The sequence below is a fragment of the Lytechinus pictus genome, chromosome 3 (assembly GCF_037042905.1).
Source record: "Lytechinus pictus isolate F3 Inbred chromosome 3, Lp3.0, whole genome shotgun sequence".
Lineage (NCBI taxonomy): Eukaryota > Metazoa > Echinodermata > Echinoidea > Temnopleuroida > Toxopneustidae > Lytechinus > Lytechinus pictus.
This window is the reverse complement of record NC_087247.1, coordinates 814,007-886,095: the sequence shown is the minus strand read 5'-3', so window position 1 is coordinate 886,095 and position 72,089 is coordinate 814,007. Positions and strand designations below refer to the sequence as shown.

The window sequence follows — 72,089 nt, the reverse complement described above, 5'->3', positions numbered from 1 at the left end:
CTCAACAACCCCTCCCATATTCGAAATTGATAATTATACATTTAACCATATAGATCGTAAACAAGGTAAGGGAGGTGGGGTCGCTTTTTATATTCACAATGATATGCATTATAAAATAAGGGACGATATTCAACTTGACGGGTTAGAAACTTTATTCATAGAAATTATCGATGATAAACATAAAAATAAAATAGTCGGTGTAATATATAGGCCACCAAACAGCGTTGTTGATATATTCCTAGATAGATTAGAATTATGTCTCGAAACTGTATCTCGTGAAAATAAGGACATCTACATCATGGGCGATTTTAATATAGATCTCTCAATACCTTATACTGCCCTCGGCCAACACATGATCACTTTGATGTCATCATTTTCTTTTAAACCTCTCATTGATAAACCTACGAGGATAACAAATGCGACACATACAATTATTGACAATATTTTTACAAATGTATTTAATACCAATAATAATGGAATAATATATTATGATATCTCTGATCATTTACCTATTTTCACGATATGTTCAAGCACCTATCGCTTACATAAACAATGCAACACAGAACACACTACTCGACGAAAAGAGACCAAGCGCAACATAGATTCCCTAAAAACAGATCTGTTTACAGAAACATGGCAAGATGTTTTTCAAGAGCAGGATGTTAACAATTCATATGAAATATTCATAAACAAACTTCTTCATTATTACAACAAAAACGTACCTTTGACAAAAATAACTTCAAACAAAAAGAAGAATAAACAACCATGGATCACTCAAGGAATAATTAAATCTATATTTACTCGCAATAGATTGTATAAGATATCACTTAAATCACCTACAATAGAACATCAAAATAAATACAAAAAATATCGTAATAAATTAACATCTGTAATCCGTTTAGCACGAAAATCTTACTTCTCAGACAAAATTGAAAACAATAAAGACAATAACAAAACTTTATGGCATACAATAAATGACATTCTAGGTAAGAAAAAAGATGATCGAGACAATGATGAATTTTTAGAAAATGGTGACCACATCAGAGACCCCAGTGTTATTGCAAACGCATTCAATTCATTTTTTACTAATGTTGGTCCAAACCTAGCTTCAAAAATTGTTACCAATGACCATGATTTTTCACAATATTTAGATAACCATAACGAACACTCCTTATTTTTCAACCCTACAAATATTCAGGAAATGTTAGAAATTGTTCGATCCTTAAAACCCAGCAAATCCAGTGGCCATGATGGGATAAGTGTATATCTACTTAAACAAATAATTTTTTTCCTGGCTTCTCCACTTGTACATATTTTCAATCTGTCTCTCTCTCAAGGTGTTTTTCCTGAATCGCTAAAACTTGCCAAAATTATTCCAATATATAAAAAAGATGACCCATGTCGGATTGTAAACTACCGCCCTATTTCACTGTTACCAAGCATTTCCAAAATACTTGAAAAAATTGTTTACAATCGTTTATACTCATTTTTGGACACTAACAAATTCTTAATCCCCAATCAATATGGTTTCAGAAAAAACCATTCAACCGATTATGCAATTTTACAATTATATGATAAAATAACTGATTCACTTTCAAAAAAGGAGCACACTATTGGGGTTTTTATGGATTTATCGAAGGCGTTCGATACAATGGACCATCGCATATTACTGAGTAAACTAAAGACATATGGAATCAGAGGGATCGTACTATCTTGGTTTAAAGATTATTTAGCTAATAGACGCCAATATGTTAATTTTAAATCCAAATCATCTAATATATGCCCCGTAATATGTGGAGTTCCACAGGGTTCAATCCTGGGACCTTTATTATTTTTAATATATATGAACGACATTGTGAAGACATCACCCTTACTTACATATGTTTTATTCGCAGATGACACCAACATATTTTATTCACACCACAACTTAAACATACTTGTTGCAACTCTCAATCAAGAATTAAAGAAATTATCAATATGGTTTAAATCAAACAAACTTTCACTTAACATAGATAAAACAAATTTCATGTACTTCAAACACATTAATTCTAAACATATATTTCGCGATAATATTTATATCAATGATATACCCATTAATGAAAAACAAGAAACTAAATTTTTAGGTGTAGTGATCGATTCTAACATAACTTGGAGTAGTCACATTCGTAATATAAGCATGATGGCAGGAAGAGGCATAGGCATTTTGTATAAATTAAAATATTATATCTCTCAAAGATCGTTACTTATGCTCTATAACTCATTTATCTTATCGTATATATCTTATTGTAATATTGTATGGGGAAATAGTAACAAAATCAAAATCGATTCAATATTGCGCCTTCAAAAGAAAGCACTTCGTATTTGTCATCACTCCCATTATCTCGCTCATACTGATCCTATATTTCATGATTTTAAAACATTGAAGATCTACGATATTCACACTTATCAAACTGCTATTTTTATGTACAAATTTTCCACCAACACTATACCAACACCCTTTCGAAATATTTTTGTCTATAATAGAGACATTCATTCATACCCTACTCGACATTCATCTGACTTTCATTTAACAAACCCAAAACTAATAATTGCTCACAAAACAATACGGCATCACGGCCCGGATGTTTGGAACAACCTTCCGAATGATATCAAACAAGCTGCATCTCTCATATCATTTAAAGCTTCACTAAAGAGATACCTTTTATCTAAATACTTATAAATTCTCACCTGCACTCGCACTCACTTGCACACACTTCATCTTGCCCCTTCCCCCCTTTCCTTTTATTATATTTTAAGCAATATAAGTGACATCACTTTTAAATAATAAAGACCCGGTATTTTTATTATGGTTTCCATGTAGCCTCTTTTCCCCTGGCTGCTATTATTTCAAGCTTTCAGCTTACGATAGCTGGCCTCTGCATTTAAATTAATTTGTTATTGTTTACACGAATATTATGTCTATATATCTACTTAACTACTATACAATTGTCACCTTTGTAACTTGATCAGTATATATGTTTGATTTTATATCATTGTTATAAATTTGTAATTTTGATTTATTAATAAATGCAGAAATACTGCTTTAAAAAAATCATTATTTATATACAAATAACCATTATTTATTAAATAATGCCATTATTTATTAAATAATGGAAAACTCGCTATAACATGCAAATGTGGGACCGCCCATGATATGAATATTCATGATGCGATTTCCTTTTTCGTGATTTTTCTTCACAAATTTTTGTCCATTTCCTCTTTATAATGACATTTCTTGAAGCAATTTTCTAGGGATATGGTCTGATTGTAATATTCTTCATTTTCTATATAACTTCGTCTTTGTAGAAATATCAAAAAGTGTAATTTTATACGATTTTTCCTACAGTTCACAATCCCCATAGGAGCGCGTGTACGGTAGGGACAACCGGTGAATCGACGGAGTGCTCTTCATCGAAATACTACGTTGGTTGGTCCCCGAAAGTGGCGGGCGGAATTTAGCCCGAATCCTCGATGGGAGTCGATCAAGTGCATATGAGCTGAGAGAGTGAAATATCAGTGTACTTGTACAGGCCCTTCTACTTTATTTCTTGTTGCTTTTTTTGTTAAGTAAATTTTTCCTGGTGTAGAGATAAGTTTCAGTTCTAATAATGCACTTCAAATACATTTTGGAGTGTCTGTTTGAGGCGTTTGGGGCGATTTCACCCTGGCCCCAAAATGCTCGCAACGACAATACGGGGGCATGATGACCCCTAAATTTTTAAAAACTTATTTTTCTATTGAAAATTATCACAAAATTCACCAAAAGTGTGCACGAAAGCCTTCGTATTTCACTTTTAAAACTCCAAAAAGTGCCCAAATGACAGGCTTGGTCGCTTCGCTGTGTCGCTTTCAACTTGAGAACGTTTACGCGTCTGCTCCCCCCCCCCCCCTCCTCCGAAAGAAATTCTGTATACGGCCATGCTGTAAAGAGCCTGGCACATTGATTTATGTATACTTCATTTTCATTATTTTTATCTCATTATCATCATGGCCTTACGCAGAATTTTTTCCGGGGGGGTGGGGGGAGCAGGACGCGCGTAAACTTTCTCATAAAAATCTTGAAAAAGCGAAGTGACCAAGCTTGTCATTTGAGCTTTGTCGCGTCGCTGTCTCGCTTTCAAGATTTTTTTGAGAAACTTTACGTGCGTCCTAGCTGCTCCCCCCCCCCGGTAAAAATTCTGTGTAAGGCCATGATGATAATGTGATAAAAATAATGAAAATGAAAAGTACATATTTTAAATCAATGTGCCATATGCTCTTTTGAGCATGGCCGTTCACAGAATTTCTTTCGGGGGGTGGGGGCAGACGCGCGTAAACGTTCTCAAGTTGAAAGCGAGACAGCGAAGCGACCAAGCTTGTCATTTGGGCTTGGTCACGTGGCTGTCTCGCTTTCAATATTTTTTTGAGAAAGTTTACGCGCGTCATGCTCCGGCCCCGGCCCCCCTGGAAAAAAATTCTGCGTAAGGCCATGTTGATAATGAGATAAAAATAATGAAAATGAAAAGTACATATTTTAAATCAATGTGCCATATGCTCTTTTGAGCATGGCCGTTCACAGAATTTCTTTCGGGGGGTGGGGGCAGACGCGCGTAAACGTTCTCAAGTTGAAAGCGAGACAGCGAAGCGACCAAGCTTGTCATTTGGGCTTGGTCCCGTGGCTGTCTCGCTTTCAAGATTTTTTTGAGAAAGTTTACGCGCGTCATGCTCCGGCCCCGGCCCCCCTGGAAAAAAATTCTGCGTAAGGCCATGTTGATAATGAGATAAAAATAATGAAAATGAAAGTATACATAAATCAATGTGCCAGGCTCTTTAGAGCATGGCCGTATACAGAATTTCTTTCGGAGGAGGGGGGGGGGGGAAGCAGACGCGTAAACGTTCTCAAGTTGAATGCGACACAGCGAAGCGACCAAGCTTGTCATTTGGGCACTTTTTGGAGTTTTAAAAGTGAAATACGAAGGCTTTCATGCACACTTTTGGTGAATTTTGTGATAATTTTCAATAGAAAAATAAGTTTTTAAAAATTTAGGGGTCATCATGCCCCCGTATTGTCGTTGCGAGCATTTTGGGGCCAGGGTGAAATCGCCCCAAACGCCTCAAACAGACACTCCAAAATGTATTTGAAGTGCATTATTAGAACTGAAACTTATCTCTACACCAGGAAAAATTAACTTAACAAAAAAAGCAACAAGAAATAAAGTAGAAGGGCCTGTACAAGTACACTGATATTTCACTCTCTCAGCTCATATGCACTTGATCGACTTCCATCGAGGATTCGGGCTAAATTCCGCCCGCCACTTCCGGGGACCAACCAACGTAGTATTTCGATGAAGAGCACTCCGTCGATTCACCGGTTGTCCCTACCGTACACGCGCGCCTATGGGGATTGTGAACTGTAGGAAAAATCGTATAAAATTACACTTTTTGATATTTCTACGAAGACGAAGTTATATAGAAAATGAAGAATATTACAATCAGACCATATCCCTAGAAAATTGCTTCAAGAACTGTCATTATGAAGAGGAAATGGACAAAGATTTGTGAAGAAAAATCACGAAAAAGGAAATCGCATCATAAATATTCATATCATGGGCGGTCCCACATTTGCATGTTATAGCGAGTTTTCCATTATTTAATAAATAATGGCATTATTTAATAAATAATGGTTATTTGTATATAAATAATGATTATTTGTATATAATGGCAAACTGTAAAAATTGTTTATAAATAATGATTATTTATAAATAATGGGATATTGAAACAAAATTATTATTTATAAATAATGAAGTAGATATTTCATTATTTAACAAATAATCTTTATTTATAAATAATGGAAAACTCGAACATTAAATAATGATTATTTATAAATAATGAGAATAAAGGTGCACTCGAAAAAATTATTTATAAATAATGAAGTAGACGTTTTCATTATTTAACAAATAATCATTATTTATAAATAATGGAAAACTCAACAAATTATATATAAATAATGAAAAACAAATAATCATTATTTATAAATAATGAAAAACAAATAATCATTATTTATAAATAATGAAAAACAAATAATCATTATTTGTAAATAATGAAAAACAAATAATCATTATTTATAAATAATGAAAAACAAATAATCATTATTTATAAATAATGAAAAACAAATAATCATTATTTATAAATAATGAAAAACAAATAATCATTATTTGTAAATAATGAAAAACAAATAATCATTATTTATAAATAATGAAAAACAAATAATCATTATTTGTAAATAATGAAAAACAAATAATCATTATTTATAAATAATGAAAAACAAATAATCATTATTTATAAATAATGAAAAACAAATAATCATTATTTATAAATAATGGAATGTCGAACTATTATTATTTACAAATAATGAAGTATTACTTGGAATTATATATAAATAATTAGAAATGATATTTTATATAATAGTAGTTATTTACAAATAAAATGTAAATTATATATAAATAATAGTTATTATTTAATAAATAATGATTATATAACAAATAATTGTTCTATATAATATTGGTACATTCGGCGCCTCATATGTTTGGGGGTATTGGGCTCCATTTTAGAAAATACTTATTTTGGCCAATTTGGCCAGTTTGCGGGTTGGGCGAAAGAGCCTAAAATCCGCTGGGAATAGATTTCCTTTATTTTGCGTATATAGACCTATTTGGATGCTAGGACACCCTCGGAACGAAAACGGCTGGTTAGAGGGAGTTTGGGGCACAATTTCGTAAAATACTTATTTTGCTCAATTTTGCCAGGGCGCGAAAAACCCTAAAATCCACTCACAATGGAATTACTTTATTTTCCGTATATTAACCCGTTTGGATGCTAGAAGACCCCTCAGAACATGGCTCGTTTGGAGTGGGTTAGGGTTAGGGTTAGCAAATTATTTCAGTGACAGATGAAACGAGGTATCTGATTGGCTAAGAGCAAATTATTACAAATGAAACATGCTTTCTGATTGGCTAATAGCAATATTTCTCACTGACAAATGAAACGAGCTATCTGATTGGCTAAGAGCAAATTATTTCAGTGAAAAATGATACGAGCTATCTGATTGGCTAGAACCAAATTTTTTCACTAACAAATGATACAAGCTATCTGATTGGCTAAGATCAAATTGTTTCACTGACAAATGATACGAGCTATCTGATTGGCTAAGAGCAAATTATTACAAATGAAACGAGGTATCTGATTGGCTAAGAGCAAATTATTTCAGTGACAAATGATACGAGCTATCTGATTGGCTAAGAGCAAATTATTACAAATTACCCTAACCCGAGTGGGGAAAAATTCGATGGCTGCTACTTCTAGCATCCATTGAACACGAACACGGCTGGTTTGGGGGGTATTGTGCTGCATTTCGGAAAAAAACTTATTTTGCTCAATTTAGGGCAATTTGGCAAGATCGTGATTAGGGCGAGAGAGCCTAAAATTTCGCTCGGACTAGATCTCCTTTATTTTCCGTATATTAACCCGTTTGGATGCAATAACACCCTTCAGAACGAACACGGCTGGTTTAAGGGGGTTTCGGGCTCAATTTGGGAAAATACTTATTTTGCTCAATTTTGGCAAATTTGGCCAGGTTGCGAAAGAGCCTAAAATCCGCTCAGAATGGATCTTCTTTATTTACTGTATATTTACCCGTTTGGATGCTAGAACACCCCTCGGAACGAACATGGCTGGTTTGAGGGAGTTTCGGGCTCAATTTTGGAAAATACTTATTTTGCTCAATTTTGGCCAATTATGCCAGGTCGCGAAAAAGCCTAAAATCTGCTCGCAATGGATCTACTTTATTTTCCGTATATTAAGCCGTTTGGATGCTAGAAGACCCCTCGGAACGAACATGGCTCGTTTGGAGTGGGTTAGGGTAAGGGTGAGCAAATTATTTCACTGACAAATGAAACGAGGTATCTGATTGGCTAAGAGCAAATTATTACAAATGAAACGTGCTTTCTGATTGGCTAAATAGCAATATTTTTCACTGACAAATGATACAAGCTATCTGATTGGCTAAGATCAAATTGTTTCACTGACAAATGATACGAGCTATCTGATTGGCTAAGAGCAAATTATTACAAATGAAACGTGCTTTCTGATTGGCTAAATAGCAATATTTTTCACTGACAAATGATACAAGCTATCTGATTGGCTAAGATCAAATTGTTTCACTGACAAATGATACGAGCTATCTGATTGGCTAGGAGCAAATTATTTCAGTGACAAATGATACGAGCTATCTGATTGGCTATGAGCAAATTATTACAAACTACCCTAACCCGGGTGGGGAAAAAAAATCGATGGATGCTAAAAGACCCTATGGAACGAACACGGCTTGTTTGGGGGTATTGGGCTCCATTTTAGAAAATACTTATTTTGGCCAATTTGGCCAGTTTGCGGGTTGGGCGAAAGAGCCTAAATCCGCTGGGAATAGATTTCCTTTATTTTGCGTATATTGACCTATTTGGATGCTAGGACACCCTCGAAACGAAAACGGCTGGTTTGAGGGAGTTTGGGGCACAATTTCGTAAAATACTTATTTTGCTCAATTTTGCCAGGGCGCGAAAAACCCTACAATCCACTCGCAATGGAATTACTTTATTTTCCGTATATTAACCCATTTGGATGCTAGAAGACCCCTCAGAACATGGCTCGTTTGGAGTGGGTTAAGGTTAGGTTAGCAAATTATTTCAGTGACAAATGAAACGAGGTATCTGATTAGCTAAGAGCAAATTATTACAAATTAAACGTGCTTTCTGATTGGCTAATAGCAATATTTCTCACTGACAAATGATACAAGCTATCTGATTGGCTAAGAGCAAACTGTTTCACTGACAAATGATACGAATTATCTGATTGGCTAAGAGCAAATTATTACAAATAAAACGAGCTATCTGATTGGCTGAAAGCAAATTATTTCACTGACAAATGAAACTAGCTATCTGATTGGCTAAGAGCAAATTATTTCAGTGACAAATGATACGAGCTATCTGATTGGCTAAGAGCAAATTATTACAAATTACCCTAACCCAAGTGGGGAAAAATTCGATGGCTGCTACTTCTAGCATCCATTGAACACGAACACGGCTGGTTAAGGGGGTATTGGGCTGCATTTCGGAAAAAAACTTATTTTGCTCAATTTAGGGCAATTTGGCAAGATCGTGATTAGGGCGAGAGAGCCTAAAATTTCGCTCGGACTAGATCTTCTTTATTTTCCGTATATTAACCCGTTTGGATGCAATAACACCCTTCAGAACGAACACGGCTGGTTTAAGGGGGTTTCGGGCTCAATTTGGGAAAATACTTATTTTGCTCAATTTTGGCAAATTTGGCCTGGTTGCGAAAGAGCCTAAAATCCGCTCAGAATGGATCTTCTTTATTTACTGTATATTTACCCGTTTGGATGCTAGAACACCCCTCGGAACGAACATGGCTGGTTTGAGGGAGTTTCGGGCTCAATTTTGGAAAATACTTATTTTGCTCAATTTTGGCCAATTATGCCAGGTCGCGAAAAAGCCTAAAATCTGCTCGCAATGGATCTACTTTATTTTCCGTATATTAAGCCGTTTGGATGCTAGAAGACCCCTCGGAACGAACATGGCCCGTTTGGAGTGGGTTAGGGTAAGGGTGAGCAAATTATTTCACTGACAAATGAAACGAGGTATCTGATTGGCTAAGAGCAAATTATTACAAATGAAACGTGCTTTCTGATTGGCTAAATAGCAATATTTTTCACTGACAAATGATACAAGCTATCTGATTGGCTAAGATCAAATTGTTTCACTGACAAATGATACGAGCTATCTGATTGGCTAAGATCAAATTGTTTCACTGACAAATGATACGAGCTATCTGATTGGCTAAGAGCAAATTATTACAAATGAAACGTGCTTTCTGATTGGCTAAATAGCAATATTTTTCACTGACAAATGATACAAGCTATCTGATTGGCTAAGATCAAATTGTTTCACTGACAAATGATACGAGCTATCTGATTGGCTAGGAGCAAATTATTTCAGTGACAAATGATACAAGCTATCTGATTGGCTATGAGCAAATTATTACAAACTACCCTAACCCGGGTGGGGAAAAAAATCGATGGATGCTAAAAGACCCTATGGAACGAACACGGCTTGTTTGGGGGTATTGGGCTCCATTTTAGAAAATACTTATTTTGGCCAATTTGGCCAGTTTGCGGGTTGGGCAAAGAGCCTAAATCCGCTGGGAATAGATTTCCTTTATTTTGCGTATATTGACCTATTTGGATGCTAGGACACCCTCGAAACGAAAACGGCTGGTTTGAGGGAGTTTGGGGCACAATTTCGTAAAATACTTATTTTGCTCAATTTTGGTCAATTTTGCCAGGGCGCGAAAAACCCTACAATCCACTCGCAATGGAATTACTTTATTTTCCGTATATTAACCCATTTGGATGCAATAACACCCTTCAGAACGAACACGGCTGGTTTAAGGGGGTTTCGGGCTCAATTTTGGAAAATACTTATTTTGCTCAATTTTGGCAAATTTGGCCAGGTTGCGAAAGAGCCTAAAATCCGCTCAGAATGGATCTTCTTTATTTACTGTATATTTACCCGTTTGGATGCTAGAACACCCCTCGGAACGAACATGGCTGGTTTGAGGGAGTTTCGGGCTCAATTTTGGAAAATACTTATTTTGCTCAATTTTGGCCAATTGTGCCAGATCGTGAAAAAGTCTAAAATCTGCTCGCAATGGATCTACTTTATTTTCCGTATATTAAGCCGTTTGGATGCTAGAAGACCCCTCGGAACGAACATGGCTCGTTTCGAGTGGGTTAGGGTAAGGGTGAGTAAATTATTTCACTGACAAATGAAACGAGGTATCTGATTGGCTAAGAGCAAATTATTACAAATGAAACGTGCTTTCTGATTGGCTAATAGCAATATTTTTCACTGACAAATGATACAAGCTATCTGATTGGCTAAGATCAAATTGTTTCACTGACAAATGATACGAGCTATCTGATTGGCTAAGAGCAAATTATTACAAATGAAACGAGCTATCTGATTGGCTAGGAGCAAATTATTTCAGTGACAAATGATACGAGCTATCTGATTGGCTATGAGCAAATTATTACAAACTACCCTAACCCGGGTGGGGAAAAAAATTGATGGATGCTAAAAGACCCTATGGAACGAACACGGCTTGTTTGGGGGTATTGGGCTCCATTTTAGAAAATACTTATTTTGGCCAATTTGGCCAGTTTGCGGGTTGGGCGAAAGAGCCTAAATCCGCTGGGAATAGATTTCCTTTATTTTGCGTATATTGACCTATTTGGATGCTAGGACACCCTCGAAACGAAAACGGCTGGTTTGAGGGAGTTTGGGGCACAATTTCGTAAAATACTTATTTTGCTCAATTTTGGTCAATTTTGCCAGGGCGCGAAAAACCCTACAATCCACTCGCAATGGAATTACTTTATTTTCCGTATATTAACCCATTTGGATGCAATAACACCCTTCAGAACGAACACGGCTGGTTTAAGGGGGTTTCGGGCTCAATTTGGGAAAATACTTATTTTGCTCAATTTTGGCAAATTTGGCCAGGTTGCGAAAGAGCCTAAAATCCGCTCAGAATGGATCTTCTTTATTTACTGTATATTTACCCGTTTGGATGCTAGAACACCCCTCGGAACGAACATGGCTGGTTTGAGGGAGTTTCGGGCTCAATTTTGGAAAATACTTATTTTGCTCAATTTTGGCCAATTATGCCAGATCGTGAAAAAGTCTAAAATCTGCTCGCAATGGATCTACTTTATTTTCCGTATATTAAGCCGTTTGGATGCTAGAAGACCCCTCGGAACGAACATGGCTCGTTTGGAGTGGGTTAGGGTAAGGGTGAGCAAATTATTTCACTGACAAATGAAACGAGGTATCTGATTGGCTAAGAGCAAATTATTACAAATGAAACGTGCTTTCTGATTGGCTAATAGCAATATTTTTCACTGACAAATGATACAAGCTATCTGATTGGCTAAGATCAAATTGTTTCACTGACAAATGATACGAGCTATCTGATTGGCTAAGAGCAAATTATTACAAATGAAACGAGCTATCTGATTGGCTAGGAGCAAATTATTTCAGTGACAAATGATACGAGCTATCTGATTGGCTATGAGCAAATTATTACAAACTACCCTAACCCGGGTGGGGAAAAAAATTGATGGATGCTAAAAGACCCTATGGAACGAACACGGCTTGTTTGGGGGTATTGGGCTCCATTTTAGAAAATACTTATTTTGGCCAATTTGGCCAGTTTGCGGGTTGGGCGAAAGAGCCTAAATCCGCTGGGAATAGATTTCCTTTATTTTGCGTATATTGACCTATTTGGATGCTAGGACACCCTCGAAACGAAAACGGCTGGTTTGAGGGAGTTTGGGGCACAATTTCGTAAAATACTTATTTTGCTCAATTTTGGTCAATTTTGCCAGGGCGCGAAAAACCCTACAATCCACTCGCAATGGAATTACTTTATTTTCCGTATATTAACCCATTTGGATGCAATAACACCCTTCAGAACGAACACGGCTGGTTTAAGGGGGTTTCGGGCTCAATTTGGGAAAATACTTATTTTGCTCAATTTTGGCAAATTTGGCCAGGTTGCGAAAGAGCCTAAAATCCGCTCAGAATGGATCTTCTTTATTTACTGTATATTTACCCGTTTGGATGCTAGAACACCCCTCGGAACGAACATGGCTGGTTTGAGGGAGTTTCGGGCTCAATTTTGGAAAATACTTATTTTGCTCAATTTTGGCCAATTATGCCAGATCGTGAAAAAGTCTAAAATCTGCTCGCAATGGATCTACTTTATTTTCCGTATATTAAGCCGTTTGGATGCTAGAAGACCCCTCGGAACGAACATGGCTCGTTTGGAGTGGGTTAGGGTAAGGGTGAGCAAATTATTTCACTGACAAATGAAACGAGGTATCTGATTGGCTAAGAGCAAATTATTACAAATGAAACGTGCTTTCTGATTGGCTAATAGCAATATTTTTCACTGACAAATGATACAAGCTATCTGATTGGCTAAGATCAAATTGTTTCACTGACAAATGATACGAGCTATCTGATTGGCTAAGAGCAAATTATTACAAATGAAACGAGCTATCTGATTGGCTAGGAGCAAATTATTTCAGTGACAAATGATACGAGCTATCTGATTGGCTATGAGCAAATTATTACAAACTACCCTAACCCGGGTGGGGAAAAAAATCGATGGATGCTAAAAGACCCTATGGAACGAACACGGCTTGTTTGGGGGTATTGGGCTCCATTTTAGAAAATACTTATTTTGGCCAATTTGGCCAGTTTGCGGGTTGGGCGAAAGAGCCTAAATCCGCTGGGAATAGATTTCCTTTATTTTGCGTATATTGACCTATTTGGATGCTAGGACACCCTCGAAACGAAAACGGCTGGTTTGAGGGAGTTTGGGGCACAATTTCGTAAAATACTTATTTTGCTCAATTTTGGTCAATTTTGCCAGGGCGCGAAAAACCCTACAATCCACTCGCAATGGAATTACTTTATTTTCCGTATATTAACCCATTTGGATGCAATAACACCCTTCAGAACGAACACGGCTGGTTTAAGGGGGTTTCGGGCTCAATTTGGGAAAATACTTATTTTGCTCAATTTTGGCAAATTTGGCCAGGTTGCGAAAGAGCCTAAAATCCGCTCAGAATGGATCTTCTTTATTTACTGTATATTTACCCGTTTGGATGCTAGAACACCCCTCGGAACGAACATGGCTGGTTTGAGGGAGTTTCGGGCTCAATTTTGGAAAATACTTATTTTGCTCAATTTTGGCCAATTATGCCAGATCGTGAAAAAGTCTAAAATCTGCTCGCAATGGATCTACTTTATTTTCCGTATATTAAGCCGTTTGGATGCTAGAAGACCCCTCGGAACGAACATGGCTCGTTTGGAGTGGGTTAGGGTAAGGGTGAGCAAATTATTTCACTGACAAATGAAACGAGGTATCTGATTGGCTAAGAGCAAATTATTACAAATGAAACGTGCTTTCTGATTGGCTAATAGCAATATTTTTCACTGACAAATGATACAAGCTATCTGATTGGCTAAGATCAAATTGTTTCACTGACAAATGATACGAGCTATCTGATTGGCTAAGAGCAAATTATTACAAATGAAACGAGCTATCTGATTGGCTAGGAGCAAATTATTTCAGTGACAAATGATACGAGCTATCTGATTGGCTATGAGCAAATTATTACAAACTACCCTAACCCTGGTGGGGAAAAAAATCGATGGATGCTAAAAGACCCTATGGAACGAACACGGCTTGTTTGGGGGTATTGGGCTCCATTTTAGAAAATACTTATTTTGGCCAATTTGGCCAGTTTGCGGGTTGGGCGAAAGAGCCTAAATCCGCTGGGAATAGATTTCCTTTATTTTGCGTATATTGACCTATTTGGATGCTAGGACACCCTCGAAACGAAAACGGCTGGTTTGAGGGAGTTTGGGGCACAATTTCGTAAAATACTTATTTTGCTCAATTTTGGTCAATTTTGCCAGGGCGCGAAAAACCCTACAATCCACTCGCAATGGAATTACTTTATTTTCCGTATATTAACCCATTTGGATGCTAGAAGACCCCTCAGAACATGGCTCGTTTGGAGTGGGTTAAGGTTAAGGTTAGCAAATTATTTCAGTGACAAATGAAACGAGGTATCTGATTAGCTAAGAGCAAATTATTACAAATTAAACGTGCTTTCTGATTGACTAATAGCAATATTTCTCACTGACAAATGATACAAGCTATCTGATTGGCTAAGAGCAAACTGTTTCACTGACAAATGATACGAATTATCTGATTGGCTAAGAGCAAATTATTACAAATAAAACGAGCTATCTGATTGGCTGAAAGCAAATTATTTCACTGACAAATGAAACTAGCTATCTGATTGGCTAAGAGCAAATTATTTCAGTGACAAATGATACGAGCTATCTGATTGGCTAAGAGCAAATTATTACAAATTACCCTAACCCAAGTGGGGAAAAATTCGATGGCTGCTACTTCTAGCATCCATTGAACACGAACACGGCTGGTTTAGGGGGTATTGGGCTGCATTTCGGAAAAAAACTTATTTTGCTCAATTTAGGGCAATTTGGCAAGATCGTGATTAGGGCGAGAGAGCCTAAAATTTCGCTCGGACTAGATCTTCTTTATTTTCCGTATATTAACCCGTTTGGATGCAATAACACCCTTCAGAACGAACACGGCTGGTTTAAGGGGGTTTCGGGCTCAATTTGGGAAAATACTTATTTTGCTCAATTTTGGCAAATTTGGCCAGGTTGCGAAAGAGCCTAAAATCCGCTCAGAATGGATCTTCTTTATTTACTGTATATTTACCCGTTTGGATGCTAGAACACCCCTCGGAACGAACATGGCTGGTTTGAGGGAGTTTCGGGCTCAATTTTGGAAAATACTTATTTTGCTCAATTTTGGCCAATTATGCCAGGTCGCGAAAAAGCCTAAAATCTGCTCGCAATGGATCTACTTTATTTTCCGTATATTAAGCCGTTTGGATGCTAGAAGACCCCTCGGAACGAACATGGCTCGTTTGGAGTGGGTTAGGGTAAGGGTGAGCAAATTATTTCACTGACAAATGAAACGAGGTATCTGATTGGCTAAGAGCAAATTATTACAAATGAAACGTGCTTTCTGATTGGCTAAATAGCAATATTTTTCACTGACAAATGATACAAGCTATCTGATTGGCTAAGATCAAATTGTTTCACTGACAAATGATACGAGCTATCTGATTGGCTAAGAGCAAATTATTACAAATGAAACGTGCTTTCTGATTGGCTAAATAGCAATATTTTTCACTGACAAATGATACGAGCTATCTGATTGGCTAGGAGCAAATTATTTCAGTGACAAATGATACGAGCTATCTGATTGGCTATGAGCAAATTATTACAAACTACCCTAACCCGGGTGGGGAAAAAAATCGATGGATGCTAAAAGACCCTATGGAACGAACACGGCTTGTTTGGGGGTATTGGGCTCCATTTTAGAAAATACTTATTTTGGCCAATTTGGCCAGTTTGCGGGTTGGGCGAAAGAGCCTAAATCCGCTGGGAATAGATTTCCTTTATTTTGCGTATATTGACCTATTTGGATGCTAGGACACCCTCGAAACGAAAACGGCTGGTTTGAGGGAGTTTGGGGCACAATTTCGTAAAATACTTATTTTGCTCAATTTTGGTCAATTTTGCCAGGGCGCGAAAAACCCTACAATCCACTCGCAATGGAATTACTTTATTTTCCGTATATTAACCCATTTGGATGCTAGAAGACCCCTCAGAACATGGCTCGTTTGGAGTGGGTTAAGGTTAAGGTTAGCAAATTATTTCAGTGACAAATGAAACGAGGTATCTGATTAGCTAAGAGCAAATTATTACAAATTAAACGTGCTTTCTGATTGGCTAATAGCAATATTTCTCACTGACAAATGATACAAGCTATCTGATTGGCTAAGAGCAAACTGTTTCACTGACAAATGATACGAATTATCTGATTGGCTAAGAGCAAATTATTACAAATAAAACGAGCTATCTGATTGGCTGAAAGCAAATTATTTCACTGACAAATGAAACTAGCTATCTGATTGGCTAAGAGCAAATTATTTCAGTGACAAATGATACGAGCTATCTGATTGGCTAAGAGCAAATTATTACAAATTACCCTAACCCAAGTGGGGAAAAATTCGATGGCTGCTACTTCTAGCATCCATTGAACACGAACACGGCTGGTTTAGGGGGTATTGGGCTGCATTTCGGAAAAAAACTTATTTTGCTCAATTTAGGGCAATTTGGCAATATCGTGATTAGGGCGAGAGAGCCTAAAATTTCGCTCGGACTAGATCTTCTTTATTTTCCGTATATTAACCCGTTTGGATGCAATAACACCCTTCAGAACGAACACGGCTGGTTTAAGGGGGTTTCGGGCTCAATTTGGGAAAATACTTATTTTGCTCAATTTTGGCAAATTTGGCCAGGTTGCGAAAGAGCCTAAAATCCGCTCAGAATGGATCTTCTTTATTTACTGTATATTTACCCGTTTGGATGCTAGAACACCCCTCGGAACGAACATGGCTGGTTTGAGGGAGTTTCGGGCTCAATTTTGGAAAATACTTATTTTGCTCAATTTTGGCCAATTATGCCAGGTCGCGAAAAAGCCTAAAATCTGCTCGCAATGGATCTACTTTATTTTCCGTATATTAAGCCGTTTGGATGCTAGAAGACCCCTCGGAACGAACATGGCTCGTTTGGAGTGGGTTAGGGTAAGGGTGAGCAAATTATTTCACTGACAAATGAAACGAGGTATCTGATTGGCTAAGAGCAAATTATTACAAATGAAACGTGCTTTCTGATTGGCTAAATAGCAATATTTTTCACTGACAAATGATACAAGCTATCTGATTGGCTAAGATCAAATTGTTTCACTGACAAATGATACGAGCTATCTGATTGGCTAAGAGCAAATTATTACAAATGAAACGTGCTTTCTGATTGGCTAAATAGCAATATTTTTCACTGACAAATGATACGAGCTATCTGATTGGCTAGGAGCAAATTATTTCAGTGACAAATGATACGAGCTATCTGATTGGCTATGAGCAAATTATTACAAACTACCCTAACCCGGGTGGGGAAAAAAATCGATGGATGCTAAAAGACCCTATGGAACGAACACGGCTTGTTTGGGGGTATTGGGCTCCATTTTAGAAAATACTTATTTTGGCCAATTTGGCCAGTTTGCGGGTTGGGCGAAAGAGCCTAAATCCGCTGGGAATAGATTTCATTTATTTTGCGTATATTGACCTATTTGGATGCTAGGACACCCTCGAAACGAAAACGGCTGGTTTGAGGGAGTTTGGGGCACAATTTCGTAAAATACTTATTTTGCTCAATTTTGGTCAATTTTGCCAGGGCGCGAAAAACCCTACAATCCACTCGCAATGGAATTACTTTAATTTCCGTATATTAACCCATTTGGATGCTAGAAGACCCCTCAGAACATGGCTCGTTTTGGAGTGGGTTAGGGTAAGGGTGAGCAAATTATTTCACTGACAAATGAAACGAGGTATCTGATTGGCTAAGAGCAAATTATTACAAATGAAACGTGCTTTCTGATTGGCTAAATAGCAATATTTTTCACTGACAAATGATACAAGCTATCTGATTGGCTAAGATCAAATTGTTTCACTGACAAATGATACGAGCTATCTGATTGGCTAAGAGCAAATTATTACAAATGAAACGTGCTTTCTGATTGGCTAAATAGCAATATTTTTCACTGACAAATGATACGAGCTATCTGATTGGCTAGGAGCAAATTATTTCAGTGACAAATGATACGAGCTATCTGATTGGCTATGAGCAAATTATTACAAACTACCCTAACCCGGGTGGGGAAAAAAATCGATGGATGCTAAAAGACCCTATGGAACGAACACGGCTTGTTTGGGGGTATTGGGCTCCATTTTAGAAAATACTTATTTTGGCCAATTTGGCCAGTTTGCGGGTTGGGCGAAAGAGCCTAAATCCGCTGGGAATAGATTTCCTTTATTTTGCGTATATTGACCTATTTGGATGCTAGGACACCCTCGAAACGAAAACGGCTGGTTTGAGGGAGTTTGGGGCACAATTTCGTAAAATACTTATTTTGCTCAATTTTGGTCAATTTTGCCAGGGCGCGAAAAACCCTACAATCCACTCGCAATGGAATTACTTTATTTTCCGTATATTAACCCATTTGGATGCTAGAAGACCCCTCAGAACATGGCTCGTTTGGAGTGGGTTAAGGTTAAGGTTAGCAAATTATTTCAGTGACAAATGAAACGAGGTATCTGATTAGCTAAGAGCAAATTATTACAAATTAAACGTGCTTTCTGATTGGCTAATAGCAATATTTCTCACTGACAAATGATACAAGCTATCTGATTGGCTGAAAGCAAATTATTTCACTGACAAATGAAACTAGCTATCTGATTGGCTAAGAGCAAATTATTTCAGTGACAAATGATACGAGCTATCTGATTGGCTAAGAGCAAATTATTACAAATTACCCTAACCCAAGTGGGGAAAAATTCGATGGCTGCTACTTCTAGCATCCATTGAACACGAACACGGCTGGTTTAGGGGGTATTGGGCTGCATTTCGGAAAAAAACTTATTTTGCTCAATTTAGGGCAATTTGGCAAGATCGTGATTAGGGCGAGAGAGCCTAAAATTTCGCTCGGACTAGATCTTCTTTATTTTCCGTATATTAACCCGTTTGGATGCAATAACACCCTTCAGAACGAACACGGCTGGTTTAAGGGGGTTTCGGGCTCAATTTGGGAAAATACTTATTTTGCTCAATTTTGGCAAATTTGGCCAGGTTGCGAAAGAGCCTAAAATCCGCTCAGAATGGATCTTCTTTATTTACTGTATATTTACCCGTTTGGATGCTAGAACACCCCTCGGAACGAACATGGCTGGTTTGAGGGAGTTTCGGGCTCAATTTTGGAAAATACTTATTTTGCTCAATTTTGGCCAATTATGCCAGATCGTGAAAAAGTCTAAAATCTGCTCGCAATGGATCTACTTTATTTTCCGTATATTAAGCCGTTTGGATGCTAGAAGACCCCTCGGAACGAACATGGCTCGTTTGGAGTGGGTTAGGGTAAGGGTGAGGAAATTATTTCACTGACAAATGAAACGAGGTATCTGATTGGCTAAGAGCAAATTATTACAAATGAAACGTGCTTTCTGATTGGCTAATAGCAATATTTTTCACTGACAAATGATACAAGCTATCTGATTGGCTAAGATCAAATTGTTTCACTGACAAATGATACGAGCTATCTGATTGGCTAAAAGCAAATTATTACAAATGAAACGAGCTATCTGATTGGCTAGGAGCAAATTATTTCAGTGACAAATGATACGAGCTATCTGATTGGCTATGAGCAAATTATTACAAACTACCCTAACCCGGGTGGGGAAAAAAAATCGATGGATGCTAAAAGACCCTATGGAACGAACACGGCTTGTTTGGGGGTATTGGGCTCCATTTTAGAAAATACTTATTTTGGCCAATTTGGCCAGTTTGCGGGTTGGGCGAAAGAGCCTAAATCCGCTGGGAATAGATTTCCTTTATTTTGCGTATATTGACCTATTTGGATGCTAGGACACCCTCGAAACGAAAACGGCTGGTTTGAGGGAGTTTGGGGCACAATTTCGTAAAATACTTATTTTGCTCAATTTTGCCAGGGCGCGAAAAACCCTACAATCCACTCGCAATGGAATTACTTTATTTTCCGTATATTAACCCATTTGGATGCTAGAAGACCCCTCAGAACATGGCTCGTTTGGAGTGGGTTAAGGTTAGGGTTAGCAAATTATTTCAGTGACAAATGAAACGAGGTATCTGATTAGCTAAGAGCAAATTATTACAAATTAAACGTGCTTTCTGATTGGCTAATAGCAATATTTCTCACTGACAAATGATACAAGCTATCTGATTGGCTAAGAGCAAACTGTTTCACTGACAAATGATACGAATTATCTGATTGGCTAAGAGCAAATTATTACAAATAAAACGAGCTATCTGATTGGCTGAAAGCAAATTATTTCACTGACAAATGAAACTAGCTATCTGATTGGCTAAGAGCAAATTATTTCAGTGACAAATGATACGAGCTATCTGATTGGCTAAGAGCAAATTATTACAAATTACCCTAACCCGAGTGGGGAAAAATTCGATGGCTGCTACTTCTAGCATCCATTGAACACGAACACGGCTGGTTTGGGGGGTATTGGGCTGCATTTCGGAAAAAAACTTATTTTGCTCAATTTAGGGCAATTTGGCAAGATCGTGATTAGGGCGAGAGAGCCTAACATTTCGCTCGGACTAGATCTTCTTTATTTTCCGTATATTAACCCGTTTGGATGCAATAACACCCTTCAGAACGAACACGGCTGGTTTAAGGGGGTTTCGGGCTCAATTTGGGAAAATACTTATTTTGCTCAATTTTGGCAAATTTGGCCAGGTTGCGAAAGAGCCTAAAATCCGCTCAGAATGGATCTTCTTTATTTACTGTATATTTACCCGTTTGGATGCTAGAACACCCCTCGGAACGAACATGGCTGGTTTGAGGGAGTTTCGGGCTCAATTTTGGAAAATACTTATTTTGCTCAATTTTGGCCAATTATGCCAGGTCGCGAAAAAGCCTAAAATCTGCTCGCAATGGATCTACTTTATTTTCCGTATATTAAGCCGTTTGGATGCTAGAAGACCCCTCGGAACGAACATGGCTCGTTTGGAGTGGGTTAGGGTAAGGGTGAGCAAATTATTTCACTGACAAATGAAACGAGGTATCTGATTGGCTAAGAGCAAATTATTACAAATGAAACGTGCTTTCTGATTGGCTAAATAGCAATATTTTTTCACTGACAAATGATACAAGCTATCTGATTGGCTAAGATCAAATTGTTTCACTGACAAATGATACGAGCTATCTGATTGGCTAAGAGCAAATTATTACAAATGAAACGAGGTATCTGATTGGCTAAGAGCAAATTATTTCAGTGACAAATGATACGAGCTATCTGATTGGCTAAGAGCAAATTATTACAAATTACCCTAACCCGAGTGGGGAAAAATTCGATGGCTGCTACTTCTAGCATCCATTGAACACGAACACGGCTGGTTTGGGGGGTATTGTGCTGCATTTCGGAAAAAAACTTATTTTGCTCAATTTAGGGCAATTTGGCAAGATCGTGATTAGGGCGAGAGAGCCTAAAATTTCGCTCGGACTAGATCTCCTTTATTTTCCGTATATTAACCCGTTTGGATGCAATAACACCTTTCAGAACGAACACGGCTGGTTTAAGGGGGTTTCGGGCTCAATTTGGGAAAATACTTATTTTGCTCAATTTTGGCAAATTTGGCCAGGTTGCGAAAGAGCCTAAAATCCGCTCAGAATGGATCTTCTTTATTTACTGTATATTTACCCGTTTGGATGCTAGAACACCCCTCGGAACGAACATGGCTGGTTTGAGGGAGTTTCGGGCTCAATTTTGGAAAATACTTATTTTGCTCAATTTTGGCCAATTATGCCAGGTCGCGAAAAAGCCTAAAATCTGCTCGCAATGGATCTACTTTATTTTCCGTATATTAAGCCGTTTGGATGCTAGAAGACCCCTCGGAACGAACATGGCTCGTTTGGAGTGGGTTAGGGTAAGGGTGAGCAAATTATTTCACTGACAAATGAAACGAGGTATCTGATTGGCTAAGAGCAAATTATTACAAATGAAACGTGCTTTCTGATTGGCTAAATAGCAATATTTTTCACTGACAAATGATACAAGCTATCTGATTGGCTAAGATCAAATTGTTTCACTGACAAATGATACGAGCTATCTGATTGGCTAAGAGCAAATTATTACAAATGAAACGTGCTTTCTGATTGGCTAAATAGCAATATTTTTCACTGACAAATGATACAAGCTATCTGATTGGCTAAGATCAAATTGTTTCACTGACAAATGATACGAGCTATCTGATTGGCTAGGAGCAAATTATTTCAGTGACAAATGATTGGCTAGGAGCAAATTATTTCAGTGACAAATGATTGGCTATGAGCAAATTATTACAAACTACCCTAACCCGGGTGGGGAAAAAAATCGATGGATGCTAAAAGACCCTATGGAACGAACACGGCTTGTTTGGGGGTATTGGGCTCCATTTTAGAAAATACTTATTTTGGCCAATTTGGCCAGTTTGCGGGTTGGGCGAAAGAGCCTAAATCCGCTGGGAATAGATTTCCTTTATTTTGCGTATATTGACCTATTTGGATGCTAGGACACCCTCGAAACGAAATCGGCTGGTTTGAGGGAGTTTGGGGCACAATTTCGTAAAATACTTATTTTGCTCAATTTTGGTCAATTTTGCCAGGGCGCGAAAAACCCTACACTCCACTCGCAATGGAATTACTTTATTTTCCGTATATTAACCCATTTGGATGCTAGAAGACCCCTCAGAACATGGCTCGTTTGGAGTAGGTTAAGGTTAGGGTTAGCAAATTATTTCAGTGACAAATGAAACGAGGTATCTGATTAGCTAAGAGCAAATTATTACAAATTAAACGTGCTTTCTGATTGGCTAATAGCAATATTTCTCACTGACAAATGATACAAGCTATCTGATTGGCTAAGAGCAAACTGTTTCACTGACAAATGATACGAATTATCTGATTGGCTAAGAGCAAATTATTACAAATAAAACGAGCTATCTGATTGGCTGAAAGCAAATTATTTCACTGACAAATGAAACTAGCTATCTGATTGGCTAAGAGCAAATTATTTCAGTGACAAATGATACGAGCTATCTGATTGGCTAAGAGCAAATTATTACAAATTACCCTAACCCGAGTGGGGAAAAATTCGATGGCTGCTACTTCTAGCATCCATTGAACACGAACACGGCTGGTTTGGGGGGTATTGGGCTGTATTTCGGAAAAAAAACTTATTTTGCTCAATTTAGGGCAATTTGGCAAGATCGTGATTAGGGCGAGAGAGCCTAAAATTTCGCTCGGACTAGATCTTCTTTATTTTCCGTATATTAACCCGTTTGGATGCAATAACACCCTTCAGAACGAACACGGCTGGTTTAAGGGGGTTTCGGGATCAATTTGGGAAAATACTTATTTTGCTCAATTTTGGCAAATTTGGCCAGGTTGCGAAAGAGCCTAAAATCCGCTCAGAATGGATCTTCTTTATTTACTGTATATTTACCCGTTTGGATGCTAGAACACCCCTCGGAACGAACATGGCTGGTTTGAGGGAGTTTCGGGCTCAATTTTGGAAAATACTTATTTTGCTCAATTTTGGCCAATTATGCCAGGTCGCGAAAAAGCCTAAAATCTGCTCGCAATGGATCTACTTTATTTTCCGTATATTAAGCCGTTTGGATGCTAGAAGACCCCTCGGAACGAACATGGCTCGTTTGGAGTGGGTTAGGGTAAGGGTGAGCAAATTATTTCACTGACAAATGAAACGAGGTATCTGATTGGCTAAGAGCAAATTATTACAAATGAAACGTGCTTTCTGATTGGCTAAATAGCAATATTTTTCACTGACAAATGATACAAGCTATCTGATTGGCTAAGATAAAATTGTTTCACTGACAAATGATACGAGCTATCTGATTGGCTAAGAGCAAATTATTACAAATGAAACGAGGTATCTGATTGGCTAAGAGCAAATTATTTCAGTGACAAATAATACGAGCTATCTGATTGGCTAAGAGCAAATTATTACAAATTACCCTAACCCGAGTGGGGAAAAATTCGATGGCTGCTACTTCTAGCATCCATTGAACACGAACACGGCTGGTTTGGGGGGTATTGGGCTGCATTTCGGAAAAAAACTTATTTTGCTCAATTTAGGGCAATTTGGCAAGATCGTGATTAGGGCGAGAGAGCCTAAAATTTCGCTCGGACTAGATCTTCTTTATTTTCCGTATATCAACCCGTTTGGATGCAATAACACCCTTCAGAACGAACACGGCTGGTTTAAGGGGGTTTCGGGATCAATTTGGGAAAATACTTATTTTGCTCAATTTTGGCAAATTTGGCCAGGTTGCGAAAGAGCCTAAAATCCGCTCAGAATGGATCTTCTTTATTTACTGTATATTTACCCGTTTGGATGCTAGAACACCCCTCGGAACGAACATGGCTGGTTTGAGGGAGTTTCGGGCTCAATTTTGGAAAATACTTATTTTGCTCAATTTTGGCCAATTATGCCAGGTCGCGAAAAAGCCTAAAATCTGATCGCAATGGATCTACTTTATTTTCCGTATATTAAGCCGTTTGGATGCTAGAAGACCCCTCGGAACGAACATGGCTCGTTTGGAGTGGGTTAGGGTAAGGGTGAGCAAATTATTTCACTGACAAATGAAACGAGGTATCTGATTGGCTAAGAGCAAATTATTACAAATGAAACGTGCTTTCTGATTGGCTAAATAGCAATATTTTTCACTGACAAATGATACAAGCTATCTGATTGGCTAAGATCAAATTGTTTCACTGACAAATGATACGAGCTATCTGATTGGCTAAGAGCAAATTATTACAAATGAAACGAGGTATCTGATTGGCTAAGAGCAAATTATTTCAGTGACAAATAATACGAGCTATCTGATTGGTTAAGAGCAAATTATTACAAATTACCCTAACCCGAGTGGGGAAAAATTCGATGGCTGCTACTTCTAGCATCCATTGAACACGAACACGGCTGGTTTGGGGGGTATTGGGCTGCATTTCGGAAAAAAACTTATTTTGCTCAATTTAGGGCAATTTGGCAAGATCGTGATTAGGGCGAGAGAGCCTAAAATTTCGCTCGGACTAGGTCTTCTTTATTTTCCGTATATCAACCCGTTTGGATGCAATAACACCCTTCAGAACGAACACGGCTGGTTTAAGGGGGTTTCGGGCTCAATTTGGGAAATTACTTATTTTGCTCAATTTTGGCAAATTTGGCCAGGTTGCGAAAGAGCCTAAAATCCGCTCAGAATGGATCTTCTTTATTTACTGTATATTTACCCGTTTGGATGCTAGAACACCCCTCGGAACGAACATGGCTGGTTTGAGGGAGTTTCGGGCTCAATTTTGGAAAATACTTATTTTGCTCAATTTTGGCCAATTATGCAAGGTCGCGAAAAAGCCTAAAATCTGCTCGCAATGGATCTACTTTATTTTCCGTATATTAAGCCGTTTGGATGCTAGAAGACCCCTCGGAACGAACATGGTTCGTTTGGAGTGGGTTAGGGTAAGGGTGAGCAAATTATTTCACTGACAAATGAAACGAGGTATCTGATTGGCTAAGAGCAAATTATTACAAATGAAACGTGCTTTCTGATTGGCTAAATAGCAATATTTTTCACTGACAAATGATACAAGCTATCTGATTGGCTAAGATCAAATTGTTTCACTGACAAATGATACGAGCTATCTGATTGGCTAAGAGCAAATTATTACAAATGAAACGAGGTATCTGATTGGCTAGGAGCAAATTATTTCAGTGACAAATGATACGAGCTATCTGATTGGCTAAGAGAAAATTATTACAAACTACCCTAACCCGGGTGGGGAAAAAAATTGATGGATGCTAAAAGACCCTTCGGAACGAACACGGCTTGTTTGTATGAGGCGCCGAATGTCCCAATATTATATAGAACAATTATTTGTTATGTAATCATTATTTATTAAATAATAACTATTATATATATATAATTTACATTTTATTTGTAAATAACTACTATTATATAAAATATCATTTCTAATTATTTATATATAATTCCAAGTAATACTTCATTATTTGTAAATAATAATAGTTCGACATTCCATTATTTATAAATAATGATTATTTGTTTTTCATTATTTATAAATAATGATTTTTTGTTTTTCATTATTTATAAATAATGATTATTTGTTTTTCATTATTTACAAATAATGATTATTTGTTTTTCATTATTTATAAATAATTATTATTTGTTTTTCATTATTTACAAATAATGATTATTTGTTTTTCATTATTTATAAATAATGATTATTTGTTTTTCATTATTTATAAATGATTATTTGTTTTTCATTATTTACAAATAATGATTATTTGTTTTTCATTATTTATAAATAATTATTTTTTGTTTTTCATTATTTATAAATAATTATTATTTGTTTTTCATTATTTACAAATAATGATTATTTGTTTTTCATTATTTATAAATAATGATTATTTGTTTTTCATTATTTATAAATAATTTGTTGAGTTTTCCATTATTTATAAATAATGATTATTTGTTAAATAATGAAAACGTCTACTTCATTATTTATAAATAATTTTTTCGAGTGCACCTTTATTCTCATTATTTATAAATAATCATTATTTAATGTTCGAGTTTTCCATTATTCATAAATAAAGATTATTTGTTAAATAATGAAATATCTACTTCATTATTTATAAATAATAATTTTGTTTCAATATCCCATTATTTATAAATAATCATTATTTATAAACAATTTTTACAGTTTGCCATTATATACAAATAATCATTATTTATATACAAATAACCATTATTTATTAAATAATGCCATTATTTATTAAATAATGGAAAACTCGCTATAACATGCAAATGTGGGACCGCCCATGATATGAATATTCATGATGCGATTTCCTTTTTCGTGATTTTTCTTCACAAATTCTTGTCCATTTCCTCTTTATAATGACATTTCTTGAAGCAATTTTCTAGGGATATGGTCTGATTGTAATATTCTTCATTTTCTATATAACTTCGTCTTTGTAGAAATATCAAAAAGTGTAATTTTATACGATTTTTCCTACAGTTCACAATCCCCATAGGAGCGCGTGTACGGTAGGGACAACCGGTGAATCGACGGAGTGCTCTTCATCGAAATACTACGTTGGTTGGTCCCCGAAAGTGGCGGGCGGAATTTAGCCCGAATCCTCGATGGAAGTCGATCAAGTGCATATGAGCTGAGAGAGTGAAATATCAGTGTACTTGTACAGGCCCTTCTACTTTATTTCTTGTTGCTTTTTTTGTTAAGTTAATTTTTCCTGGTGTAGAGATAAGTTTCAGTTCTAATAATGCACTTCAAATACATTTTGGAGTGTCTGTTTGAGGCGTTTGGGGCGATTTCACCCTGGCCCCAAAATGCTCGCAACGACAATACGGGGGCATGATGACCCCTAAATTTTTAAAAACTTATTTTTCTATTGAAAATTATCACAAAATTCACCAAAAGTGTGCACGAAAGCCTTCGTATTTCACTTTTAAAACTCCAAAAAGTGCCCAAATGACAAGCTTGGTCGCTTCGCTGTGTCGCTTTCAACTTGAGAACGTTTACGCGTCTGCTTCCCCCCCCCCCTCCTCCGAAAGAAATTCTGTATACGGCCATGCTGTAAAGAGCCTGGCACATTGATTTATGTATACTTCATTTTCATTATTTTTATCTCATTATCATCATGGCCTTACGCAGAATTTTTTCCGGGGGGGTGGGGGGAGCAGGACGCGCGTAAACTTTCTCATAAAAATCTTGAAAAAGCGAAGTGACCAAGCTTGTCATTTGAGCTTGGTCGCGTCGCTGTCTCGCTTTCAAGATTTTTTTGAGAAACTTTACGTGCGTCCTAGCTGCTCCCCCCCCCCGGTAAAAATTCTGTGTAAGGCCATGATGATAATGTGATAAAAATAATGAAAATGAAAAGTACATATTTTAAATCAATGTGCCATATGCTCTTTTGAGCATGGCCGTTCACAGAATTTCTTTCGGGGGGTGGGGGCAGACGCGCGTAAACGTTCTCAAGTTGAAAGCGAGACAGCGAAGCGACCAAGCTTGTCATTTGGGCTTGGTCCCGTGGCTGTCTCGCTTTCAAGATTTTTTTGAGAAAGTTTACGCGCGTCATGCTCCGGCCCCGGCCCCCCTGGAAAAAAATTCTGCGTAAGGCCATGTTGATAATGAGATAAAAATAATGAAAATGAAAGTATACATAAATCAATGTGCCAGGCTCTTTAGAGCATGGCCGTATACAGAATTTCTTTCGGAGGAGGGGGGGGGGGGGAAGCAGACGCGTAAACGTTCTCAAGTTGAATGCGACACAGCGAAGCGACCAAGCTTGTCATTTGGGCACTTTTTGGAGTTTTAAAAGTGAAATACGAAGGCTTTCATGCACACTTTTGGTGAATTTTGTGATAATTTTCAATAGAAAAATAAGTTTTTAAAAATTTAGGGGTCATCATGCCCCCGTATTGTCGTTGCGAGCATTTTGGGGCCAGGGTGAAATCGCCCCAAACGCCTCAAACAGACACTCCAAAATGTATTTGAAGTGCATTATTAGAACTGAAACTTATCTCTACACCAGGAAAAATTAACTTAACAAAAAAAGCAACAAGAAATAAAGTAGAAGGGCCTGTACAAGTACACTGATATTTCACTCTCTCAGCTCATATGCACTTGATCGACTTCCATCGAGGATTCGGGCTAAATTCCGCCCGCCACTTCCGGGGACCAACCAACGTAGTATTTCGATGAAGAGCACTCCGTCGATTCACCGGTTGTCCCTACCGTACACGCGCGCCTATGGGGATTGTGAACTGTAGGAAAAATCGTATAAAATTACACTTTTTGATATTTCTACGAAGACGAAGTTATATAGAAAATGAAGAATATTACAATCAGACCATATCCCTAGAAAATTGCTTCAAGAAATGTCATTATGAAGAGGAAATGGACAAAGATTTGTGAAGAAAAATCACGAAAAAGGAAATCGCATCATAGATATTCATATCATGGGCGGTCCCACATTTGCATGTTATAGCGAGTTTTCCATTATTTAATAAATAATGGCATTATTTAATAAATAATGGTTATTTGTATATAAATAATGATTATTTGTATATAATGGCAAACTGTAAAAATTGTTTATAAATAATGATTATTTATAAATAATGGGATATTGAAACAAAATTATTATTTATAAATAATGAAGTAGATATTTCATTATTTAACAAATAATCTTTATTTATAAATAATGAAGTAGATATTTCATTATTTAACAAATAATCTTTATTTATAAATAATGGAAAACTCGAACATTAAATAATGATTATTTATAAATAATGAGAATAAAGGTGCACTCGAAAAAATTATTTATAAATAATGAAGTAGACGTTTTCATTATTTAACAAATAATCATTATTTATAAATAATGGAAAACTCAACAAATTATATATAAATAATGAAAAACAAATAATCATTATTTGTAAATAATGAAAAACAAATAATCATTATTTATAAATAATGAAAAACAAATAATCATTATTTATAAATAATGAAAAACAAATAATCATTATTTATAAATAATGAAAAACAAATAATCATTATTTGTAAATAATGAAAAACAAATAATCATTATTTATAAATAATGAAAAACAAATAATCATTATTTGTAAATAATGAAAAACAAATAATCATTATTTATAAATAATGAAAAACAAATAATCATTATTTATAAATAATGAAAAACAAATAATCATTATTTATAAATAATGGAATGTCGAACTATTATTATTTACAAATAATGAAGTATTACTTGGAATTATATATAAATAATTAGAAATGATATTTTATATAATAGTAGTTATTTACAAATAAAATGTAAATTATATATAAATAATAGTTATTATTTAATAAATAATGATTATATAACAAATAATTGTTCTATATAATATTGGTACATTCGGCGCCTCATATGTTTGGGGGTATTGGGCTCCATTTTAGAAAATACTTATTTTGGCCAATTTGGCCAGTTTGCGGGTTGGGCGAAAGAGCCTAAAATCCGCTGGGAATAGATTTCCTTTATTTTGCGTATATAGACCTATTTGGATGCTAGGACACCCTCGGAACGAAAACGGCTGGTTAGAGGGAGTTTGGGGCACAATTTCGTAAAATACTTATTTTGCTCAATTTTGCCAGGGCGCGAAAAACCCTAAAATCCACTCACAATGGAATTACTTTATTTTCCGTATATTAACCCGTTTGGATGCTAGAAGACCCCTCAGAACATGGCTCGTTTGGAGTGGGTTAGGGTTAGGGTTAGCAAATTATTTCAGTGACAGATGAAACGAGGTATCTGATTGGCTAAGAGCAAATTATTACAAATGAAACGTGCTTTCTGATTGGCTAATAGCAATATTTCTCACTGACAAATGAAACGAGCTATCTGATTGGCTAAGGGCAAATTATTTCAGTGAAAAATGATACGAGCTATCTGATTGGCTAGAACCAATTTTTTTCACTAACAAATGATACAAGCTATCTGATTGGCTAAGATCAAATTGTTTCACTGACAAATGATACGAGCTTTCTGATTGGCTAAGAGCAAATTATTGCAAATGAAACGAGCTATCTGATTGGCTAAGAGCAAATTATTTCAGTGAAAAATGATACGAGCTATCTGATTGGCTAAGACCAAATTGTTTCACTAACAAATAATACAAGCTATCTGATTGGCAAAGTTCAAATTGTTTCACTGACAAATGCTACGAGCTTTCTGACTGGCTAAGAGCAAATTATTACAAATAAAACAAGCTATCTGATTGGCTGATGGCAAGTTATTTCATTGACAAATGATACAAGCTAGATAGCTTGTATCACATGTCAATCAGATGATTGGCTGAAAGCAAATTATTTCACTGACAAATGAAACTATCTATCTGATTGGCTAAGAGCAAATTTTTTCAGTGACAAATGATACGAGCTATCTGATTGGCTAAGAGCAAATTATTACAAATCACCCTAACCCGAGTGGGGATAAATTCGATGGATGCTACTTCTAGCATCCATTGAACACGAACACGGCTGGTTTGGGGGGTATTGGGCTGCATTTTGGAAAATACTTATTTTGCTCAATTTAGGGCAATTTGGCAAGATCGTGGCGAGAGAGCCTAAAATTCCGCTCGGACTAGATCTTCTTTATTTTTCGTATATTAACCCGTTTGGATGCAATAACACCCTTCAGAACGAACACGGCTGGTTTAAGGGGGTTTCGGGCTCAATTTGGGAAAATACTTATTTTGCTCAATTTTGGCAAATTTGGCCAGGTTGCGAAAGAGCCTAAAATCCGCTCAGAATGGATCTTCTTTATTTACTGTATATTTACCCGTTTGGATGCTAGAACACCCCTCGGAACGAACATGGCTGGTTTGAGGGAGTTTCGGGCTCAATTTTGGAAAATACTTATTTTGCTCAATTTTGGCCAATTATGCCAGATCGTGCAAAAGTCTAAAATCTGCTCGCAATGGATCTACTTTATTTTCCGTATATTAAGCCGTTTGGATGCTAGAAGACCCCTCGGAACGAACATGGCTCGTTTGGAGTGGGTTAGGGTAAGGGTGAGCAAATTATTTCACTGACAAATGAAACGAGGTATCTGATTGGCTAAGAGCAAATTATTACAAATGAAACGTGCTTTCTGATTGGCTAATAGCAATATTTTTCACTAACAAATGATACAAGCTATCTGATTGGCTAAGATCAAATTGTTTCACTGACAAATGATACGAGCTATCTGATTGGCTAAGAGCAAATTATTACAAATGAAACGAGCTATCTGATTGGCTAGGAGCAAATTATTTCAGTGACAAATGATACGAGCTATCTGATTGGCTATGAGCAAATTATTATAAACTACCCTAACCCGGGTGGGGAAAAAAAATCGATGGATGCTAAAAGACCCTATGGAACGAACACGGCTTGTTTGGGGGTATTGGGCTCCATTTTAGAAAATACTTATTTTGGCCAATTTGGCCAGTTTGCGGGTTGGGCGAAAGAGCCTAAATCCGCTGGGAATAGATTTCCTTTATTTTGCGTATATTAACCTATTTGGATGCTAGGACACCCTCGAAACGAAAACGGCTGGTTTGAGGGAGTTTGGGGCACAATTTCGTAAAATACTTATTTTGCTCAATTTTGGTCAATTTTGCCAGGGCGCGAAAAACCCTACAATCCACTCGCAATGGAATTACTTTATTTTCCGTATATTAACCCATTTGGATGCTAGAAGACCCCTCAGAACATGGCTCGTTTGGAGTGGGTTAAGGTTAGGGTTAGCAAATTATTTCAGTGACAAATGAAACGAGGTATCTGATTAGCTAAGAGCAAATTATTACAAATTAAACGTGCTTTCTGATTGGCTAATAGTAATATTTCTCACTGACAAATGATACAAGCTATCTGATTGGCTAAGAGCAAACTGTTTCACTGACAAATGATACGAATTATCTGATTGGCTAAGAGCAAATTATTACAAATAAAACGAGCTATCTGATTGGCTGAAAGCAAATTATTTCACTGACAAATGAAACTAGCTATCTGATTGGCTAAGAGCAAATTATTTCAGTGACAAATGATACGAGCCATCTGATTGGCTAAGAGCAAATTCTTACAAATCACCCTAACCCGAGTGGGGATAAATTCGATGGATGCTACTTCTAGCATCCATTGAACACGAACACGGCTGGTTTGGGGGGTATTGGGCTGCATTTTGGAAAATACTTATTTTGCTCAATTTAGGGCAATTTGGCAAGATCGTGGCGAGAGAGCCTAAAATTCCGCTCGGACTAGATCTTCTTTATTTTTCGTATATTAACCCGTTTGGATGCAATAACACCCTTCAGAACGAACACGGCTGGTTTAAGGGGGTTTCGGGCTCAATTTGGGAAAATACTTATTTTGCTCAATTTTGGCAAATTTGGCCAGGTTGCGAAAGAGCCTAAAATCCGCTCAGAATGGATCTTCTTTATTTACTGTATATTTACCCGTTTGGATGCTAGAACACCCCTCGGAACGAACATGGCTGGTTTGAGGGAGTTTCGGGCTCAATTTTGGAAAATACTTATTTTGCTCAATTTTGGCCAATTATGCCAGATCGTGCAAAAGTCTAAAATCTGCTCGCAATGGATCTACTTTATTTTCCGTATATTAAGCCGTTTGGATGCTAGAAGACCCCTCGGAACGAACATGGCTCGTTTGGAGTGGGTTAGGGTAAGGGTGAGCAAATTATTTCACTGACAAATGAAACGAGGTATCTGATTGGCTAAGAGCAAATTATTACAAATGAAACGTGCTTTCTGATTGGCTAATAGCAATATTTTTCACTAACAAATGATACAAGCTATCTGATTGGCTAAGATCAAATTGTTTCACTGACAAATGATACGAGCTATCTGATTGGCTAAGAGCAAATTATTACAAATGAAACGAGCTATCTGATTGGCTAGGAGCAAATTATTTCAGTGACAAATGATACGAGCTATCTGATTGGCTATGAGCAAATTATTATAAACTACCCTAACCCGGGTGGGGAAAAAAAATCGATGGATGCTAAAAGACCCTATGGAACGAACACGGCTTGTTTGGGGGTATTGGGCTCCATTTTAGAAAATACTTATTTTGGCCAATTTGGCCAGTTTGCGGGTTGGGCGAAAGAGCCTAAATCCGCTGGGAATAGATTTCCTTTATTTTGCGTATATTAACCTATTTGGATGCTAGGACACCCTCGAAACGAAAACGGCTGGTTTGAGGGAGTTTGGGGCACAATTTCGTAAAATACTTATTTTGCTCAATTTTGGTCAATTTTGCCAGGGCGCGAAAAACCCTACAATCCACTCGCAATGGAATTACTTTATTTTCCGTATATTAACCCATTTGGATGCTAGAAGACCCCTCAGAACATGGCTCGTTTGGAGTGGGTTAAGGTTAGGGTTAGCAAATTATTTCAGTGACAAATGAAACGAGGTATCTGATTAGCTAAGAGCAAATTATTACAAATTAAACGTGCTTTCTGATTGGCTAATAGTAATATTTCTCACTGACAAATGATACAAGCTATCTGATTGGCTAAGAGCAAACTGTTTCACTGACAAATGATACGAATTATCTGATTGGCTAAGAGCAAATTATTACAAATAAAACGAGCTATCTGATTTGCTGAAAGCAAATTATTTCACTGACAAATGAAACTAGCTATCTGATTGGCTAAGAGCAAATTATTTCAGTGACAAATGATACGAGCCATCTGATTGGCTAAGAGCAAATTATTACAAATTACCCTAACCCGAGTGGGGAAAAATTCGATGGCTGCTACTTCTAGCATCCATTGAACACGAACACGGCTGGTTTGGGGGGTATTGGGCTGCATTTCGGAAAAAAAAACTTATTTTGCTCAATTTAGGGCAATTTGGCAAGATCGTGATTAGGGCGAGAGAGCCTAAAATTTCGCTCGGACTAGATCTTCTTTATTTTCCGTATATTAACCCGTTTGGATGCAATAACACCCTTCAGAACGAACATGGCTGGTTTGAGGGAGTTTCGGGCTCAATTTTGGAAAATACTTATTTTGCTCAATTTTGGCCAATTATGCCAGGTCGCGAAAAAGCCTAAAATCTGCTCGCAATGGATCTACTTTATTTTCCGTATATTAAGCCGTTTGGATGCTAGAAGACCCCTCGGAACGAACATGGCTCGTTTGGAGTGGGTTAGGGTAAGGGTGAGCAAATTATTTCACTGACAAATGAAACGAGGTATCTGATTGGCTAAGAGCCAATTATTACAAATGAAACGTGCTTTCTGATTGGTTAATAGCAATATTTTTCACTGACAAATGATACAAGCTATCTGATTAGCTAAGAGCAAATTATTACAAATAACCCTAACCCGAGTGGGGAAAAATTCGATGGATGCTACTTCTAGCATCCATTGAACACGAACACGGCTGGTTTGGGGGGTATTGGGCTGCATTTCGGAAAAAAACTTTTTTTGCTCAATTTAGGGCAATTTGGCAAGATCGTGATAAGGGCGAGAGAGCCTAAAATTTCGCTCGGACTAGATCTTCTTTATTTTCCGTATATTAACCCGTTTGGATGCAATAACACCCTTCAGAACGAACACGGCTGGTTTAAGGGGGTTTCGGGCTCAATTTGTGAAAATACTTATTTTGCTCAATTTTGGCAAATTTGGCCAGGTTGCGAAAGAGCCTAAAATCCGCTCAGAATGGATCTTCTTTATTTACTGTATATTTACCCGTTTGGATGCTAGAACACCCCTCGGAACGAACATGGCTGGTTTGAGGGAGTTTCGGGCTCAATTTTGGAAAATACTTATTTTGCTCAATTTTGGCCAATTATGCCAGATCGTGAAAAAGTCTAAAATCTGCTCGCAATGGATCTACTTTATTTTCCGTATATTAAGCCGTTTGGATGCTAGAAGACCCCTCGGAACGAACATGGCTCGTTTGGAGTGGGTTAGGGTAAGGGTTAGCAAATTATTTCACTGACAAATGAAACGAGGTATCTGATTGGCTAAGAGCAAATTATTACAAATGAAACGTGCTTTCTGATTGGCTTTTTCATTGAGGGCGCTGTCAAGCTGTGCCGATGAGGAGAAAAGTGCTCCTGAAATTCTTCAATTTGAAGCGAGGTTTTCGAGTTTGAATGCTGTTTTTAACATTATCATCTTCATTATTGAACTCCTGATAATCTATCGAAGTGACGTTTATATGCTGTCATGGAGTAGACTGTGAGTATTAAGATGAAATATGTGCAAGTTTCCTGCCTTCACCTTTTTGTATTTGCCTATGTATTAGTACATACTGTGAACTGTGATACCGGTACGCGGTTTAATTCGTCATGCATGGATTCATCGCAAGCATGTCTAGACCGGCCCGTTTCGATTCACCGGTATACAAGCGAGAAGCTCCGGGCATTACGTAATAATGTCAGTGAACCTCTCAGCAATGAAGTTAAAACTGTTATTAGTGATCTCGGTATAACAAGGCATCGAGGACGTCGTGGGGGTAGACATATTCGTCGTACTATCAAAGTATTATCATCAAATCGTGACAAAACTAAATCAAGAAATGAACACTGTGCCAATGCAAAGAATTTGACTCATGTCATCTTCGAACGCAATTCTACTGAACTTGTACTACCAACTGTTTTTCTTTGCAATTTACGGTCAATTAATAACAAATTAGATGAACTAGATATCATTCTAAATCAGCAAGGAATAGGTTTGTGTGCTGTTACAGAAACTTGGCTGACTGCCGACCAACCTGAGAGCTCTTTTTCTATTGACGGATACAAAGTATTTACCAAGTCTAGAATTGAGCGAAAAGGGGGTGGGGTGGCCATATATGTGAAACCCCATTTCAACCCTCAATACATCGATGGACTACCTGAACCTGGTCATCTTGAGGTCTCCTGGGTCAGGTTGAGACCTCATCGCCTTCCCCGGTCAGTGAACTGTATTTGTGTCGCAGCGGTCTACTCTCCACCGAATGATGATCATGGTGAAGACCTCATTCAGTACCTTCTACGGTGTATGGACATACTGAGGACTAAATATCAGTCAGCAGGATTCATCATCCTAGGTGATTTCAACCGCCTGAATATTCAACAGCTAGTCTCTGAAAATGACATGAGGCAGATAGTCAAATCTACCAACTCGAGGCGATGCTGTTCTGGACAAACTTCTGACTAATTTTGCCAACTTGTATTCCAAGCCTCAAATCCTGTCACCTATAGGCTCCTCGGATCACAACTGTGTACTCTGGTCACCTAAGTATGCGCGTGTTAAGAGAAGTAACCGTTCGATGACTAGATTAATCCGGCCCGCGAAATTATTTTTCCCACCGAGTTCTGGACCAACATATGAATATTCATGACTTGCGTCTTCGGATTAAGAGTACGCTTGCGCGTGGACTTGGCCACGACCAGTGCCACCAGTACCGCGCCGGTCGTAAGCATTCACGTTGCTCAGAATGAATTAGCGCTAGCATCGTCAAATTACCGGTACCCTTATATAGTTACGTAGACCTTATACTAGGCTTAGATCTATATCTACAATTCTTAAACACTTATACAAAATAGCTGCCATTAATGGCAAGACATGTGCTAGGGTAGGGCTCGCTTAGGCTAGCGCATTAACTTTACCTCAAATCTGGACCTGTCTAATGCCTAGTACCTGTCCATGGACCTATTGATAGGTCCATGCTAGTACTAATCAGTGTTGTAGTGCCTTGATGCTCGGCCTTGGCCTTAAGGCCTACTTTTTCAAAGCCTTTGCCTTGAACATTTGAGCCTTGAAATTTAAAGGCATTTTCAAGGCATTTTCAAGGCTTTTTCAAGGCATTTTGTACTTTCATTTGTTTTAAATAAGTAATTACAAATGTTTCAATTGTTTTTTTTTCGCGGACGAAATAGCCTCCAAAAAATTTGCCCCCCTTTTGGAAAATCCTAGGTACGCCAGTGCGTGCGTGGAATGTATTCTAACGTCAGGCACAAATTAACGTCAGTGATCTTAATCCCCGTCTTCACCCCAAATTAAGGATTTCTTAGCTGAAAAAATTTGACAAGCAAATAAAAAATAGGGGGAAAAAAGAGAAGATCTTCACGTTCAAAAGAGGGGACGTCCCCTGGATCAGTTGTGACTCGTCAGGGGGCAGTCTGCCCCCCCCTTTGGTATACCTAGTGGTTCCATGCTGATACAGCGTAGATCAGAGTCTAGATCTAGAGACTAGACTAGAACTAAGATATATTTTTTTAGATCTAGGACTGGTCCTGTATACGGACTAGACATATTAAATCATGGTAAATAAGCTAATATTGGTCCAAACCTAATCAAACGTAAAGTTCGGAATTAACCAGTGGCATAAGTCGGCTTTTCATGTTAGTATTAGGCATTATAGACAGGTCCAGATTTGAGGTTAAGTTAATGCGCTAGCCTAAGCGAGCCCTACCCTAGCACATGTCTTGCCATTAATGGCGGCTATTTTGTAAAAGTGTTTAAGAATTCATTGTAGATATAGATCTAAGCCTAGTATAAGGTCTACGTAACTATGTAAGGGTACCGGACTTTGACGATGCTAATTCATTCTGAGCAACGTGAATGCTTACGACCGGCGCGGCACTGGTGGCACTGGTCGTGGCCAAGTCCACGCACATGCGTACTCTTAATCCGAAGACGCAAGTCATGAATATTCATATGTTGGTCCAGAACTCAGTGGGAAAAATAATTTCGCATCCGGCCTATGAAAGCCTCTGACTTACAGCAATTTGGGGACTGGGTCTCGCACCATGACTGGGCAGAAGTTCTTATCGATAACAACGTCCAATCTGCTTGTGACACATTCTACAATCAACTTGACTCACATATGAATCAGTACTTTCCGATAAAGAAAGTTAAGATTCACCATCGTGATAAACCTTGGGTTATACGGAAAAGACAGGATGCGTTTATTCAAGGTGACAAGGCCCGCTGGAAATTACTTCGCAATCAGGTCCAAAGAGAGATTCGGAACCTGAAGACTGAATTCTACATAGGCCGAGTGAAGCATCTGAAAGACGAGAACCCTGCTAGTTGGTACAAACACATTAAACTACTAACTGGTAACAGGAGTCCCCCATTGGAAGTGATTCATGATTCATGTGAGGCTAATCCTGAAGATTTGGACGCACATACAGCAGAGAAAATCAAATCCTTCTTCGCAGATGTGAACGCCGATATACCACCACTTGACAGAAATGCATTGCCTGCATATCTCCCTTCAGTTCAACCAGCTAAGCAGGTTAACGTGTGGCAGGTATATAATGAGTTGAAGAGGATCAAACCTGGCAAATCCGGTGGTCCAGATGGGATACCAGGGAGACTTATCCGAGAATTCGCCATCTTTCTTGCCACCCCATTATGTCACATTCTTAACCTGTCATACGCAACTTGTAGTGTCCCATCTTGTTGGAAGAAAGCTATTCTGGTACCTTTGCCCAAGGAATCTCCGCCAGTGACAATTGACAATTTACGTCCTATCTCCTTGACGGATCATTTTGCAAAAATCGCAGAACTATTCATCGCCAAGCAGGTCATCAATAATATTTCAGCGATTCTTGATCCCATGCAGTATGGATGCCGAACAGGGCTGTCAACTACTCACTACCTTGTCGATTTCATCAACTTCCTTGCGAAGAAAGCTGATGTTCCAACCAACATTTCTACTGTTGTCTGCACTGACTTTAAAAAGGCATTCGACCACGTAAGCCATACAGTTGCCATTACGAAGCTGATCGACCTAGGTGTACAGCCTGTCGTCATTTCCTGGATATGCGACTTCCTGACGGAGCGTGAGTACAGCGTCCGTTTCCACAACACTCGTTCATCATGGCAACGCGTTGATGCCGGAGTGCCACAGGGCACACGTCTGGGTCCACTAATTTTCCTTGTTTTGATCGATGACCTTATGCGGAATCTATCGGTAAACCATTGGAAATATGTGACTCGACACACCGAAATGAGAGACAAGTCGGAATGTTCCAAATCCAATTTTTTTAGTGATTATTATTCCCCGTTTCTTTACCTTTAATTTGATATATCACTCGACCCTTAAGAGTAAATATTAGTAGAGATATTAGCCTTAGAATGCAAGAAGAATTGGGCTCTTGAAAATAAAAATCAAGAGAAAAACGCCTTCGAAGTTTGACTTCCGTTTTGACCCCGCTCCATGAAAAAATCTATTTTGCCACCGCCGAGCTAACCGAAATGCCCTAGTAACCGCTTGCCAAAAAAGGCGAAACGATTAACCAATGAGGAGGCTGCTTTGAGAACAATAGTCAACTTGCAAGTCACGCGCGACTGCAAGACAAAACAACATTCCATGTCAATCAATTATCTTCTACACATCAGTGGTTAAACCGGGGTTTTATAATAATCTTCGTGAAAGAAAAAGAATGCCATGATATAAAAGGTTGGACCTAAAACCACGGAGGAGGGAGTATTCCAATTGTGCCATCGGCTTGTTTGAATGTCAATGGCGTTTACTCTCACCCGGACTCTTGACATGTAATCTATCAAGCGACTGAAGCGAGTCATTATGACCTGAACTTTAACCGCATGTAAAAAAAAAACTATCCCTTGTAAAAATAATGGTAAGATGGGCCTTCAAAATAATTTGTACCTCACCTTTACTAATGGCTTGTGTGCTCATGTTTTATTAATGCTTATGTCAGATTGAGACAGTGAGAACAAAAACGCGAATAATTTGTTCAATATCGTCTATTACCGATCATTGGGGGGGGGGGGGCAGTGGCGGACCGTGACCCGAAGGAGACAAATGATTGGAGGGGCACTGTATTGTTTGTGAATAATGCTGTGCCCCTCCAATGCTTTGTCTCCTCCGGGTCACGGTCCGCAACTGGGGGGGGGGGGTATAATTTACAGCATTGGAATGATTTGAAATTAGTACAAAATACATAAAGGTATATTAATGAAAAAAGGCAATAGAAAAAGGTTTATAATGATTCTAAAAGTGGTGCAGAAAAAAAACCTTGACATAAACGTCTTAATTCTACAACAAAGAGAGCGAGGAGGTACCCTGAGTAAAGTCCCGTTATAATTATTTCCAACAGAGGATAGATTAGGGGAGATACGCTTTTTATTTTTTTAAACAAACAAGTGCACACCTACATGTAGTTACAAATAATGCGTAAAGCATTTCCATTTATCTGACAAACAAATTTTTAATTTTTCTTCTCAAGGGGGGACGTGCCCCCTGGATCCGCGCCTTGTCGAAGTTGATAATTATTCTACTGTCTCTGACTTCCTGTTATTTCTGACAGTTATTTCTTTCTCTATCGTTCATTCAAACATGATAAAAAATTGAAGGCAAAAATAATTGGAAATAATGAAGCCCGCCACCAAGCTTTCATGATAAACTTTTTTTCTTTTGTTAATGATACTGCAGAGCCATTAACCCACATTCGTGAACATACAATAGTTTTATGGATTTTAAACCATTTCTTTTGAAAATAAAGTTTTCTCTTCGAAACATCCCGATCACTTGCAAATAATAAAGAGAATCTTCAACATGTCCATGTTATGTTTCATGAAATAAATCGTCGCCAACAAACCGTGTTATGAATTTTGCGTTTACGCATGACTTTTTGCGCGATTATAGACGAGCTATACGCTCAACATCAGGTAGGCCTATTAATCTATCGCAAACGCCCCCGCCTGGTACCAACTACCATTAAGCCCCAGTCACATATAGACCCCGGACCACCCCGGACCATCCCGGATCTGATCCGGGGTGGTCCGGGGAGAGATCCGTGTTGGCGCCTTGGGCATCCTTGGAGGTCCGAGGTGGTCCGTGTTGGTCCTTGAACGTCCGGGAAGCCAACACGGCAGTTTTTGACTGTCAAAAACATCCGGCGTCATCCGTGGACTGCCGGGTTGGCAAAGCCATCCGGGATGGTCCGTGTAGCTGCCGTGTAGGTCCGTGTGGCTGCCGTGTAGGTCCGTGTAGCTGCCGTGTAGGTCCGTGTGGCTACCTGGAGTATCCTTGGCAGTCCGTGTTATTTTTTCCCATCAAATCTTTACAACGCTATTTACTTTATGAACCTCTCAGGAGTTGTTAAACAGTTGACACAAACATGCTTAATTTATTTATGATTAAATGGATGATTAAACGATTCAGGATATTTTATTACGCTTTGGAGATTGGCCCCAACCTAATATTTGTAAACTTAGTGCATGTATGAATAATTCTTTTTCTCTTTTTTTTTAAATATTTATCCCAACTTTGTCTGTTACTATTATTTCACATTTCATTTTCTTAAAATAAATGTTATGTACCTGTTACATCAAAATTGTACATTAAGTTTTATACTACTGCCCTACATCGACAGTTTGGCGTCATGACCTGGGCCTATCTTATTTTTATTATGTTTTCTATTGACTTTGTAAATTTCTTTCCTTTATTGTGATTTCAATAAAGTGATATCAAATCAAATTGAAATTAAATTTGTCGTTCAAGATTTAAAGTACTTAACAACTACTGTTAAAACAGTAAACTGTGTTGTATAAAAAAAAACCGGGGTTTTTACTGGTTAAGGAAGTTTTAAGTTTTGATACCTTTTTTAAAAACAACATAATATAATGTTACGACAAGGATGAGGAAAAAAAATAATAAATAAATATCAGCTCATTATTATGAGCAGATTTTCATTTGCCGTGCTGGTCAATATAACTGCCGTGTTGGTCCTTGAGCTGACGTGTTGGTCCGTGTAGCTGACGTGTTGGTCCGTGTAGCTGACGTGTTGGTCCGTGTTGGTGACGTGTAGGTCCGTGTTGCTGACGTGTTGGTCCGTGTTGGTCCTTGTAGCTGACGGGTTGGTCCGTGTTGCTGACGTGTTGGTCCGTGTAGCTGACGTGTTGGTCCGTGTTGCTGACGCGTAGGTCCGTGTTGACGACGTGCTCTGCCGGCATGGTCCGTGTAGATCCGTGTGAAGATGCCGTGTAGATGCCGTGTTTACAGTCATCAACGCTTAATCCAGGGCAAAACGATCCCGGACCTCCCCGGATCATGCCGGCGTTGCCGTGTTGATCCGTGAGGATCCGTGTCTATATGTGACTGGGGCTTATCACAAAAATAACCCTTTAGAAGTTGAATCCCGTTTGTTAACTTTTGTCAAGAAGCCCCCTTTTCAATTTCAGAATACGTATTGAAAGCGATGCTTTTGATCTTTCTTTTGAAGCTCATTGAACCGATCGATCGATCGAGCGGCCGGTCGGACGCCGCCAGCTGTACTCTAGTTTAAATGAATAGCCAATCAACAATGGCGTACGTGTTGCTAGGGGCGGAGCTTAGTATGAAGCGAAATTCGATCAAGTCGAGCGGGCCAAGTATCAGAAAATTTCGAACTGACCGAAAAAAACACTCGCAGAAAAACTCTTTTTTAATCACTTTCCCGTCATCAAATTCACTCATTTTTTTCACAGAGTAATCATGAAACATGAAAGAATCAGAAAATGAAAAAAAAAGAAATCTTCAAAATTTCGACTTTTTTATTAGTTTGTCGAATTTCTAGGAATTTTGATTTGCGACTTCTCTCTCATTTCGGTAAGGCCGATCACATATGTTGATGATATGTCTATTGCCTGTTCACGCAAAGCTAGTGACCACCAGGACACATTGCTCAATGCTCTATCATATCTGGAAAATCGGTGTGAGGACAACTATGTTAAACTTAACGCCAAGAAGTGTGTCACATTTGAAGTATCATTCAGTAAAACCACCCGTTCACAACCTGACATTGAATTGTGTCAGGAAACGGTCCAGCAAGTGAATGACACCAAAATCCTTGGAATCACAATTCAGGATACTCTTAAATGGGATAAACATGTTGATGCTATTGTCTCTCGTGCAAATCGCCGTCTGTTCATGTTGCGATCGTTGAAGCCATTTTCTTGCCCTCCTGAAGACATGATATTAGTATTCACCGGTTTCATCAGACCAGTTTTGGAATATGCATGTCAAGTTTGGCACAGTTCCCTCACCCAACAGCAGGCAAAGACCATCGAGGGTGTCCAGAAACGTGCTCTGCGAATCATCCTATCGAATCAGTATATATCATACCAAAATGCTCTTTCTGTGACAGATTTGCAGACGCTGTCCGAAAGAAGGGTTCAGTTGTGTCTTTCCTTTGCTCGCAGTGCTTTCAAGTTGAATGCAGTACATGGATGGTTTGCACCTGCTGAACAACGTCGAGAGCTTAGGAAACAACGTGTCTGTGTTGAACCTAGAAGTAGAACTACTAGAATGAAAAACAGTCCTGTTCCTTTTTTCCACAGACTGCTGAATGAATATGGACTGTAAATAGTGACACCTTTCTGATTGCATGATTTCGAGACATTTTTTTTTAACTTACAATTTTTTGGCTTTTGACACTTTTTTTAATGAAAATCATTTCACTTTAGGGTTTTGTTTTACCATGCATACCTACTGGTCTCAAATGTATTGAAATATCAACTCTGGAGTAACTATAGTTACGTTTACATTTACATTATTTGAATGATTAATTGCTAAACCACAATTTGCCTACATAAAGGTTACATACATACTTAATTACCATATAATCAATGAAATGAAAAGTGAAAGTAGTAGGTTTATGGAATGTAAATTAAAACAATATTTAAAAAATACAAATTATCCTTTACAATGCATTTATGAATACATATTGGTGTTAATTACTGTAATTATATCTTATATAACTTTAACTTATTCATTCTATCAGATGTTTCCAATGCTTGTTGACTTTATATACATGTACTTCTCTCTCTTTCTCTCTATTTGTGCAATACCTCACATAAATAAGCTTACTCACTGGTTTTTTTATGAATTTTAAGTGCAATTAGGGTTCATATAATTTGATATTCTGTTTCATTTAAATGTTAGTTTTTCCTATTTTATAATAGCAAAGTGTCTTATTTATAGTAAAAGTAAAGTACTTATGGTTTCCTGTGTGTACGATTTTGATAGTTTTAACTTTACTCATGGAATATTTATAGATTGTATCTAGTTTTATTTACAAGTAATAACTTAGTATTATTTTTCTGCATGCTAAGTATTTACAGGGTCATTTTCGTGGTGCACTTTGGAACTAATCTGTTTGTATTTCTACTTACTGAAATTAAGTGCACTGCGAGAGTGACCCTTTGATTTAAACTCCTTTGTTAATTAATAATGTATATTGTTTATTGTCTTGTAATTTCTTTTTATCTGTAATTCATGTTCATTTCAGTTTGTACTGCGAGACATGATGTTTTTAATAAAATCCATTTATCTATCTAATAGCAATATTTTTCACTGACAAATGATACAAGCTATCTGATTAGCTAAGAGCAAATTATTACAAATTACCCTAACCCGAGTGGGGAAAAATTCGATGGATGCTACTTGTAGCATCCATTGAACACGAACACGGCTGGTTTGGGGGGTATTGGGCTGCATTTCGGAAAAAATCTTTTTTTGCTCAATTTAGGGCAATTTGGCAAGATCGTGATTAGGGCGAGAGAGCCTAAAATTTCGCTCGGACTAGATCTTCTTTATTTTCCGTATATTAACCCGTTTGGATGCAATAACACCCTTCAGAACGAACACGGCTGGTTTAAGGGGGTTTCGGGCTCAATTTGGGAAAATACTTATTTTGCTCAATTTTGGCAAATTTGGCCAGGTTGCGAAAGAGCCTAAAATCCGCTCAGAATGGATCTTCTTTATTTACTGTATATTTACCCGTTTGGATGCTAGAACACCCCTCGGAACGAACATGGCTGGTTTGAGGGAGTTTCTGGCTCAATTTTGGAAAATACTTATTTTGCTCAATTTTGGCCAATTATGCCAGATCGTGAAAAAGTCTAAAATCTGCTCGCAATGGATCTACTTTATTTTCCGTATATTAAGCCGTTTGGATGCTAGAAGACCCCTCGGAACGAACATGGCTCGTTTGGAGTGGGTTAGGGTAAGGGTGAGCAAATTATTTCACTGACAAATGAAACGAGGTATCTGATTGGCTAAGAGCAAATTATTACAAATGAAACGTGCTTTCTGATTGGCTAATAGCAATATTTTTCACTGACAAATGATACAAGCTATCTGATTGGCTAAGATCAAATTGTTTCACTGACAAATGATACGAGCTATCTGATTGGCTAAGAGCAAATTATTACAAATAAAACGAGCTATCTGATTGGCTGAAAGCAAATTATTTCACTGACAAATGAAACTAGCTATCTGATTGGCTAAGAGCAAATTATTTCAGTGACAAATGATACGAGCTATCTGATTGGCTAAGAGCAAATTATTACAAATTACCCTAACCCGAGTGGGGAAAAATTCAATGGATGCTACTTCTAGCATCCATTGAACACGAACACGGCTGGTTTGGGGGGTATTGGGCTGCATTTCGGAAAAAAACTTTTTTTGCTCAATTTAGGGCAATTTGGCAAGATCGTGATTAGGGCGAGAGAGCCTAAAATTTCGCTCGGACTAGATCATCTTTATTTTCCGTATATTAACCCGTTTGGATGCAATAACACCCTTCAGAACGAACACGGCTGGTTTAAGGGGGTTTCGGGCTCAATTTTGGCAAATTTGGCCAGGTTGCGAAAGAGCCTAAAATCTGCTCGCAATGGATCTACTTTATTTTCCGTATATTAAGCCGTTTGGATGCTAGAAGACCCCTCGGAACGAACATGGCTCGTTTATAGTGGGTTAGAGTAAGGGTGAGCAAATTATTTCACTGACAAATGAAACGAGGTATCTGATTGGCTAAGAGCAAATTATTACAAATGAAACGTGCTTTCTGATTGGCTAATAGCAATATTTTTCACTGACAAATGATACAAGCTATCTGATTGGCTAAGATCAAATTGTTTCACTGACAAATGATACGAGCTATCTGATTGGCTAAGAGCAAATTATTACAAATGAAACGAGGTATCTGATTGGCTAGGAGCAAATTATTTCAGTGACAAATGATACGAGCTATCTGATTGGCTAAGAGCAAATTATTTCAGTGACAAATGGCTAAGAGCAAATTATTACAAATTACCCTAACCCGAGTGGGGGAAAATTCGATGGATGCTACTTCTAGCATCCATTGAACACGAACACGGCTGGTTTGGGGGGTATTGGGCTGCATTTCGGAAAAAAACTTATTTTGCTCAATTTAGGGCAATTTGGCAAGATCGTGATTAGGGCGAGAGAGCCTAAAATTTCGCTCGGACTAGATCTTCTTTATTTTCCGTATATTAACCCGTTTGGATGCAATAACACCCTTCAGAACGAACACGGCTGGTTTAAGGGGGTTTCGGGCTCAATTTGGGAAAATACTTATTTTGCTCAATTTTGGCAAATTATGCCAGGTCGTGAAAAAGCCTAAAATCTGCTCGCAATGGATCTACTTTATTTTCCGTATATTAAGCCGTTTGGATGCTAGAAGACCCCTCGGAACGAACATGGCTCGTTTGGAGTGGGTTAGGGTTAGGGTGAGCAAATTATTTCACTGACTGAAACGAGGTATCTGATTGGCTAAGAGCCAATTATTAGAATGAAACGTGCTTTCTGATTGGCTAAATAGCAATATTTTTCACTGACAAATGATACAAGCTATCTGATTGGCTAAGATCAAATTGTTTCACTGACAAATGATACGAGCTATCTGATTGGCTAAGAGCAAATTATTACAAATGAAACGTGCTTTCTGATTGGCTAAATAGCAATATTTTTCACTGACAAATGATACAAGCTATCTGATTGGCTAAGACCAAATTTTTTCACTAACAAATGATACAAGCTATCTAATTGGCTAGGAGCAAATAATTTCAGTGACAAATGATACGAGCTATCTGATTGGCTATGAGCAAATTATTTCAGTGACAAATGATACGAGCTATCTGATTGGCTATGAGCAAATTATTACAAACTACCCTAACCCGGGTGGGAAAAAATTCGATGGATGCTAAAAGACCCTATGGAACGAACCCGGCTGGTTTGGGGGTATTGGGCTCCATTTTAGAAAATACTTATTTTGGCCAATTTGGCCAGTTTGCGGGTTGGGCGAAAGAGCCTAAAATCCGCTGGGAATAGATTTCCTTTATTTTGCGTATATTGACCTATTTGGATGCTAGGAAATCCTCGAAACGAAAACGGCTGGTTTGAGGGAGTTTGGGGCACAATTTCGTAAAATACTTATTTTGCTCAATTTTGGTCAATTTTGCCAGGGCGCAAAAACCCTAAAATCCACTCGCAATGGAATTACTTTATTTTCCGTATATTAACCCGTTTGGATGCTAGAAGACCCCTCAGAACATGGCTCGTTTGGAGTGGGTTAAGGTTAGGGTTAGCAAATTATTTCAGTGACAAATCAAACGAGGTATCTGATTGGCTAAGAGCAAATTATTACAAACTAAACGTGCTTTCTGATTGGCTAATAGCAATATTTCTCACTGACAAATGATACAAGCTATCTGATTGGCTAAGAGCAAACTGTTTCACTGACAAATGATACGAATTATCTGATTGGCTAAGAGCAAATTATTACAAATAAAACGAGCTATCTGATTGGCTGAAAGCAAATTATTTCACTGACAAATGAAACTAGCTATCTGATTGGCTAAGAGCAAATTATTTCAGTGACAAATGATACGAGCTATCTGATTGGCTAAGAGCAAATTATTACAAATGAAACGTGCTTTCTGATTGGCTAATAGCAATATTTTTTACTGACAAATGATACAAGCTATCTGATTGGCTAAGATCAAATTGTTTCACTGACAAATGATACGAGCTATCTGATTGGCTAAGAGCAAATTATTACAAATGAAACGAGGTATCTGATTGGCTAAGAGCAAATTATTTCAGTGACAAATGATACGAGCTATCTGATTGGCTAAGAGCAAATTATTACAAATTACCCTAACCCGAGTGGGGAAAAATTCGATGGATGCTACTTCTAGCATCCATTGAACACGAACACGGCTGGTTTGGGGGGTATTGGGCTGCATTTCGGAAAAAAACTTATTTTGCTCAATTTAGGGCAATTTGGCAAGATCGTGATTAGGGCGAGAGAGCCTAAAATTTCGCTCGGACTAGATCTTCTTTATTTTCCGTATATTAACCCGTTTGGATGCAATAACACCCTTCAGAACGAACACGGCTGGTTTAAGGGGGTTTCGGGCTCAATTTGGGAAAATACTTATTTTGCTCAATTTTGGCAAATTATGCCAGGTCGTGAAAAAGCCTAAAATCTGCTCGCAATGGATCTACTTTATTTTCCGTATATTAAGCCGTTTGGATGCTAGAAGACCCCTCGGAACGAACATGGCTCGTTTGGAGTGGGTTAGGGTTAGGGTGAGCAAATTATTTCACTGACTGAAACGAGGTATCTGATTGGCTAAGAGCCAATTATTAGAAATGAAACGTGCTTTCTGATTGGCTAATAGCAATATTTTTCACTGACAAATGATACAAGCTATCTAATTGGCTAAAAGCAAATTGTTTCACTGACAAATGATACGAATTATCTGATTGGCTAAGAGCAAATTATTACAAATAAAACGAGCTATCTGATTGGCTAAGAGCAAATTATTTCAGTGAAAAATGATACGAGCTATCTGATTGGCTAGAACCAAATTTTTTCACTAACAAATGATACAAGCTATCTGATTGGCTAAGATCAAATTGTTACACTGACAAATGATACGAGCTTTCTGATTGGCTAAGAGCAAATTATTGCAAATGAAACGAGCTATCTGATTGGCTAAGAGCAAATTATTTCAGTGAAAAATGATACGAGCTATCTGATTGGCTTAGACCAAATTTTTTCACTAACAAATGATACAAGCTATCTGATTGGCTAAGAGCAAATTATTTCAGTGACAAATGATACGAGCTATCTGATTGGCTATGAGCAATTTATTTCAGTGACAAATGATACGAGCTATCTGATTGGCTATGAGCAAATTATTACAAACTACCCTAACCCGGGTGGGAAAAAATTCGATGGATGCTAAAAGACCCTATGGAACGAACCCAGCTGGTTAGTATTGGGCTCCATTTTAGAAAATACTTATTTTGCTCAATTTTGGCCAATTATGCCAGGTCGTGAAAAAGCCTAAAATCTGCTCGCAATGGATCTACTTTATTTTCCGTATATTAAGCCGTTTGGATGCTGAAAGACCCCTCGGAACGAACATGGCTCGTTTGGAGTGGGTTAGGGTTAGGGTGAGCAAATTATTTCACTGACTGAAACGAGGTATCTGATTGGCTAAGAGCCAATTATTAGAAATGAAACGTGCTTTCTGATTGGCTAATAGCAATATTTTTCACTGACAAATGATACAAGCTATCTAATTGGCTAAGAGCAAATTGTTTCACTGACAAATGATACGAATTATCTGATTGGCTAAGAGCAAATTATTACAAATAAAACGAGCTATCTGATTGGCTAAGAGCAAATTATATCAGTAAAAAATGATACGAGCTATCTGATTGGCTAAGACCAAATTTTCTCACTAGCAAATGATACAAGCTATCTGATTGGCTAAGACCAAATTTTTTCACTAACAAATGATACAAGCTATCTAATTGGCTAGGAGCAAATAATTTCAGTGACAAATGATACGAGCTATCTGATTGGCTATGAGCAAATTATTTCAGTGACAAATGATACGAGCTATCTGATTGGCTATGAGCAAATTATTACAAACTACCCTAACCCGGGTGGGAAAAAATTCGATGGATGCTAAAAGACCCTATGGAACGAACCCGGCTGGTTTGGGGGTATTGGGCTCCATTTTAGAAAATACTTATTTTGGCCAATTTGGCCAGTTTGCGGGTTGGGCGAAAGAGCCTAAAATCCGCTGGGAATAGATTTCCTTTATTTTGCGTATATTGACCTATTTGGATGCTAGGAAATCCTCGAAACGAAAACGGCTGGTTTGAGGGAGTTTGGGGCACAATTTCGTAAAATACTTATTTTGCTCAATTTTGGTCAATTTTGCCAGGGCGCAAAAACCCTAAAATCCACTCGCAATGGAATTACTTTATTTTCCGTATATTAACCCGTTTGGATGCTAGAAGACCCCTCAGAACATGGCTCGTTTGGAGTGGGTTAAGGTTAGGGTTAGCAAATTATTTCAGTGACAAATCAAACGAGGTATCTGATTGGCTAAGAGCAAATTATTACAAACTAAACGTGCTTTCTGATTGGCTAATAGCAATATTTCTCACTGACAAATGATACAAGCTATCTGATTGGTTAAGAGCAAACTGTTTCACTGACAAATGATACGAATTATCTGATTGGCTAAGAGCAAATTATTACAAATAAAACGAGCTATCTGATTGGCTGAAAGCAAATTATTTCACTGACAAATGAAACTAGCTATCTGATTGGCTAAGAGCAAATTATTTCAGTGACAAATGATACGAGCTATCTGATTGGCTAAGAGCAAATTATTACAAATGAAACGTGCTTTCTGATTGGCTAATAGCAATATTTTTTACTGACAAATGATACAAGCTATCTGATTGGCTAAGATCAAATTGTTTCACTGACAAATGATACGAGCTATCTGATTGGCTAAGAGCAAATTATTACAAATGAAACGAGGTATCTGATTGGCTAAGAGCAAATTATTTCAGTGACAAATGATACGAGCTATCTGATTGGCTAAGAGCAAATTATTACAAATTACCCTAACCCGAGTGGGGAAAAATTCGATGGATGCTACTTCTAGCATCCATTGAACACGAACACGGCTGGTTTGGGGGGTATTGGGCTGCATTTCGGAAAAAAACTTATTTTGCTCAATTTAGGGCAATTTGGCAAGATCGTGATTAGGGCGAGAGAGCCTAAAATTTCGCTCGGACTAGATCTTCTTTATTTTCCGTATATTAACCCGTTTGGATGCAATAACACCCTTCAGAACGAACACGGCTGGTTTAAGGGGGTTTCGGGCTCAATTCGGGAAAATACTTATTTTGCTCAATTTTGGCAAATTATGCCAGGTCGTGAAAAAGCCTAAAATCTGCTCGCAATGGATCTACTTTATTTTCCGTATATTAACCCTTTGCGTGCGGACCCGCGAATCCCGATACCTCTCCCTGCGGCGGAGCCGTTTTGGTACATTGCTGGTATTTGGATCTGTGGCGGTGTTTTCCCAATCAATTGCTAATTGCGCCAAACTGATGTATTTTCAGGATTTTTAGTAAATGTAAAGATGAAAGATCAGACATTTTTCTTTCTAGAAATACAGGTTTCGCTTCTCAAATCAACAGAATAGTTAAGAAATTTATGAGGAAAAAGTCGTGTTATTTTGTAAAAGCTTCGCTTTTCCCCCAAGTCAATAGGCACTGTGTACAAAAATGCGTAAGGGCAATCAGCACGCGCGGACAGGTCGGGTTCGATCGATACCGCTTTGTTGTCTGCTCTAGTGCTTTTTTTCATTGCCTATTGTCCCGCTACTCATGAATTGTCTCTTTACCTCCTTGTAGAGAGATCATTTGCAAAGTGTATAATTACAACGATAATCCGTTTTGGGTGAAATCACAGCATACCATATACCTTTATTTTCCAGAATGAACAAAAAATTTTATTATTATTATTATTATTATAATATAATTCACTTTTGCCTCTATCGTTTTAATCGTTCAATCTAATAGTACAGAAGCGGCGGAGTTGGTAGGAAGTTTCAGTCCTCTCCCCTTCAGCAAACATGTACAAAAAATCCGAAGTCTATATAAATTTGTAATTTTTCTTTTAGCCGGTGCACTCCCTCCAACTATCGGCTCAACCCCTCCATTATCAAAAACGCTCAGCGGCCCCTGTTTTTTTATGTAAGAAATAAGATATTTCGGTTTTGATGCTAACCAGGGTAAGCGACCCAAATGTTTGTTTGCAGTAACGGGAACAAAAACGGGTGCGTCGGATTTTTTCTAAATGAATCTTTTCTACCACGCTTTTCGCCGGTTAAAAAAAAAATAAGAAATTGGCAAAAAAAACCCCAGAAAATCGGAGAGAGGAGACAAACAAGCAATATTAGAGTGCAGGTCAGAACATTTCTATCTGGAGGGGGAAGGGGTATGTCAAACAAGAATAATAAAAAAAAAAGTCATCAGTTTGACAAGGGTCTGAAGACCGAGTTGCGACAAACAAACGTTATGGGATTTTTTTTAGTAATCTATAACCAAAAATAAAGTCATGTTGTTATTCGTTTAAGTTGATATTCATGGATTTTAGCAAAGCGCACTTGTCTATTAACCCTTTTATTCTCTGTCTCTCATTCTCTCTCGTTCTCCGTGACATCTGAACATTTTTTTCTACAATTTCCCTAAATGGTTCACCTTTCATCCTTATATGCATCATCACCAAGGGGAAGCGCTTTGAATCACTGACGGATGTCATAAGCACCTACGAGTTGTTGGTAAATGAGACAAAGTTTGTTGTTTTTAGTTCCGGTATGTTGGTCGAAATAAAAAAAAGTATTCATAAAAGCTTTTTGTATTGCTAAGTACGAAAAGCATTCAATAAGTCATCCTCTCGAAAAACACTAATCTTCCTTTTGTTCGGGGCGTTGACCATCTGTATCCTGCTCTTTTCGGAAGGATTTTGTTTGAGTGGCCGCCCTGACCTTCTTTTGTTCGGGTAGTGCGGATATCATGAAAAACATGGACGTTTTCCTTTTGAAAACAGCATAAGATGAATGGTGCGCTAAACTGCTTTATTTTCTCTTTTTTTTTTACAGAATAGTAGACAAAAATAATGAGAAGAAGAGAGATGATTATATTATGGGGAGTGAAAAAGTTCAAAAGTGTACCGAGATCAGCTCAAAGTACTAAGACATTACTCTCGTACAAGCTTTTCTGTTTTTCTGAAAATACAATCGATCGATGAAACCGAGGAGATATCATTCTAGAGTGAAATCTCCTTGATGAAACAAATAATAAGACGGAAATGGTGAATAAACGCGTAGCTTATTACGTGACGATCTTGCAGAAAATATGTTGGTGTACGATATGGATCAAATCACGTGATCCGAACATGTCACGTGATCAGGCCTTTTGCGCGCGCGTACGTGCCCGTCACCAAATTTATTCGTCCCCGTCTGAATCCAACGAAAAAATCGGGTAAAGTTGAAATGATTTCCTATTTTCGGGATTTTTCCCCACGTAGCTGTATATTTTTTTCATTCTGTTATCGAAATAGGTTTATAAAGGAAATAATGGCAGAGGTTTTAATACATAACAATTACGGAAAAGCTGAAAAACTTCATCGAATTAGACCAAAAAATCTCGGCTTCTGTAGAAGCCCGCCGTAGCTAAGTGAACAACTCGCTGGGCTTCTGTGGAAGCCCGTCGCACGCAAAGGGTTAAGCCGTTTGGATGCTAGAAGACCCCTCGGAACGAACATGGCTCGTTTGGAGTGGGTTAGGGTTAGGGTGAGCAAATTATTTCACTGACTGAAACGAGGTATCTGATTGGCTAAGAGCCAATTATTAGAAATGAAACGTGCTTTCTGATTGGCTAATAGCAATATTTTTCACTGACAAATGATACAAGCTATCTAATTGGCTAAAAGCAAATTGTTTCACTGACAAATGATACGAATTATCTGATTGGCTAAGAGCAAATTATTACAAATAAAACGAGCTATCTGATTGGCTAAGAGCAAATTATTTCAGTGAAAAATGATACGAGCTATCTGATTGGCTAGAACCAAATTTTTTCACTAACAAATGATACAACCTATCTGATTGGCTAAGATCAAATTGTTTCACTGACAAATGATACGAGCTTTCTGATTGGCTAAGAGCAAATTATTGCAAATGAAACGAGCTATCTGATTGGCTAAGAGCAAATTATTTCAGTGAAAAATGATACGAGCTACATGTATATCATTTGTTATGTCAGTTATGTGATAAATCCTGTATTTTGATATTCAAAATGGCCTCCAAAAGCCCTAACACTATTATGTACAATGTGAATGGTGACACAAAAAAATCACAAGAGTGAGCACTTAAATGCATTTTGTTAAGAAAAACGAGTGGAATACTGACTAAAAACATTATTGTAAACGAAATTTATTATTTAACATGCCATGTATGTGATAAACCCTGTATTTTGATATTTAATATGGCCGCCAAAGGCCCTAAAATTATGATCTACGATGTGAGAGAGGACAAAAACAATCACAAGGTGAGCACTAAAACGTATTTTTTGTGGTAAATTAGTGGAATACTGTCTTCAAATATAATTTGCAACGAAATATATTATTTGGGTCTCATATTTGTGTTAAATATTGTATTTTGACTTTCAAAATGGCCGCCGAAAGACATTGACTGTATTATGTACAATCGATCTGGGAAACCAATTTTCACAGGAGTCAGCACCATAACATGCATATAATTGTGATTTAAGAGTAAAATATTGTCTGAAAACATAATTTCTAACAAGATATATCATTCATTCTGCCAGGTAGGTGATAAATAATGTATTTTGAAAGTCAAAATGGCCGCTACAGGCCCTAACGGTAGGCCTATTATGTACTTTGTGAATGGGAACATATAATTTTAACAGAATTTGGCTTTGCTTGACTAAATGGTGTTGCATGTATGAGTGAAATATCGTCTGAAAATATGATTTCTAACCAAATAGATCATTTCTTATGTTGTTTAGGTGATAAATGCTATATTTAAATTTCAAAATGGCTGCAATATGTTTCTTTGTGGAAATGATCTTTCCCCATTCAAATTTTACATATTAAGATAAGGGACTATGGCGGCCATTTTTCATTATTAAAAGGCAGCATTCATCACCTTTATGACACAAGCTATGATATATTTCGTTAGAAATCATTGGGTTTAGACAATACTTAACACTTACATCAAAATTAAGCCATTTTCATAGTAAAAATTTTGTCAAAATTATCTGTCCCCAGTTACAATGTACATACTACTTTGGGCTATGGCAGCAATTTTGAATTTCAAAGTAAGGCCTTGATTACCTTCTCAACCATTATGTGATGTATTTAGTCAGAAATCATGTTCAAGACCAAATTTTACCTATACATCACATAGTTACGTGCGTTTTTGGTTCTCATTCTGGTGATTATTAGTTTCCCTATACGCATGTTACAGAATTTGTAGGGGCTTGTGCGGCCGTTTTGAAAGTCAAAATACAGTATTTATCACCTACATGGGAGAGGAAATGTTATATTTAATTAAAAAAATCACGTTTTCAAACAATATTTTCCTTATACAACAAAATTATATGGATTTCATAGTCAGGCAAATCCTAATTCTTTCAAAAGTATTTATTTCCATTTACATTGTAGATAATACTGTAAGGGCCCATAGGGACCATTTTGAATTTTACAATACAGCATTTATCTCATGCATGAAAAAGGAAATGATATGTTTCGCCAGAAAACATGTTTTTATACAATATTTCACTCGTAGATTACAATTACATTCATTTTATTGTTTTTACTCATGTGAAAATTAGTTTCTTCATTCGCTTTGTTCATAATACAGATAGGGCCTATGGCAGCCATTTGAATGTCAACATGCAGCATAATTACCGAAATTCCAAGGGAAATTATATGTTTCGTTAGAAATCTTTGTTGTCAGACAGTGTTACACCAATATTTCGCAGTTATTGGCATTTTAAAGTCAAACAAATTCAAAGGTTGTGAAAATTATTTGTCCCCTTTTATATATTGTACACAGTATAATGGGTCTATGACAGCCATTTTGAATATCATAATACAGTATTTATCACATTAGATAGTATACAAATGACATAGTTTTGTTAATAGTCATGTTTTCAGACAGTAGTCCACTTGCAGGTCACAATCACATGCAATAATAGTGCTCTTGTTTGAAAAAAATATTTGTCCCCATTCATATTCTACATAATAAAGTATACAGGGGTTATGGCGGCCATTTTGAATATCAATAACATAGATATTTTGTCAAATATCGCTTTTCCAATTTGTATTTCACTTCTGCACAACAACTACATGCATTTTATAGCTAATGTGTGGGCAAGTTTATGATTTTCATGGGTAATTTGCATATTTTGGCGGCCATATTGGATTTTGCCAATTTGCGGAAAATGCTCAAGGTTACAAGAGTGGCATCATTAAGATTCGGAATCAGCACCCTCGAATTGACAAGAAACCATAAAAAAACATTGTATATCTAAAAAAACAAGGTTCGACCCCTTGTCTATGGGGCCTATCCTGGACTATATCTAGTGTAATTCTTCCCAGCTCCGACGGCTGATTTGTCTGACTTTCCATTCAGCTCGTTATGCAACGATGACCTGTTGTCCCTTTCATCACAACACGGCGCTTCGTCAGAAAACCCCTATTTTGATACTTATATAAAAAACTACCTGAATGATAATACTGCTGATCTTAACTCAAACTTTGACCCAAAATTACCCATGTGGACAGCTTATTACTTCACAGTATTTTACAGAACAACATTTTAAATCTTTAATTAATTCTAGCAGTCTTGAAGAAAATATTTTTCTTCTCCATCTAAATATTCGTAGTGCCAAGAAGAATTTCGATAAGTTAAAATTATTTCTTGATAATAATCAGTTTCCGAAACATTCAATCATTGGATTAACTGAAACGTGGTTCTCGGAAAATCCTTGTTCTCTTTTTGCACTCTCCGATTTTAATCTAGTTGTTAATAACAGAACTCTAAGACCCGGTGGTGGTGTTGCGCTTTATATACCCCAGCAATACGAATATAATCTTATAAATAATATGACTTTATCCAATGACGCTTTAGAATCACTCTTTGTTGAAATCATAAATCCAAAAGGAAAAAAATCTGATACTGGGAGTTTTATACCGACCTCCTAATTCAAATACTCAACATTTTCTGGAAACCCTCAATGACTTTTTACTCAATCCTTTTCTGAAAAACAAAGATTGTTTTTTTATGGGGGATTTCAACATCAATTTAATGAATTGCAACACTAACAATATCTCGCAAGAGTTTCTCGAAACGTTTCTGACTAATTCTTTCTTACCACTAATTACTAAACCAACGAGAGTAACTAACACTTCTGCAACTATTATAGATAATATTTTTAGTAATGTAACATATCCTACCCCCCAAGCTGGTATAGTCCTTAGCGATATTTCTGATCACTTTTCAATTTTTGCAAAGTTGTCTAAAAATAAACTTTCTAAGAATGAATCATATAATACTTCCTATCGTAAAATAACCGATGATAACATTTCCCATTTAATTAATGATTTAGACTATACAGACTGGTCGACCATTTTTGACTCCACATAGGTTGATGTAGCTTACGACTCTTTTATTACCAAATTAACATCTTCTCTAGACACCCACGTCCCTCTTATCACCAACCGAAAGTCAAATTATAAAAAAATCCCAATACATCCGTGGATTACTAAATCTATCTTACGATCTATTAACCGTAAAAATAATCTTTATTATAAATATATTTCTAAACCAAGCGAAAACTCTCGTTCTAAGTACACTTGTTATAAAAACACCCTTACCACATTATTACGTATAGCCAAAAAGGATTACTACACTTCCCAATTAAACATTTACAAAAATGATATGAAAAATACTTGGAAGATTATTAATAATGTACTGAACAAAAAGAAAAAAAGCTCTACAATCACAAAAATAAAATCAAACAATACTATCACAGACGACACTAATATAATCACAGGAGAGTTCAATTCATATTTTTCAAATGTTGGCAACAACTTGGCTAAAAATATACCTCGAACTAACAAATCCTTTTCCGATTTCCTTGACGACCCTAACCCCAATTCCATGTTTTTTAATCCTACTAATTTGATGGAAATCATTAATATTGTTAGCAATTTACAGAAAAAGAAAAGCCCGGGGTATGACGGTATACCCAACTTTCTTCTAAAAAAATCATTACAGCCATCGTTGATCCATTGGTACATATCTTTAATATCTCTCTTAGCACTGGACGGGTCCCTAATAAAATGAAAATCTCCAAAGTCATCCCACTTTTAAAAAAAGGTGATAGCCAACTCGTTTCCAACTATCGTCCAATATCCTTACTAACTTCACTATCTAAAATTCTAGAAAAACTTGTCCATATTAGAACAAGTGATTTTTTCAAATTACACAACATTTTTTCAAACTTCCAATTTGGATTCCGTAAAAACCATAGTACTTCCCATGCTATTCTGTCATTTATTAATAAAGTCACCACTTCCATCGATAATAGTTGTCATACTGTCGGTATTTTCCTGGACTTCTCCAAGGCCTTCGGCACTATAAATCATGAAATTCTCCTTCATAAACTGTGTCATTATGGAGTTAGAGGGAAGGCCTTGGAGTGGTTCAGGAGTTACCTCACTGATAGGACCCAATTTGTATCAGTAAATAATAGCAATTCGACTACTCTTCCAATTACTTGCGGTGTCCCACAGGGTAGCCTATTAGGCCCACTTCTTTTTATTACTTACATCAATGATATTAAAAATACATCAAATTTACTTTCATTTATACTTTTTGCTGACGACTCCAATATTTTCTTTTCCCATGATGATATTAACCAACTCGTTAGAATCGTAAATTTTGAACTAACAAATGTTACAGATTGGATCAAGGCCAACAAACTTTCGCTTAATCACCAGAAGACAAACTACATGCTTTTCAGCAATAAAATCAATACTCTACCTGACAGTATTTTCTTTGATAATTTCGTTCTTAATAATGTTTCCACTACCAGATGCTTGGGTGTCCTTATTGACGACAAATTATCCTGGAAGCCTCATATCGATAGTATATGTAAAACAATTTCTAGAAACATTGGAATTATTAATAAACTCAAACATTTTCTCCCTTCCCGCACTTTGTTAACATTATATTACACCCTTATTCTACCATATATTAATTATGGAATTATTGCCTGGGGATGTGCAATACAAACACAACTAAATAGAATATTACTTCTTCAGAAAAAAGCTCTAAGAATAATTTTTCAAACACACTTTAGATCACATACTGATATCTTATTTTTTGAAAATAACATTCTTAAAGTAAGTGACATGTATCTTTTCGAACTTAGTCAATTTATGTTTAAATTAAGCAAGGACGACCTTCCCGCCATTTTCTCTAATATGTTCCGTAAAAATACATCCGTACACTGCTACCCAACAAGGCAACGACAATATTATCATCTCCCTTTAAAAAGAACTTTATTTGCAAAGAATTCATTTGTCTTCTCTGGGCCTGCCTACTAGAACTCTCTGCCTCAAGATTTCAAAGAATCCCCCAATGTAAATATTTTTAAACGCAAACTGAAAAAAATGTTAATTCTGCAATACTCGTCGCAAACAGGTCAAGCTGAATAGCTAATTTAATCATACTCGACTATTGTGTATATGCGTATTATATGCGCTCATATTATATACATAGTCATGTATATTATTCGTTTAATTATTTTCTTCTTAAAATTACAATTAGCCAAAGTACCTGCTCCTGCTGCCCGCCTTCTTCTTTCTTTCTACTTAGTGTACTGCACTCCTCTGTCCCTCCTGTCCCCCCCCCCCTCACCTCCCCCTCTCTTATAATATTGTAAAACGTAATTTTTTTCTCACACGATCCATCAGTTACGTTTTTGTCAAGTGCACAAACATTGTTTGTATTTATTTTTAAACAAAACAATTATTAAGACCCAATATTTATTTGTTGTAATTTTGTAATGTCACTAAGATAGGGGCTTGTCTCTTGTACAAGCTTTGCTTTTTTTCGGCAAGTCCCTCCGTTTTACTTTTAAATACAAATGTCATTTGAGATATCTTTATTTACTGAATTGTGTTCCTTAAATCTATGATTATGTTATATATATTATATTTTGTCTTGTAGTATTTTCGACCTTGTTATGTTATGTTTATCATATTATGTACAATTGTGAAACGGAAATAAATAAATCAAATCAAATCAAATCAAATGTTGATCAATTACTTCTGAACAAGAAATTCTCCCAGGTTGTTAATAAGCCAACAAAGGGAATTAATACCTTGGACAAAATAGTGACCAACATAGCCTCGCTTTATGAAGACGTCGAGATCTATGCTCCTATTGGCAGCAGCGATCACTCAACCGTGGTATGGAGGCCCCGTGATTCGCATCCCCCACTAAACAAAACATTTGTTAAAACGAAAAGACCAATGAAGGACAGCAGTATCCGGGCTTTTGGTAGATGGTTGTGTGAACACGACTGGACCGAACTGAATCAATCAGATGACGCCAGTGAGCAGTGTAACATATTTTACACTGCGCTTAATACTGCAATTGACACATATTTTCCTGTTCGTTCTGTCAAGTGTCGTATAGCCGACAAACCGTGGATGAATCCGGAAATCAAAGCGATGATACGTAAACGTCAAGTGGCATTCAGTGATGGAAATGATACTCTCTCTCGCTATTGGAGCAACAAGATAAAACGGGAGATAAAAGATGCCAAACGTTTATATTACTCGGAAAGAATCCAACATCTGAAGAAAAGTGATCCTGCTGGCTGGTATAGGGGGATACGCAATATGACGACTGGTAAACAACAAGGCATCAGGATCAACATACCAGATATGGACAATGATGATCACGTTGCCATCGCGAATAGAATCAACGAACACTTCATTGGTGTTGCCAGCGACATCCTCCCCTTAGACAGAACCAAGTTACCTTCATACTTACCTGCACGTCCATGTCCGTTGCTAGAGCCATGGGAAGTTTTCAGAGAACTCAAAGCTGTTAACCCTTCTAAAGCTTGTGGCCCAGATGGAATATCTGGACGCCTGATAAAAGAGTTTGCTCTGGAACTGTGTGTGCCGTTGACGAAGATTCTTAACTCATCATACCAAAGCGGCTGCGTCCCTTGGCAGTGGAAGCGAGCTACTGTCGTGCCAGTTCCGAAGTCAACCCCTGCTACCCTTGAAGCGATCCGACCAATCTCCCTGACGGATCAATTCGCCAAGGTAGCAGAGAGCTTCATTGCTAAATGGACAATGCAGGATATGAATCCGTATCTTGACTCTCAACAATTTGGAAACAGGAAAGGTCTATCCACGGTCCATTGTCTTGTTGACATCCTTCACCATCTGTGTCTGAACTCGGATAAACCCAAAACTGTATCTACATTGATACTAACTGACTTTAGCAAAGCATTTGACCGCATCGATCAAAACGTAGCTGTCAGAAAGCTTCTGTCTTTCGGTGTGGACCCAGACCAACAGTCGAATACGCCGTTCCAGTCTGGAATCCAGGACTGACCAAGGATCATATCCGAAAACTTGAAAACATCAAAAAAAGGGCAATGAAAATCATCCTTGGACGTCAATTCACACACTATGATGATGCTCTCGTTTTGTTGAACTTGAGTACCCTTGTTGAACGACGGCAAATGATTTGTCTCCAATTTGCTAAGGAACTGAAGAAGCCGACAGGACCATGTCACCATTTGATGCCAGTGGCGCCGGAAACTGCACTCTCTATGAGGCTTAGAAAGAGACCCCAAGTTCCGCAAATAAAATTCAGAACAAACAGACTCAAGGATAGCACTATCCCATACTCGGTGAATTTGCTGAACGAACTCTGAAACGAACATATTCGAGTCCCCGAATGAACTAAGTAATTGAAACCAATATTCTAACCAATATTTTTACATCGTCTACAAGACAGTTTGATATGTAAATTCCAGTATATTTAGGAAAATTATTTTTAATATATTTCAAAATTCAGCCAATTCTTGTGTCTTATTATTTTTTTTTATTTTTTTTTTATTTATTTTTTTTGGGGGGCGAGGAAATATTCGATGATCTGTTACCATGGTTACAGCACTGTCGTTGGAACACTCTCCCCCTGAGGATTGTAGGAATATGCTAGGAGAGAGAGATGTATATTTGTTTCTTTAGGGCGGGGGTAATGCTTACATGTACCTTGTTCAGATCAGGAAGGGGGGTAGTATCCCGTAATTAGTAACCAACTGGAATAAAATTATTGGAGATGGTTTTTTGACTGATTTGAGTAGGTATGGGTGTCAACATTTACCAAAAAAAAAGTTAGGAGGAATACGGGTTGGGGAAAGTGTTTTTTTTCAAGGTCAAATGTCAATAACCTTTTCGTACATACTGTATAATGGTATCTCCCAGATAAAATATTACAGGTTGGTGATCATGGTGTCATAATGCACAGATTCTTACAAGAAGATCAAATAAAATCAAATTAAGTACCTACAATGCTCATTCACCCATGAAATTCAAGGTCAAAGCCTTTCAAAGTTCAATGACCTTTATTACATTATATACCATATACGGTATAATGGTATCTCTGAGATGAAAAGGTGCAGGTTGGTGATCTAGGTGTCAAAATGCAGAGGTTCTTACAGGAAGATCAAATAAAATCAAATTAATTACCCAGAATGCACATTAAACAATAAAATTCAAGGTCAAAGCCTTCCAAAGGTCAATTACCTTTTTCTACATTATATATCATATACGGTATAATGCTATCTCTCAGATGAAAAGGCGCTGGTTGGTGATCTTGGTGTCATAATGCACAGATTCTTACAAGAAGATCAAATGAAATCAAATCAAGTACCTACAATGCTCATTCACCAAATGAATGAAATTCAGGGTCAAAGCCTTTCAAAGCTCAATGACCTTTTTTACATTGTATACCATATACGGTATAATGGTATCTCTCAGATGAAAAGGTGCAGGTTGGTGATCTTGGTGTCAAAATGCAGAGGTTCTTACAGGAAGATCAAATAAAATAGAATTAAGTACCCAGAATGCACATTAAAATATAAAATTCAAGGTAAATGCCTTTCAAAGGTCAATGACCTTTTTTACATTATGTATCATACTATATAATAGTATCTCTGAGATGAAACGGCACAGGTTGGTGATCGTTGTATCAAAATTCCCAGATTCTTACAGGAAGGTCAAATAAGATAAAGTTAATCACCTAGAATGCATACTAATCCATAACGTTCAAGGTCAAAGGTCAGTGACCTCTTTACATAGGCTATATATCGTATAAAGGTATCTCTAAGATAAAACGCTGCATGTTGGTGATTTTGATGTCAAAAAGCAATTTTTGCAAGAAGATAAAAAAGACTCAAAATAATCATACAGAATAATCCAATATCCAAAGTCAAAGGTCAAAAGTTGATAAATATTTATATGTCCATGCATGATTCCCCCCCCCCAAAAAAAATTAATCCATTATATTCACATTTTATTTGTGAATAATAGAAAGAAAGATAACTATTTGTAATGAAAACTTGGAAGTCTAATAATTTCACTCTGAAATAAGGATGAAAAATGGCCATGGAAAATATATTTAGGAGTTAAAGGTCAATCAACTATGTCAATAACGTCAGGGAATTTAAGTAAATAGGTCGATATAACGTGATTGTGGCATGTAGGTATAGTGATTCTGATGGGAAAAAGACTGACCTGCGTGGAAAAAGAACACAAATTTAATAGTTGAATCCTTGACCAATGATGATGTCAAAATACAAGTTCGAGGTAAAATTGAATCAAGATTCATCAAATAGCACTTTTTCTTATAATATACTGTAATGCATTGACAAAAGTGTAAAAAAAAAATCACGTGTGATATAATTTGAAATGGTGACAGTGGTGAAGTTACCTAAAGTAGCAGCATTGAGATATGCATTTTATAAATCTAAATCAAGGTACTATTTTCTCTGTAGCAATAGGTCACTAACCTCAAATGCTACAATCAATACTATAACACTATAACTTAATCTGTAAATGGAAAGGAAAGGCCTAACTCTTATGGCAAGCATCATCCGCGAACATTTTTATATAGCCAGGGACAATGACGAAGATTTAAAATAAGGCAATCATTAGAGCTGCAGCTTTTGTCATAGATGAAGTTAAGTGTCTCAACTTCAGCAAAGAGTAATTGAACTCTTGAAAACCTGACATTTTCAAGACTTTGATCTGGCCCATTCAATGAAAGCCTTACGTTCTGTCAAGGGATATCAGACCAGGATCTATATTATTACTGATAATTGCACAGCTTGATTCTCAAGAACTGGAAGTGGTGCTGTAGGCTTGTTAGGTCGATGGTGTGTACTTGTAAGCTATTATCTCCTTTTGAATTTCATTGTTATATGCCTAATTTGTGCATGATAACAATCAGTTGTTCTGGACCAAAAACATGATCCTTGTACAAACTGATACCTAGTAGAAATAGCATCATGGGTGACGTACGACAGAGAGCAGATATGAAGTTTTGTCTTGCAGCATTAGCATCACAAGAGATTCTGTCAGCTCACAATGAACTGATGAAAGGTAATTAATAATAATTCACTTTTGTTGAAGTTGATATATATGTAATTTACTACATGTATGACAGAAGCTGCAGCTCTAATGATGGCCTTCATTTCATCATCATCATCATCCCTCTGCTGTTTGGAAATGCTCTCAGATGATGCTAGCTGTGACATGAGAGTTAGACCTGTCCTATCCATTTTCAGAAGATTAAGCTTATAGTTTATAATATTTATTATAGCATTGAGGTGAGTGGCCTATCGCTGGAGAGAAAAGACACGACAACCTTGATTTAGATATAATGATGCATTAAATGCTGCTACTTAAGATAAAAATCATTTCAAATTATATACTTGATTTCATTTATTTTTTCAGTGCTTTTGGCAATGCATCGCAGTATATGAAAAAGTGTTATTTGGTTATCAACTTTTTTTACTTAATTTCCACTGATATTTTGGAAAGGGCTCATTGACCTCTGACCCCCTAAATACATTCTCCATGGCCTTCATTATTTCAGACCGAAATTATGAAACCTCCATGTTTTCACTACAAATTAGCCATGGTTATTTACATTATTCAGATATAAAATATGAACACAAAAGATATTGTTTTTGGTTATTTTTATGTCATATAGATTATATATTTCCTCTGATCTAGGATTTAAAGGGTGAAAGTTTATTCTTTATACTTATTTTAGTGTTGTTTAATCTTCTTGTACAAGTCTTTGGATTTTGGCACCAAGATCACCAACCTGCGGTGTTTTATCTCAAAGATACCATTATTATTATCTAATGTTAAAATGGACATTGACCTTTGTCCTTGAATTTTATGGGTTAATGTGCATTCTCGATGCTTAATTTTATTATATCTTCCTGTAAGAATATGCGTGTTTCGACACCAAGAACACCAACCTGCACCGTTTTCTCTTAGAGATACAATTATATAATATGGTATATATAGTATAAAAGGTCATTGACCTTTGGCCTTAAATTTTATGCGTGAATGTGCATTCTAGGTACTTAATTTTATTATATTTGATCTTCTGGTAAGAATCTGTGCATTTTGACACCATGATCACCAACCTGTGCTTTTTCATCTCAGGGATACCATTATACAGTATGGTATATAATGTAAATAGGTCATTGACCTTTGAAAAGTTTTGACCTTGAATTTTATTTGGGAATGTGCATTCTAGGTACTTAAGTTTATTTTATTTGATCTTCTTGTAAGAATCTGTACATTTTGACACCATGATCACCAGCATGTACCTTATCATCTCAGAGATACCATTATACGGTATGGTATATAATGTAAAAAAGGTCATTGACCTTTTGAAAGGCTTTGACCTTGAATTTTATAGGTGAATGTGCATTCTAGGTCATTAATTTTATTCTATTTGATATTCTAGTAAGAATTTGTGCATTTCGACACCATTATCACCAACCTGCGCCTTTCCATCTCAGAGATACCATTATACAGTATGTACGAAAAGGTCATTGACCTTTGACCTTGAAAAAAAGCACTTTCCCTAACCCGTATTCCTCCTAACTTTTTTTTGGTAAATGTTGACACCCATACCTACTCAAATCAGTCAAAAAACCATTTCCAATAATTTTATTCCAGATAGGCTCTTTTGGGGTCTAATTTAGGGATACTAGGGGGGTTATCTTCCAATATAGTTCACACTCTGTAACCCAATATAATTTCATCACATATAGTACCATTGTCATATATGGGTCAATCTTATATTTGCATTAAATTATCAATATTACAGTCTGTGTGATTCATCTTCCATCCTTCCTTTTTCTTTTGTATGCCTTTTCCCTTTCACCTTTTCTCTTATTTCTCCTCTCCTTAACTTCAGTATCTTCTCCCCTCCTTTCCTTCTTCACCTACTTTTCTCCTCCATCTACGTGCATATTCTTTATTATCCTTCTCTGAATTCATATATTTGTTTTCAAACTGATCTCGTATTGTACTTCTAAATTATGTTTAAAATGTATTACCTTTTAATCAAATTACGAATATATGATTATGTTATATATTTTTCTTAACTAATATTTCAATTTATTTTTCTGTAATATTATGATTATGTAATGCCTCTGTACCTTTGTAAACTCATCGCAATTCGACTTTGTCGCAATGATGTTTTTTATCAATAAACCAGTTATCTATTATTGTCACGTACGCGTGAAGTCCAGAGCAGAATGTTGATCTAATGATAAATTCTGAATTGGGGCATCAACTTTTTCCTATCAACAATTTATCAGTAAATCAACTATTTCAATGTGCAATGTGATCATTCAAACATTCAGTTTTTCAATAAATTATTTCATAAATCATCATCAGTCAATTTATTGGTAATCATTCAATGAAAAAAAAATGACTATCAGCCACCGGTCACTTCAATGGCAGTTAAGTTTTGAATAGGCTACCATCCAGGAAGTGAGAGAGATGGGGGGGGGGGGGGGGGGTGTTGCACCCACAAATGTAATAACGCCCATAAATGTAATAACGCCCATAAATGTAATAACACTTTACCCACAAATGTAATAACGCCCACAAATGTAATAACACTTTACCCACAAATGTAATAATTTCACCCATAAATGTAATAATGCACTTTACCCACAAATGTAATAATTTTTGATCGCCCACAAATGTAATAATGACTTTACCCACAAATGTAATAAATTTGAAGGGATTTTTGGCGAATCCGTTCTAAACTAAAATCCTATAGTAATACGTTCATATAGCACAAAAGTGCAAAGTCTTTTTTCCAGACCCGGTTAATTCAAATATTATAATATAAGTCCAAAGTCTTTTTTCCAGACCCGGTTGTTTAAAAAATCATAATATAAGTCCAAAGTCTTTTTTCCAGACCCGGTTGTTTAAAAAATCATAATATAAGTCCAAAGTCTTTTTTCCAGACCCGGTAGTTTCAAAAATCATAATATAAGCATTAAGACTTTTTCCAGACCCGGTTGTTTAAAAAAATTATAATATAAGTCTAAACTAAGATACGATAATGATATTCCAGTGGAATAAAAATGAAAATCGAGCTTAGTCTTTTTACCAGACCCAGTTTATTAAAACTGTTGGAATTGATGTCTTGTTGTTGTTTTAACTTATACGGCGCGTATTGAAAAAATATGCTTTAAGAGTAAATTGAGAATCAAGTGTAGTCTTTTCTCCAGACCCAGTTATTTAAAACTAAAAACTAAAACCCAATAGTAATGCATTCATATAGCACAAAAGTGCAAAGTCTTTTTTCCAGACCCGGTTAATTCAAATATTATAATATAAGTCCAAAGTCTTTTTTCCAGACCCGGTAGCTTCAAAAATCATAATATAAGCCTTAAGACTTTTTCCAGACCCGGTTATTTCAAAAATTATAATATAAGTCCAAACTAAGATACGATAATAATATTCCAGTGAAATAAAAATGAAAATCGAGCTTAGTCTTTTTACCAGACCCAGTTAATTAAAACTGTTGGAATTGATGTCTTTGTTGTTGTTTTAACTTATACGGCGCGTATTGAGAATATATGCTTTAAGAGTAAATTGAGAATCAAGTGTAGTCTTTTCTCCAGACCCAGTTCTTTAAAACTAAAAACTAAAACCCTATAGTAATGCATTCATATAGCACAAAAGTGCAAAGTCTTTTTTCCAGACCCGGTTACTTCAAATATTATAATATAAGTCCAAAGTCTTTTTTCCAGACCCGGTTGTTTCAAAAATCATAATATAAGCTTAAAAACTTTTTTCCAGACCCTGTTTATTTCAAAAATTATAATATAATCAAAAAAACTTTTTTCAAGACCCGGTTTTTTAGTCCAAAATAAAATACCATAATGATATTCCAGTGGAATAAAAATGAAAATTGAGCTTAGTCTTTTCTCCAAACCCTGTTATTCCAAAATTATAAATATAACAATACAACAACAAAAACAGTATAAGGACCCCATTAGCGTAGTCTTTCAGCCAGACCCAGTAATTTTTTTTCAAAATAACGCTAATAATATTAATTAAAAAAACCTTCAACCTAAGAACCTGTTTTAAAAAGAGGTTTCGAGCGTTGTCTTTATTCCAGACCTAATCATTAAAAAAATTACGAAAACAAATCTTCTAACGTAAGACCCTATCATATTCTTATTCTTGTGAAATAATTTTAAAACGTACTCTTTCCTCCAGACCCGGTTATTTAAAAAATGAAATAAAAAAACTTCAAAGCTTAGACCAATCTTCAAAAGTTAACCCAGTAAAAAAATATGTCTTTATAATACTAAGACCCCTACAAAACATTGTAATAATGCATGGGTAAAGCAAACATCCTTTCTCCAGACTTGGTTATTATTTGAAAAAATAAAATAGTTTTTACAAATATTCTAAAACGAATACCCAATAATCTAATAACTGTTTGAATAACATGAAGATCGATTGTAGACTTTCCTCCAGACACACTTATTTCAAGAATAAAGTAGCAATAAAACCCAACCCCCAACAACGAATCTAGGAACCAACAATCCTCCAAATTAAGACCATGTGGAAAGGCTTATTATATTCACTCGCGTTCGTAATCACTCGCGTCGCGTTGGTAATCACACGCGTTTTTTATTTTTGGCGATTTTTTTTCATTTCGGTGCGATTTTTTTTTCAAACGGTGTCTTCAATGGGACAAACACGCTGGGAAAATAAAATGAAATTGAAATTCGAGTTTCGTTTTAAGCCGGCAAGTGCCTTAAATAAGATGTACTCGACTACTGTTTTAACATAACAAACAAGCAAATCAGCCATGTGGCTCAACTAACTTAGAATAGATCCGGACTTCTACTGTGTCTTATACGAGGACTCCGAGTCGGAACTTGCCATATCTGCCACATCGATATTACATCGTATCATTCCCATATGCGGACATGCCTGCATGCAATGGCCCCAAGGCGGCCGGACCCGGCCGCGGTCGGACACGACGTGCATCGGTAGCATGGAGCAAGCCAACGTGAGTCGAGCTGAGCCATCCCATGTTACATATGAGGCGCCGATTGTACCAATATTATATAGAACAATTATTTGTTACATAATCATTATTCATTAAATAATAACTATTATTTATATATAATTCCAAGTAATACTTCATTATTTGTAAATAATAATAGTTCGACATTCTATTATTTATAAATAATGATTATTTGTTTGTCATTATTTATAAATAATGATTAGTTGTTTTTCATTATTTATAAATAATGGTTATTTGTATATAAATAACGATTATTTGTATAGAATGGCAAACTGTAGAAATCGTTTATAAATAATGATCATTTATAAATAATGGGATATTCAAACAAAAATGTTATTTATTAATAATGAAACACGATGAATTTTCATTATTTATAAATAATGGGAAACTCAACAAATTATTTATAAATAAAGAAATGTGCACTGGCATTGTTAATAGATAATTATCATTTACAAATAATAGAAAACTCGACAAACTTATTTATAAATAATAAAAAAACGAATTGCAATTATTCATAAATAATGAAGTATGCAGTGTCATTATTTATAATTAATGAAACACAAGAATTATTATTTATAGATAATTAAAAACAAATAATCATTATTCATAAATAATGGAATGTCGAACTATTATTATTTACAAGTAATGAATTATTACTTGGAATTATATATAAATAATTAGAAATGTTATTTTATATAATAGTAATTATTTACAAATAGAATGTAAATTATATATAAATAATAGTTATTATTTAATGAATAATGATTATATAACAAATAATTGTTCTATATAATATTGGTACAATCGGCGTCTCATATATAACGTGGGATCTAACTCAGCTCGACTCACGTTAGCTTGCTCCATGCTACCGATGCACGTCGTGTCCGACCGCGGCCGGGTCCGGCCGCCTTGGGGCCATTGCATGCAGGCATGTCCGCATATGGGAATGATTTTTTTTTTTTTTACTTACTTTAGTTACTAATAATGCATATAACATGTCCATTTATTTGAAGGCAGGATAAAAGAGCATTGTAGATGAAATACCTTGCTCACGGGCATAGGTGCCGCGGATCGAACCCCGGACTTTCCATGTATAGCCAGGCGCCTTAGACCACTCGGCCACGGCACCTCCACTGATACGATGTAATATCGTTGTGGCAGATATGGCAAGTTCCGACTCGGAGTCCTCGTATAAGACACAGTAGAAGTCCGGATCTATTCTAAGTTAGTTGAGCCACATGGCTGATTTGCTTGTTTGTTATGTTAAAACAGTAGTCGAGTACATTTTATTTTAAGGCACTTAATTGCCGGCTTAAAACGAAACTCGAATTTCAAATTCATTTTATTTTCCCTGCATGTCTGTCCCATTGAAGACACCGTTAAAAAAAAATCGCCAAAAATTCTAAACGCGAGTGATTACGAACCCGCACGCGACGCGAGTGATTATAAACTGCCTGTGGAAAAGCACGTGTTTAGAGCGTTGTCTTTATTCCAGAACCAGTCATCTATAAAATAATTTAAACAATCTTAAAAACATAATACTTTGTCATATCCTTATTCTTGTGGAATAACACGAGTATTATGCTTAGTCTTTCATCTAGACCCGGTTATTTAAACGATAAACAAATATT

General features: G+C 36.8%; 1 protein-coding gene across 1 annotated transcript; it reads left to right on the top strand.

The window, feature by feature from the left end:
- The first annotated feature begins 38,785 nt into the window (after positions 1 to 38,785).
- Positions 38,786 to 44,401, top strand: LOC135153732 (uncharacterized). Its single transcript, XM_064097856.1, has 2 exons — positions 38,786 to 39,872; positions 43,698 to 44,401. Exons 1-2 carry the CDS (start codon positions 38,786 to 38,788, stop codon positions 44,399 to 44,401), a joined length of 1,791 nt encoding a protein of 596 aa, XP_063953926.1.
- The last annotated feature ends 27,688 nt before the right edge of the window (positions 44,402 to 72,089 follow it).

Excerpts from the sequence above, each read along its gene's own strand:
- LOC135153732 (XM_064097856.1), top strand. The coding sequence starts at position 38,786 with ATGAAAGCCTCTGACTTACAGCAATTTGGGGACTGGGTCTCGCACCAT. Across the intron at positions 39,873-43,697 it reads ATGCGACTTCCTGACGGAGC|CTAGTGACCACCAGGACACA; the intron begins GTGAGTACAGCG and ends GTTCACGCAAAG.